This window comes from Capsicum annuum, chromosome 1, assembly GCF_002878395.1.
Source record: "Capsicum annuum cultivar UCD-10X-F1 chromosome 1, UCD10Xv1.1, whole genome shotgun sequence".
Classification (NCBI taxonomy): domain Eukaryota; kingdom Viridiplantae; phylum Streptophyta; class Magnoliopsida; order Solanales; family Solanaceae; genus Capsicum; species Capsicum annuum.
In genome coordinates, this window is record NC_061111.1 from 4,957,590 (window position 1) to 5,029,678 (window position 72,089).

Consider the following 72,089-nt stretch of genomic DNA (forward strand, 5'->3'; position numbering starts at 1 on the left):
ACTTAGAGGGAGAATACCAGAAAAATGTATAGTCGATGACCGCCAGGATGAAAGTGCGGGGGCCAAAGTAGAAGAATTGAGAGTTTAGTTAGCAGGTTTTCTCACAACTGTGGAAGGATATCAGAACAGTCTTTTCAGGTGTACTCCCCATGAGGACACAACACGTACTAGGATCTTTCTTCTAAATATCAAGGTGTCATTGCAGGGTATATTGCAAAATTGGACTAGTAAGGCGAGAACTTCACAGACAGGTCCATCTCAGCCAGGGACACGACAGAGAGCACTAGTTTGAAGGAGCACTTCTTATATTTAGTTTGAGTCATTTATTTTCTGTCATTATATTAGCGTGTCTTTGTTAAGTTCAGGTCAAGTTTGTTTTAGCATTATGGACTTTATTAGGAATGTCTCACATGTCGTCTTATGGGTCTAGAGTGTTGTTTAGTATTTGGTGATTAGATTTAAGTTGTCTTAATCTATTTAGTTGTCTCTCGTATGAATACGTCGTGATGTCGCATGGACCATTCGTTTTGTGTGCTTATCGTTAATAAAAAATGGAAAATCAAAAATCTTCAATTTCGTGATATTTTTCTTGAACTACGCAAGATCTAATTCATGTACAATATGATACGTAGGCAACCTACTTTTGGGTTCGATCTAATCATTTTGTTTCTTTGATTTTCCCCAATTTTCCTCTTTTAGAGAAAAAATAAAGCCATAAAGAATGATAAAAGGAAATAAGATCGCGAGAGCAGGAAAGAAAGAAAGAGAAATAAGAGAAAAAAAAAAGGAAGAGAAGAGATTGATGCAAAAGAAGAGAGAAGTGGAGGTGAAAAGCAGAAAGAACGAGGTGTGATAATGTAATAGAGAAATCGGGATGATGTTAAAATGGCCTCATTACCCTCAAAGGCCGGTAGAAATATGCATAAACCTAGGATGTATACAATGTGTTCTATGATTGTTGCCTGACCTGATCCTAACGGGTTTTGTCTTTGATGAGCATGTTTTTTCAGATAAGTGGTTGGTTTGTAGAGCACTGGCTAGTCATCCGTACTTCAATAGATCAAAAGAGAAGCTTGCCATGGCTAGTAGGGAGATTGAAAATTCAATCGTTGATCCAGATCAGAATCCCAGGGAATAAAGTTCAGAACACAATGATGAGGTATTGAGACTTAGACAACAATTGGTAGATCAGCACCGAGCATGGGCTAGTGGCAGGCCTCCTCCTCCACTCCCTGAAGATCTTAGGAATATACCAAATTGCCCACCGCTCTCTCAGGAGCAATTCTTTGTTCCTATTGAGTTACCCGAGCACGCGCCAGGATTCACTCCACAAAAATATTATCCGGGCACATCTAGTGTGCCCCTGGAAGCGCCCCAACCAAGGCTCGCTGCTCAGTCAGCACCACCAGCAGCACCTATTTTTGTGGCTCCGCCACCGCCTAAAGCTCCTACCTATGTTGTGCGTCCGATAATGGTACTTACTCGATTATCGGTGAACCAATGTTTAAAATTTTGGAGAATCAGTATTGTGCCCCAGAGCCCACTTTTAAGATGAATGAACCATATGGATACACTTAGCCACCCACGTTTCCATTTGAAATGGAGAAGCCTATTGCAACAGAGGAACAAGAAGTCATGGCGCGAAAGTTGAAGAGTTTAGAATAGGCCATGAGGAATTTGCAGGGAGTCGGAGGTTATAAGAGTGTTGCTTATAAATATTTTTGCATGTTCCCAGTTATAACCTCCCCTTTGGTTTTAAAATGCCCGAGTTTTGATAAATACACGGGGCACGGTGATCCCGTGGTGCATTTGGGATGTTATTACAATCAATTGAGGGCTAAAAAGGGGAAGAGAAGATTTGCTTATGGATTTCTTTGGCGAGAGTCTTTCCGGTATGGCTTTAGAATGGTTCGTCGATCAAGATATTGACAATTGGAATAATTGGGATGACCTAGCTAATGAATTTGTGCAACATTTTCAATATAATACCGATCTGGTTCCTGATGAGAAATCCCTGGTCAACATGAAGAATAAAAGTACTGAAGGCTTTCGGGAATACGTGATAAAATGGTGTGAACAGGCCGCGAGGGTAAAACCTCTAATGAAGGAGAGTAAGTTGGTAGAGGTTTTCATTCATGCACAGAATGAGACATATTTTCAATATTTACTTCCAACGATGGAAAAGTCATTTATTGAAGTCCTAAAAATGGGAGAGATGATAGAGGACGGAATCAAGACTGACGGATAGTGAGTTTTGCCGCGTTAAAAGCCACCACACAAGCAATTCAAGGTGGATCTGGGGTGTTCGGAGGTAAAAAGAAGAAAGAAGACGTAGCGACCATTATAGCTGGAACTCATTCCTATCCCAAAAGGCCTCCTCACCCCTATACCCAATCCCAGGCCCAAGTCTATCCCCAAGCTCCATATATTTCTCCCTACCATTACTACCCTCCACAAAACTCATTATATTCCATTTCACCACCCCCGTACCTAGTATATAGCGCGCAGCCATATGCCCAAACCCCTTCTAACCCGCAATGGCGCATGGAAACTCCACAAAATCGTCTATCAACTCCACCAAATTACCAAAACTCCTCCAGACCTGGTTTCCAACCCAGGCCCTAGTACAAGAAAGAGAAGGCGGTAAAAAATCAGTTCACACCTCTTGGAGAGTCATATGCTAGCTTGTTTGATAGGTTGAGAAATATGAAGGTCTTAAGCTCAATTCAAGGAGGGCTTTCAAATCCACCTCCGAGAAATCTTAATTATTCATTAAGATGTGCGTATTGTTCTGACATTTTGGGGCACGATATTGAGAAATGCTTTGAAGAGAGGTGTCTACGATTTAATTGATGAAAATCAAATTCTAGTCCAGGCCCCGGAGGCTCCAAATATTAACCAGAATCTGTTGCCAACTCTTTCTGAAACCAATATGTTAGAACTGATATATGATGGGAAAGAGTCGTCAAGGTGTTATAAGCCTATTGTTAGAATACAGACCAATGAGGATAAATCAGTAAATGTGGCAGATTCATTGAAAGCAATGTCATCAAGCTAGGAAGGAATGGGAGAAGATAAAACCCAAGAAAGTACAAAGAAACGCATGATCACAGTGCAAGGTACCAAAAGATATGTTGATTTAAGTCAAGATAAACCTAAGTTGATGGTGGTAGGAGCTCCAGGTAAGCCTATCTTGACGGTGAAAGGAGCACTGGCAGCGCCTATTGTTCCCAAACCGATGACCCAACCTCCGATAGTTGACATGAAAAAGGTTTCCTGGAACTATAAGCGGACTATGATGACCTATCAGGGGAAGAAAGTAGTGGAAGATGTAGATGAAGCAGGGGGTTTGACTCGGTGAGAAAGATGCTTCATGCCTGAAAGTTTAAGGAAGTCCAAGCCAATTGTGAGTGGACCTTCATCTATCAAAAAGCATGTCACCGAAGAAGAATTCGAGGAATTTTTGAAAAATATGAAGTTGTCAGAGTATTCAATAATAGATCAGTTGAAGAAAACCCCTGCTCAAATTTTCCTCTTATCTTTATTATTGCATTCCAAGGAACATTGTGATATTATATTGGAGGTATTAAATGAAGCATATGTTCCTAGAGAGATTACAGTAAATCAGCTTAAGAAAATGATTGGAAAATTCTTTGAGGTCAATCAGATCAGCTTCTCTGATGATGAATTGCCTGTTGAAGGTACAGGGCATAACCGGGGTCTTTACATTACAATGAAGTGCGAAGATTTCTATGTGACACATGTCATGATTGATGGAGGTCCAGGTGCAAATATCTACCCTATTTCTACTTTACAAAAGTTTAATATTGGTGTTGACAGGATCAGGCCCAACAATGTATGTATCAGGAATTTCGATGGTGCAAAATCAAACTCCATTGGCGAAATAAAACTAATGTTGATTATAGGGCCTGTTGATTTCACCATAGAGTTTCAAGTATTGAATATAGACTCCTCTTACAATCTGTTGTTGGGAAGACCATGGATCAATAAGGCCAAGGCGGTTGCGTCTACATTGCACCAAATGATCAAGTTTGAGCATGAAAGGCAAGAAGTGGTTATTCATGGTGAATGGGATTTGTCCGCCTACGAAGATTCTCCCTTGTCCCTTATTGAAGAAAACAATGTAGAGGAGATATTTGTCTATCAAACTTTTGATATAGTGTTGGTGAATCGTATCGTTGAAGGGCAGGTTATTCCGAGACCACAATTGTCTTCCGCTTCTATCATGATGGTGAGTGAGCTTTTGAAATATGGATTTGTGCCAGAAAAGGGTTTGGGAGTGTCTCTGCACGGTATCGTTCGTCCTTTATGTCCGAGAGAGAACATTGGCACTTTTGGTCTGGGATTTGAATCTATGACTGAAGATTTGAAGAAGGCCAAGGAAAGGAAAAAGGAAACATGGCCACTCCCTCGCCCAATGCTGCTACTTAGTGAATCATTTGTCAAGAGCGATGTTATGATGCCTGTAGAATTTAAAACTGAATTGGTTGATGACTTCCAGAACTTGCTGATTGATGTTGACATGGTTGAAGTAGGAGAGGGTACCAGTAAGGCAGACGTGCAGTTCATAGGTCCTGAGGTCTAACTCAACAATTGGAAAGTCACTCCTCTCCCCATTAGAAGGGAGTTTTGATAGTTCATTTTGTTTTTCTTTCTATTTATTTGAGTTATTCCAGGATTTTAATTTGGAATTTTGTTTGTTTACATTCTGTTGTCATTTGTGTTTAAACCCTCCTATCTTTCCCTTTTAATGAAATGCAACGTCCCCTTATTTTGTGTCTAATATATTTTGATTTTTTCTTTTTCTTTATATAGTTCTCTTTATACTGATTCTAATGACATGACATGCAAGTGAAATTTTTAGCCTGATCTTAAAATCCAAACTAATCAAGATATAATGAAGCAAGATGGGGAATATGATGAAGAAGAGGCACTAGAGGAAATAAGCAAAGAGTTGGAATAGTTTGAAGACAAGCCAAATCCTAATTTGAATGAAATTGAGCCAATCAATATAGGGAATCAAGAAGATGTTAGGAAAACTAAAATCAGTGTACATGCTTTTCCACAGCTAAAAGATGGATTAATCCAAGCGTTAATTGATTATAAGGATGTTTTGGCATGGTCTTATGATGATATGCCTAACTTAAGCACTGAATTAGTGGCCCATAAATTGCCAACGGATCCTTTCTTCCCCCCTGTGAATAGGAGTTGAGGAAGTTTAAAACTGATTTAAGTATCAAAATCAAAGAGGAAATCTTGAAACAACTTAAAGCTAAGGTCATTCGAGTGGCTCGATATCCTACGTGGCTATCCAATGTTGTTCCTGTCCCATAGAAAGATGGCGAAATTCGAGTATGTGTTGATTACCATGATTTGAACAGAGCAAGTCTAAAGGATGATTTTCTGCTACCCAATATCCATATTTTGCTGGACAACTATGCTAAACATGAGGTAGCCTCTTTCGTGGATTGCTATACCGGATACCACCAGATCATTATGGATGATGAAGACGTGGAAAAGACTTCTTTTATCACACCATGGGGGACCTATTGTTATCGAGTTATGTCGTTCGGTTTGAAGAATGCTGGAGAAATATAGATGAGAGCCATGACCACTATGTTTCATGATATGATGCATAAGGAGATTGAGGTCTATGTAGATGATGTGATTATTAAGTCAAAAAGTTAGGCTGACCATGTTAAAGATTTAAGAAAGTTCTTTGAAAGGCTTTGCAGGTATAATCTCAAGCTCAACCCAGAAAAATATGTATTTGGAGTTCCGTCTGGAAAGCTGTTGGGGTTTGTAGTCAGCCGCTGGGAAATTGAATTGGATCCCTCAAAAATCAAGGTCATTTAGGATTTTCCTCTGCCTAAGAATAGGACAGAGGTGATGAGTTTTCTGGGTAGATTGAACTACATCAGTAGGTTCATTGCTCAACTCACAACCACTTGCAAGCCCCTTTTCAAGTTGCTGAAGAAGAATGTTGCGTTTGAGTGGACTGAAGAATGCTAGGAAGCATTTGATAAAATCAAAAGATATCTATCGAATCTGCCTGTGCTGGTACCACCAGAGCCTGGTAGGCCTTTGATCTTATATTTATCGGTCATGGACAATTCTTTCAGTTGTGTTTTGGGTCAGCATGATGTCACGGGCAAAAGGGAGCAAGCTATTTATTACCTTAGCAAGAAGTTCACAACATATGAAGCCAAGTACACACTTCTTGAAAGGACATGTTGTGCCCTGACTTGGGTAGCACAGATGTTGAAGCATTATCTTTCACCCTATACTACTTATCTCATCTCCCGCATGGATCCGCTGAACTATATATTTCAGAAGCCTATGCCAATGGGTCGATTGTCAAAGCGACAAATATTGTTTACCGAGTTCGACATTGTATATGTGACTCGAAACACCATAAAAGCCCAAGACTTAGTAGATCATCTTGCTGAAAATCCCATTAATGAAGAGTATGAGCCATTAAAGACATGTTGTCAATTGAATGAGATATATGAGTCCAATGGGTTGGAAGAAGCAGCGGCGGCAAAGGCACGAAGTCAACAACAAATAGGAAGTTTGGATAGAAAGACCAGGCAGCTTAATCCAAAATGCATGTCATAGTCATTGGAGTTGGTTGCCATCTTCAGATAAGTTTTATTCTTTGTTAAAAAGAGGGACATTACCTTTTTCTTTCATTTACATATTCATGCTTTTGTCTTTTTAAGTCATTTATCAAAATAAAAGTCACCATCATTTCTTTACATTTTAAGTCAAGTCTGTGTCAAAACAAGCGAGAAAGGATTTCAAAACTTGCTATTAGTCTTTTCAATTGTATGAGGAAAAGCCAAGGACCAGCACATGAAAGAAATATGATCGTAATTCAACACAAAGCAAAGGAAGTCTATCAACCGACCGGCTGCTGGGTTTGTGGGAGCATTCAGATTTGGAAAAGGGTGCATCTCAGTGGCATAGTAAAATGAAAATTCATTGTTTGAGTCAGAACTCATTTCCCCCGATCTGGTTTGGGTCAATGATGTAACAAGACAGGGGCAAGTGTCAGTAATCTGAAACAAAGACGAAAAAAACGAGTGCTGGAGTGTATGCCTGGAAAGCCAAGTGCTGCAAGCCACCACTAAGTTTTAACTGACAAATTTTTCTTTCATGAAACAGTGGCAAAGTTTTGTTGGATAAGTTCAACTACCTTTGGGAAAGCATATTTGGGGATTTTAAATTTTGTTCAGGACCCTCCTAAAAAATGGGATTTTACTTTATGTTCAGGACCCTCCTGAAAAATAAAAATTTACTTTAGGTTCAGGACCCTCCTGAAAAATGGAATTTTACTTTCTGTTCAGGACCCTCCTGAAAAATGAAATTTTACTTTCTGTTCAGGACCCTCCTGGAAAATAGGAATTTACTTTCTATTCAGGACCCTCCTGGAAAATGGGATTTTACTTTCTGTTCAGGACCCTCCGAAAAAATGGAATTTTACTTTATGTTCAGGACCCTCCTGAAAAATGAGAATTTACTTTAGGTTCAGGACCCTCCTGAAAATGAGATTTTACTTTTTGTTCAGGACCCTCCTGAAAAATGAGATTTTACTTTCTGTTCAGGACCCTCCTGAAAAATGAGATTTTAGTTTTTGTTCAGGGCCCTCCTGAAAAATGGACTTTTACTTTCTGTTCAGGACCCTCCTGAAAAATGGGATTTTACTTATGATCAGGACCCTCCTGAAAAAATGAAATTTTACTTTCTGTTCATGACCCTTCTGAAAAATGAGAATTTGCTTTCTGTTCAGGACCCTTCTGGGAAATGGGATTTTACTGTTTGTTCTGGACCCTCCTAAAAAATGAGATTTTACTTTATGTTCGGGACCCTCCTGAAAAATGGGAATTTACTTTAGGTTTAGGACCCTCCTGAAAAATGAGATTTTACTTTCTGTTCAGGACCCTCCTGAAAAATGAGATTTTACTTTCTGTTCAAGACCCTCCTGAAAAATAGGAATTTACTTTTTGTTCAGGATACTCCTGGAAAATGGGATTCTACTTTCTGTTCAGGACCCTTCTGAAAAATGGAAATTTACTTTAGGTTCAGGACCCTCCTGAAAATTGGGATTTTCCTTTCCGTTCAGGACCCTCCTGGAAAATGAGATTTTACTTTCTGTTCAGGACCCTCCTGAAAAATAGAATTTTACTTTCTGTTCAAGACCTTCCTGAAAAAATGGGACTTTACTTTCTGTTCAACACCCTCCTGAAAAATGGGACTTTACTTTCTATTCAGGACCCTCCTGAAAAATGGGACTTTACTTTTGTTCGGTACCCTCCTGAAAAATGGAAATTTAATTTCTGTTCAGGACCTTTCTGAAAAATGAGATTTTACTTTTGTTCAGGACCCTCCCGAAGAATGAGACATTACTTTCAAAAAATGAAATCTCTTTATAATAATTTTGTTTAGGATAATTTTCTTTTTAGCTTTGATGTGATTTCAGGAGCCCGCCTGGAGAACAGGGTGAAGAAGTGAAAAGTCAAGCAACAAAGTGAAGAAGTTGAAAGTCAAGAAACAAGGTGAAGAAGTTGAAAACAAAGCAACAACGTGAAAATTTGAAAGTTAGCAGATTGAAAAATATCAAGTCAGGAGCCCGCCTGAAGAATAGGGTGAGGAAATTGAAAGCTAAGCAATGAGGTGAAACAATTGAAAGTCAGACAACAAGTTGAAGAAATTGCAAATCAGGAGCCCGCCTGAAGAATAGGGTGATGAAGTAGCGAGTCAAGAGTTCAATAGAAGCTGCATAGATAGTATTTTTGTAATTCCATTTATGTTTTTAACTTGTAATTTTCATTTTTGATGTAATGACAGAGCTGTGGACCGAAACCTCGATGGAACCTCACTCGACTCTCCAACTCGGTATAGTCCATCTCCTTCCAATCCTTTGAGATACCTATCACTTGATTCCCTCATAACTTGGGTAGGTAGGATGTCCGCCAAGACTCGGTTGTCCTTCTTTCTTTTGTTTCTTTATTCGAATAATGATCGGGACAAAATTTTGTCCCGTTGTCTACTTCTTTGTATGAAAACACTAGGTGTTTACATTCAAAGGGGGCATGATGTAGACACGTAATTTTATCCCGTCAATAATATTTCTTATTTCAATATCACACAATTTAATCTCATTTTTATAATTTTTTCCCAAGAAATAGATAACCACCTCATCTTTTATTCATCTATTTATTTGTTTTTATTTTGTTTTTATCCCATTTAACAAACCTAACTAATTTTGTCTTATTTTAAAGATTACAACAATCCACCCAATCAAAAATAGACACCTAACTCTTACCCCTCCAATTAAAAAAAAACACATCACCACCTACCCTACCCCTACCCCCTCACCCATTCACGTGCCCCCTCCCAACCCACCTTTGTCACGGTTTTTTTCTTTTTTTTTGGAATAAAGTCACAAAAGACCAAAAAAGAAGGGAGATATACATACACACTGCCATTCACAAAAAAAAAAACCTCCATTTTTTTCTTTTCTCATGGATAGAGATATCAGACTCTAAAAAACACAAAAAAAAAATACAGAGAACCACACGTTGCCATCATTGCCATCTTCAACGAGCAAAGTGACCATTTTCTTTTTCCTTTTTCTTCTTAGACTCCATTTTGAGAGACCCGATATTGTTTTTTCTTTCTTCTCCATCGCACAAAACATACCCATGAGAGAGGGAGAGATAGAGGGAGAAGGGTGAGAGAGAGATGTCAATTCTGTGCTCGAGTTACTATTCCGGACAAGATTTCACCCGAGACACGTCGAAAAGTCACCAAATCTGTTCGAAATTATTGAAAAAAAAAACCTACTGACCGACCTAATTTTCTTTATTTTTCATCGATTTATGAGCAGAACTAGTTGGATAACGGTACGACCCGTCGGGACGTGAACCAACAGTGAGTTCTTCACTGAAATTATCCCTATTCAAGTTGATTTCTGTATAGGTCTCAGGCGGGTTGATTGTTTGGTTGCATTTTTCTCGATTCGGATTCATCGATTTGCCACTATTTTGAGTCGTGGGGTCCCATTTCATATTAATCTGCTTACCACAACTAGTTTAGAGCTCCAATTTTGGAATACTGATTTGTGGTGTTTGTCATTGGGGGTTTCCATTCGAGGATCTCAGTCTCGGATTGCGGTGTCTCTATACTAAGTTGGGATTTCATCACCGTTGAGGTTTTCCATTCGGGCTCTCGAATGTGGTTTTCTTAAACATTATTATCAACGTAATCGATTCTTCAAAGGTCCATTTCTTCTTCCAATCTTTACCTTATTTTATTCTTTACTGGTGTTGTGGGTGTGGATGATTCATGTGTTGTGTGCTTAGTTCGAATCTTCGTTGGTTGTTTGCGTCAATGTTGGCTTCGGATTTTTAGATGTGAATGGATAATAGAAGCATGCACTAATCATGTGGTCAAAAATGGGTTTGGGGTGGGAATTGGAAACTTGATATAATTGGCGATCTTAGTTAGTTTGATTTCATTGTTCGAATAACTTGAAATGAACGTTAATTGAATTTGGTAATATCATGATACGTCAATTGGTTTAGGCAAATAGGTTGGGTAGGAAAATGTTTAGAATCGGTGGCTTTGATTGAATGTTGGAAATTCCGTGGAATATTTGAAATTTTGTTGACTAGTTGATCTTCTCGCACTAAAAAATGTATTCATTTGGCCTGGGAACGCCTCGAAGAATCTATATTGATTTATCCAGAGAATGCCCCGAAGTATCTTGTACTTGGAAGATGTTCGTGGTGAAGGCCCGAGGTGTCGGGTGGAGTCGTGGAGTGCAGATAGCTAGATAGGATTTATTTTCGCATTATTTATTTATTTCGGGGCTATATAATTTGACTGGACACTATACTTTAGATTTATTTTGTTTTCGTGTGTTTGTTTGTGCTTGTTTGCGTGCTTTGTGTGGTTTATACATTCATAGTGTCAAATTTGTCGATATGCTCCACCAAGCGACCGTGGTCAAACCACGGGATCGAAGGGTGCCTAACACCTTCCCCACGGTCAATAGAATTCCTTAGCCGGAATCTCTATTCGCAAATCAGTTTTAAAAGAGTCAAAACAGTTTTGAAAAGGATTTTTCAAAGGTGACTTGGCACACCGGATTATGCCAAGTGGTGACTCTGAATAAAAAATGTAAATAGTCCTTTTTCGAAATAAATTTTTAATCTTTTTGTCACTTTACTAATAAAAACCCTTTCGAACTAAAATCTAATCTTTTGGAGTTAAAAAGTTGTGCGACAATAGCTTATTTCGGTTTTATTTTGGATATTTCATACCCCACCCAAATGTTATATTTTATCACATATTATATCTCAATTTTGAACCTTATGGCCTTTCAGTTCATGTTTTCGCATTATATACAGTATGTTATATAGTGTACAGGTACAGATATCAGTCATGGATTAGCTTGTGGTCCTTCGGGGTCATGAGCACCGTGTAGTGTTCTGGGTACCAGATTTGGGGTGTTACAAACACTTAGGCATTTAAAAGTTTAGTTCAATTCAAAATGGAATATAAGTCCAAATAAAGAACTTCGCAAAGATATATCTTTAGTCACTAAGTACATAATCTATGTATATATCACCTGCACCCCCGTAATAAACACAATACGGGAACTTTTCAGTTTCCGATCCTAATATGATTGTTGGTATATTCTTTAGGGAAATATATATTTGGTGGGCTTGTATCTTCAAATGCACATAAAGGACCAAAGTACTTAAACCTTCTCACTTCTTCCACCAATGTGGAGAATATCCCACCATACAAACTCTCTTACAAAGCCAGGACATAATATATTGAAGCTATATTTACTTTTTGACCTAAAAATATTTAAAATTTCATGAACCATTTGCAAATGATGTAAATAACTCGATAGCAAGATACTTGTTTCACGTAAATAAGATGGAAATCATTTAGGTTCCCAAGATAACTTACTTGAAAGTGTCTAAAAAGTCTAGTTATAATATTCCTATAGGATTTACCTAAAATAAGAAATGGAGTTTCAATAATTCATTGCCCTTATTCTATTTGCCATCTTAACAAATTGCAGCTTTTGCCAATAAGAAAATAGTTATATTATCAACAATAAACAAATCACATTAGTTTTTCTTTTGGAACATTAGGTCCCCCGTAAAATACATAATGTGGGAACTTTCCAGTTCCATAATATGGTCTATCCAAAACTTTGTATAATGATTGATTGTCAAGAAATATGAGTGTTTTTTCTGCATTTATAGTTTCGCCCTTATCATTTAAAAGTACAAGACCCCTACAATAAGCATAACGCGAAGGATCTGGAAATTCAGGAAAAAAACCAGAGCCCATTGGAGGATTAGATGAATTTGGCGGAGTGTATGTCACTCCTCCCCACTCAACATTCTCAACAAAATCGTTTTGTAATGAAGTGAAAAGATCACGTGGCCAAAAACCAACTTTATCCTGATTTTCTCCGTATAAAAGCCACCAGTTTCCATTTGTAAGATCCTATAATTTTCAAAAAATGTACGTTAGCATTTTGAGAAAGGATCAAAAACTTGATGCTGTTATTGAAAACTTATTAAAGTAGATTAAAAAAAAATACATAAATTGTACCCGAACAATGTAGAGAGTGATCTCCCGATTATGTGGAGCCCCTTGAAGTGCAACATTTTCATGTGCGATATTAAGAACTATTTCACTATTTATTAATACAAAGCCAGGACATAGTATATCGAAGCACTGTCTATCTCCAGCCTAGAAAACATTAACCAATTTATGAAATATTATCCATTGAGGTGATAGCTAGATTGAAAAATTCAATTACCATGATCACGAGATAGAAATAATTTAATGAAGTACCTAAGAAAAAACTTACTTGAAAATGTATAAAAAGCCTAGTTTTATTGTCCCCATATAACGTTGGATCAACCTAAAACAAGAATTAGAGGGGGCATAACTATTGAAAGTATTGCAGGGAAAAGAAATTAGATTATTAATAAATAATGTGTTAAACATACTCTCCAACCAGCCTGCATGCTATCTGGTCCTTTTTGAATCTTCAATCGACACGCACTATTTTGTGCACCTTCAACACTAGGATTCCATAAGCTAGCTACCATTCCCGCTCCAGCAAACTTGTTTCTTGAATCATCTGGAGTTTTAACTATTGCACGCTGAATATCAAAAGTGAATTGTTATTATCTCGTTACATAAATTATCCAAATTAACATTATGTTCATTCACTTGAAATCTTAAGTGGAACTTAGAAGAATTGGAACCAACTAATTCTACATCTTGTTACTTCAAACTCAACCCAAAAGGTGAAATATAACCCCCCAAAAAATAAATTGATTTCATATTTATACCGTGTTTACTCCTCTTTCCTCAAGAATGATGTTAGTCTGCACAATGGGAATAGAAAATGTCATATTTATACATAATGAAATAAATTGGTGCAACATTATCTTACATTGACAAAATTGGGCTTTACTTTTAAACAAAATTGATGTGATATTGTTATATTATCTTACATCATCTAATGGAGCTTCAAATATGAAATCTTCTCGTGATGGCATACGTCTTTGTCTAATAAGATCATCTTTGGTAACTCTTCTGATGGGAACGGTTCCCGAAGGACAACCATTTTTCTCTATCCATGTCCTTGAAATATCAATGGTTGAGTTACTTGGAGTTTGCTTTATCGTCGATAAAGTGGGTTTCATCTGCAAATTCTTAAATTAATCTATCAACAATATTATATTCTTATAAAGTTCTATACCCAAAAAGAAACAAAAATGCATACCTCGGGATGAAAATTGTGATTCTTTAGTAATGGATGATCAAATGCAGGTTGCTTGTAAAAATCCACACAATCGTATGTGTCTCCCCATGTAGTCTATGAACCAAATATTTTATAAATTTACAAGTTATCAAATTAATGTTAAATGTTGTATAATATTATGTCAAGAGCTTGTAATAAAAATAACTCGGCACATATACCTTGATTGTTTTGACCGCTGGTTTGTTCAACAATTTAAGTTGTTTTTCCAATGATAATTCCTCTAGCTTGGACAACTTTATTTCTCCTTGAACTCCGTCAAAACTCATAAGCAAATATAATACCAACAAAATTGGTAGAACATTTCTTTGATGAATCAACATTCTCTGAATTCATTAATAAAAAGAAAACAGCAAAGATATAATCACATCTCATTCCAGGCTACCAACAACAATAATATACTCAGTGAAATTTCACAAGTAAGGTCTGAGGAGGACTACCTCATAGAGGTAGAGAGGTTGTTTCCGATAGACCGTCAACTCAAATGCAATAAATCTATGTAAAAGAAGAAAAAAAAATGACTCACCAAAAACTATTGTCAAAAAGGCCAGGCACCTATGTTTTGTTTTAATTTGGGGATGAATTCCTCTTGAATTTATAGAACAATGGTGGGAATTCCAAATGATTTGTCCAAAAGGTGCTTATCTTCGAATTTGTTTAGATAAACATTAAATAATTGGATTTTGGTCAAATTAAAATTAACAGATGTGAAGGGGGGGGAATATTTAAAATTGCATTAATAACATTTCGTTATTTGTATATTGCTGATTCATGATTGTTTATTTTCCTTTTATGGTTAATGTTCTCTATTTTAATTTTAAAATTTGATATAATAGGCAAGGGAAAAGAGCCAAATTTATCACTTTACTTTACTATCTATTCCCCTCTATATGCTATCTAGACAAAATCAACTTATTGATTTACCCAGCCAATTAATAGATATTTCAAACTGGATAAATATTATTGTAAATATATTTTAATATATTTAACATGTAAATATGAATGGAGAGAATACTTAGCTTAATTAGTGAGTTGTCATGATGCTGGTGATGTGATTTGCTTTACAAAGCCAAAATTAAATTATGGAAGCCATTTTACAGCATGTACTTATACTAGTGGAAGATGGGGAGGCATTTATTTGAATTAAGCAAGTCAATATACTTATTTGGGAGAAAGATTACATTAATTTATGCAAAATTTGATACTCCCTCGATTTATTTTTACTTATCATGTTTTGTTTTTACAGAGTCAAACTATATATATTTTGATAAATATTTTAAGATGCATGTTTCATCATATTAATATGAGAAATATTACAACTTATAACATTTATCATATAATTTTCAAACATGTAAATTTTAAAGTTAAAATATTAAATTAATCTAGTTCAACTTAGCTTTAAAGTTTAATCAAAATGATTGTTGTAAAGAAAAATGTGACAAGTAAAAATAAACCGTTGAGTAACATTTTTGTGATTATCTGTTAAATGCGGTAGATAAAAGTAATTATTTAATCAAATATATATATATATATATATATATATATATATATACCAACTCCTTAAAAGAAATTGTATATAATTAAAGGAGATAAAGTTAAATTCACCTATTTTTTTGACTAGTTCAACTCGTTTAAATTTAAACGGATAAATTTTGACTTTTTTTGTTGATTTGAGTTAGAGCGTTGAATTTATAATAACATATTAGACTGTTGGTCAAAATGGGTCAAAAACAAACTCAAATACAGGCATACAAAGATGTAAAATTGAAAGAAATTACGGCTGGTTATAATTTATAAAATGTATATTAATTTATTTATTTTCAACAAGCAAAATAAAAACAGGGGAAGTTAAGGTATGGGTTGGATCTTGGGTGAATATCAAATTTTCCACAAATGAAATTTTGAACGAGTTGAGAGGTAATTCATTTTAATTTATTTAATTTTGATCCAACTCAATCATTTGTCACCTCAAACGATCCTTGGAAAATATATTCCAATGCAATCTTTATGTTTGTTCTCAATTACATGAAAAGGGACAAAAATATTAAAATTTGTTAAGAGTTGGAGGGGTATTAAGCAAGGAGATCTTATTTTCCCTTTCTTTTTTATTATCGATTCAGAATTGTTATTTATTCCACGGATGAGTTGATCTATGAACCATTACATAGCCCATTTTAAATTAGTCCATTTCAGCTCAGCAACTCGCTCATTTATTAACTTCAACATATTACAGTGGTAATTGTTGGGTTCGAAATCGAAAGGGCGTCATGCGGAAGCTATTAGCTGCAAACTATGAGACAATAAATAAGATCACAACGAAAAACAATACTAAAAACATAATTTTATTATATGATTTGGTCAATTGGCCTACATATAAAACCTAATATTAAAAACATAAAACTAATAAGAGAGATAATCTCCCCCTAAACGAAAATCTACATTGTGAATGTTATTGTGTTATGGTATTAGAAGGGGTTTTCTATTTATAGATGTCAAAAACATTTCCTCCAAGAAAGAGGTTAGCCAAATATGGAAAAGAATTTTACTTTTTCTTTCAGGAAAAATAAAAGTAATTATGGTAATTTTTATTTTCCTTCTAAGAAAAAGTAAAACTTAAATATAGTAAGAAAATCAGGGTAAAAACCCTAACAGTAATTATGGCTAGATTATCTTTGGATTATACAAAAGGAAAGAATAGTCAGCATTTCATTAATAAGAATTTTCTCATTTTAGATTTTATCTATTCCTCTATAACATACTTTTCACGGTGGGAAAATTAATAGGTGATTAAAACACACAATCCTCATATCTTGTAAATCAAGTAAGTTCAATTAATCTTTAGTACTTCAATTTTGTGTCAATTAATATAATTTTGTTCTTTAAATTTTGTATATATAGATATTAAGTATTATGCCTATAAAAAAAATTTTAATGGCTGCAGATTATGTTGATTCGCTAAAGAATTATTCGACAAACTTTACTGGTGTTATATTTTCTTTTGAGTTACGACGGAGTTCATGGAGAAATAAAGCCATCCAGATTAGAGGATCTAGAGTTGGAGAAGCAACTTAAACTGTTGAATAAACCGGCTGTCAAAATAATTAAGGTACATATTTTTCTTATAATCATTCTATTCTTGAGTGTTTTTAATGATTTGCTTATTATTGGTGTGTTAATATTATTTCATTTTATCTACAAAATCAGAAAATTACGGACTAGTGTTTATTTTTGACAAATAACTGAACGATTTTATTCACCAAGTAAGAATTTTACAACTCAAAAGAGAAGAAAAGGAAACAAATTAGGACAAAGTAGCAAACTTTCGTCCTTACTAACTGACCACCCTACTCCAACACCTACACATCTAAGGATAGAAATTCAAACTGTCTAACTTTTGTTTCACTCCCAGTCGAGTTACACCTCGTACATGCACGTCCTGTGCAATTTGCTCTAGCACTGCTTCGATAATCCTCTGCTTCTGTTGAAAAAAATTTGATATTTCTTTCCAACCAAATATGGTATGTAGCACAGGTCAAACATATTCTGTACACTTCTGCAGCTGCACTACTACCTTTATAGAATGTGATAGCCCATTGCAATTCCCCACACCACCCCATGGGATGTCTTGTTATTCCTTGCCAACGACCGAGTATCCTTTTTCAAATTGTGGTGGACATCACACACTTAAAAAAACAAGTGTGCCGCACTTTCATCTTCTTGCTTACACAATGGACAAATTGTATCATCAATAATCCTCCCAAAAGCAAGCCTATCTCTTATCATCAACCTATCGCAAAAGATGAGCCTAAGGATAAAAAAACATTTAGCTAAACCATAGTTGTTACATACTAGTTTCCTTCAAGGTACTTTTGAAAATTGTCCCCTCAGTGAACATACATATTTTTAATGGAGAACTTCTCCATTTGTACTAGGTCTTGATTCTGATTTCCTGCATTTTCCATATGCACTTTGGCTTTTAAGATTTTCCTGATTACCCAGGATGTATTTTTAACTTCTAAACTCCAACTAAATTTGTCTTTATAATAATAGTTATGCAGCCACTTAATCCAAAGTTTTTGTCTTTCTTTTTGCAAAGATTCCATAGTAACTTGCATATGGCCGCTCTGTTCCAATGTAGAATGCTAAGGATGTTTAGCCCTCCGACAGATCTAGGATAGCATAATTTTTTCCAAGTCATCGGTGCTTTTTTAGACATATATGATACATAACAGGATATTCAATTAGTATTACAAATTAATAATATTCTTTACTATGTTTTGTCCACAGACAAACTATGGAAATACATATGATTGTGTGAATTTCTATAAGCAACCTGCCTTTGGCCATCCATTATTAAAGAATCATAATTTTCATCTCAAGGCATGTCTCTACTTTGTTCATTTTTTACTTTCAATGTTTTAATAATTCATACTCAATTTAAGTTTTTGATCGACAGATGAAACCTACTTTAACTAGGACAATACAAAATTCAGATACTTCATTAGCGGCTAGTCAGTCATCGAGCATATGGTTAAAAGATAACGGTTGTCCTTCTGGAACTGTTCCTATTAAAAGAATTACCAAAGATGATCTTATTCGACGAAAACATATTCCTCCACCAGAAGATATCGCATTTGAATCCTCATAGAGTAATGTAAGATAATGTTACCTCAAATCATTGATGATTTTAAATATAACAATAATTCATAACTATTATATTTATAAAAAAGGAGGAAATAATTGTCCATTCATATATTTCATTGTTTACACACAGATTAACAGTAATAGTGAGCCAAAAAGAAGTTACATGTCATCGATGGACTACAAGGTACACTTAAATATAGGGGTGTCAAATGGGCCGGCCCGACCCAGCCTGATCCGACCCAGTTTGACCCTGTCTGGTAAGCCCTAGGGCTTTAGGGTTTCGGGTTCCGAGCCGGTTATTTTGTTAAAATGGGCCCGATTAACCCGGCCCAAACCAAGCTTGGTCCAGGCCCGGCCTAAAAAAATTAAAAAAAAAAAAAAAGATATTTTGGATTTTGGGCCAAATTAGCCGTTGGCCCAACGGCTATATAGCCGTTTTTGGGTCCAAACGGCTAGTTTGGGCCCATTTATTAAAAAAAAACTTTAAAAAATATTTTTTAATCCCAAAAAAAAATCTATAAATACCGTACAACTTCAAATCATTTTTCACACAATTTTTCACTCTCTCAAATCTCATTCTCTCTCAAATCTCAATTCTCAATTCTCAAATATTCAATATATTTAATTTCTTAATGTGTTCACTTTAACTTTTTAATTTTTCGTTTACAAAGTACGAGCGGAAGTTTCTAAAGTTGCAATCTTTGGATACTTCCAAAATTTGGTATTGTCGTTCCATCTCTTACGTTTAATTTTTATTTATTGTATTAATTGTTTAATATTTAATTTTATTATATTTGTGTATTTTGAATATTTTTAGTTTAATTTAATTTATATTATGGATAAATTAAGAAACCTCGCTACTAAAGGTGTTAAAAGTTTTTGTCCCGGAAGCGGTAGTGGTAGTAAAAAGCGAATTACTAGCGGTAGAGGTAGTTCAAGTAGTAGATATACCCGTGTGCCTTCGCCTCCGGTACCGCTTGGTACACCTTTTGAGGAAGAAATAGGTATAGGTGCTCACGATATGGATTATGTAGAAGCTCAGAAAAATTACGGTATAGAAGAAGAAAATGAAGTAGATGCGGTTAATTTAGACGAAAATAATGAAAATATTGCTGAGACACCCACAGTAGGAGATGCTAACGTTAGATCTGAATCAGTTAATCTCCCTTCCCGTCCTCCCAGTGCCCTAAAACCTCGTAAAAGAACTAGTATTGCATGGCAATTTTTTGAACGTATATCAGATATTGAGGTGCAATGCAATATTTGTCAACAAATATATAAGCATAGAAGTGGAGGCAAGCAAGGGGGTATGGGTACGTTAATGAGACATGTAGCTGAAGATCACAAAATAGAGTTAAATATTGCAAAAGGTGGTGGGGATGTTGGTGGGTCAACGCAAACTAGAATGGACCCAACAACCGGTCACGTAGCGAAAAAGTATAATAAATTGAGGGACAGGAAAGAAATAGCTAAAATGGTAGTTGTGGGTTGTTTGCCTTTTAGTTTTCCTTCTTCTGATGTCTTTATTCGTTATATACAAGCAATTTATAATCCTATGTTTAATGGTATTCCTAGAACTACTTGTTGGTCTGATATTTTTAGACTCCATTCACAATATTGTTTTTATTTATCAACATTGTTAAAACATATTCAATGTAGATTGTTCCTAACTTCTGATCTTGGTCGTGCTGTAAATAAAAATGATTATTTAACCGTTACTTGTCATTGGATGGATAGTAATTTCGTGATGCAAAAACGTATTCTTGCTTTTTTATATGATGAAGATCGTAAACATACTGGACAATTTATTGCTGATTCTATTGTTAAAATTGCCGGATATTATGGTATCGAAAATAAAATTTTATGTATTGCTTTTGATAATGCTTCTAACAACAAGACTGCTATAACAAAAATAAAATCTACGCTATCTCCGCCCTTGCCTGAAATTTTTCATATTAAGTGTGCATGTCATATATATAATGTCACGCCCCAAAATTCCATCGGGCCGGACTGGCACCCGAAGCCGAGAAGGCCCGGGAGAACCCGTTCAAATACCTGTACTTTCACTTACATGTCACCAAAAATTGGACAGCACTTCGTTGCCTATAGAAGGATCTAATTACCTGTATCAGCACGACACGCACAAATATATATATATATATATATATACTTGGCTGTCGGGGCCACCACATATACAAATATAACATTACTATATAAACTTCCATGACTTTACCCTTCCTTATGTCTACAAAGCCTCTAGGATATACATGACATAACTAGGGTCGGGACAAACCCCCGCCCACACATGACTCATGTACAATAACAAAACATAAGGAACCGACTCGGAAAGCTCCGAAGCAAACTGGAGCTCACCAACAATAGCTGTATGACCTGGCTCCTACTTGTGCGGTGTATGAGCTGAGGTACCTGTGCCTGCAGCATGAAATGCAGGTCCCCCGTGAGGGACGTCAGTACGAAATATGTACTGAGTATGTAAAGCTGTAAATAATCACATATGATATAGGAGCTCAATAGAAATCAGAAACAAGTGAATAAGTCGTAATAGGAGTGGACCACACTTACTAGAACCTGTGACAACCTGTACATTGTATTTATTCAATCACTTTACCTTCGTTCTTATCGTCTTTGTAATCATTACTGTACTGTATTGTGACCATTAGGCTGCCTCCAGTAAATATCAACTGGGATCGACCCATGCTAGGCTTATGCCCCTGGGATACCACCCATAAACACATACATAGGGATCGACCCATGCTAGGCTTATGCCCCTGGGATACCACCCGATAAGAGAGAACTTCCATCACTTAGTTCAATTAATCTTTGAGATTGTTATTTCGGTCGCCACCACATTTCTTATACTTTGAAACAATGATACATCAATAGGAACCAAGTAATAGACCTTCTATACAATAACGATGTAATAAAGACTCATTGGTACATCAACAATGTGTTTCAGAATCATCAATATCACAACAATGAAATAGGAGCCTTTTGGTATATCAATGAAATATTTTGACACTTTATAGAATGGAAACAACTTCGTTGGTAACGTAGAACAATACATGTTTTTGGACAACCTCGGAATCTTACTTGATGGAACATTGGTGTTTTCATGCCAAAGAACATTGTTAGAGTATGCTTTACATACCTCGTCGTAGATTCGGATACCAATTCAACACAACTTCCCGCCTTTACAAATCACTTATCTACAATGAAATGTTTGGCATCTAGTATTAGCAACCCAACACCACAATTCTCTTCCATAATTCCATACTACCAATATTTGCAAAACATTCCAAAAACCAACTTGAACAATAGGTTTATGTGTATATATATATATATAATCATCATTTCAATACCACATCATCAATACCACATCATCACACCAAATTCCTTCACAATTCAATATAATCCAACATCATTTCCCAATCATCTTTCAACAACAATCAAATAACATACTTCTTATGCTCACATGCATATATATATATATACATATCCATATAAATAACACCAACATAATTTACATCCTTACCATAAAATGGCCCTTTTGATTTCGAAGTCCTGTTGGCACAAATAAGGGGTGCTTCTCGAAGCCCTTGAGATGGTGAACACAACTACGGAATCAATTTGGATTTTCTACGGTTGAATCACAAGATAATTGGAGTTGAAATTTGGCTAGGGTTTCTTAGTCTTCAATAATGGATAATAAATAATGGATATGAGGCTAAGTATATGTATATAATGACCAATTTTCGTTCATGAGGTGATGGAAAATGACCATATTGCCCTTAAAAATTTAAGTAAATCCGAATCTGTCCATGGTGGACTGTTTTGATAGGCTAAAGTAAATCGGCCATAACTCTTTGCTTCGATATCGGATTTGGGTAAAATTGGTATCGTTAGAAAGATAATTCAAAGGTATTTCATTTCATATAAAGTAGGCCACCCAGTTCGTCCTGTACAAGGAGTTATGATCGTTTGAAGTTGACCCTAAAAATCTGTTTTGAGAGGCTGAAGTAAAACGAGTATAACTCCTTACTCAGATGTTGGATTTGGATGAAACCAATTGAATTGGAAAGAAGACTCAAAGATCTTTCTTTTGATATGTGGTAGCTCTCCCAGTTCATTATATTGAGGGAGTTATGATCGTTCAAAGTTGACCCAAAAAACTGGCAGGCCTCAGTAGTTTGTGTGCAGGAAATCTTCCTGCACATTTACTGTTCACACATCCCGGCCACCGTTTTATAGTTTCGAACGTGCTCGATTATATCCAAAACTTATCTGTTTTTGGAAATCTTTATATCGTTGGAAAGCTTATTCAATAACCTTCGTATGAAACCATCGACGGGAAAATTCCGGTATAAATAAAGTCGATTCCTATACACATATAATCAAACTATACACTTGAAACCATCTCAAAATAATCAATACTCATACTTAAACTCATATATACCTAACTTAGGATCAATACATATACTCCAACACATATAACAATGGCTAATGCATGTAATTAAGTACGGGGTGTTACATATAATTTAATTGTAAAAGATGGTCTTGACTTTTTTGAGCTTTATATTGAAAAAAATCGTCTTGCCGTTGGTTTTATTCAAGGAAATAATCGTAGATCGAGAATTAGAGAATTTAAAGTTAAATGTCAAGAAAATGGACTTACACCGATTTTGTTGCCTGAGGAAATTGATACTAGATGGAATTCTACGTATGAATTTTAAAAACTTGTTATAAATATAGAATTCCTATTACACTAACTTTTAACCAACATTGCGGTTCATTTGCTGATTCTGCTGATTGCATGCTACATAATTCTGATTGGGTTGTAATTAATGATCTTGTTAAGTTTTTAGAAAAATTTTATGTAGCTACGATTGAATTTTTCGGTGCTTATTATCCTACTGTTTGTAATATTTTGGCATATATAGACGATATTTCTGGTTTGCTCAAAGAATATAAAAATAAAGAAGGTTATAAAGAAGCTGTTGGCGCCATGTTTACGAAATTTAAAAAATATTTTTTCCCGATTCCCCCTATTTACTTGGTTGGTGCTATGCTAAATCCGTGCATGAAATATAATCATATGTGTCACTTTAGTACTCTTATTTATACTAGCTTAGAAATAAATACTAACCATGATTCTGAACAAGTACAACCTGATTTGTGGACGGCTACGGCTGATGCAAAGGATTACATGGAAAAATTATATAATCACTATGCTGATTTATTTGATTTAGCCGTACCTACAAATATCCCTCCAACTGTCGCTCCTCATCCTCCCGAGGAGCCATCATCTTCTAAAAGGCCGCCACATAGTGGTTTTTCTGATTCGTTTTATGATTTAAATTGTTGGAACAGTGTTGATGAGAGAACTTACATATCAACTTATCGGGAAGAGCTGAAATATTATCTTTGGACGGCACCAGAGGATCGCAAACGACGGATCAACACGTTGGATTGGTGGAGGAGTAATGAAACACAATATCCTGTGCTTTCAAGATTAGCTAGAGATATCTTGAATGTTCCAATGTCAACCGTTGCATCAGAGAGCGCCTTTAGTCAGGGACGACAACAGCTTGGAGACAACCGACACTCATTGGGAAGCAATGCAATGAATGTTCTAGTTTGCCTCAGAGATTGGATTAGAGCGGAAAGAAGAAACCAAGGAATGGAACCGGAGCCGAGCGACGAGCTGAAACTTGAAGAAATTATGACTTCACGGGAGAACTCAGCAGAATCAAGTCCAATGCATGGTTTTGCCCCCGTTGACTTTGACTATCCTATGCAAGTTCCCATTAATATTAACATGAATGAGTTGGAAGAAATGATGCATAATTTATAGATTTTTCATTCATGTAAATTATAAATTTTGGATCATTTTGCAATCAATAAAATTCCCCAAATTCATTCACTCCTTAGTCCTTGTTTTTTTTTTTTTTCATTTAACGATTTAAAATTTTAAATTGAATTTCTAGTTTTCTACTTTAAATTAAAAACTTACTTCTAATATATTATTAATTTACTACCACATATTATTAATTTATTATATTAAGTAGCACATGCTTTGTATATTTGTGCATATATCTTCTATAGAAGTGTATATTTAACGTATACATGTATATATATTTTATAAATTAGTATATAAGTATATCTATATATATTGTAATGTATATATAATGTAGTATATTTTATAAGTAGTAGTATATATATACATTGAATGGTGCGTATACACGTGTATATATCTTCTATAAAAGTGTATATTTAACGTATACATGTGTATATGTTTTATAAATTAGTATATAAGTATATCTATATATATTGTAATGTATATATAATGTAGTATATTTTATAAGTAGTAGTATATATACATTGAATGGTGCGTATACATAGAATAGAGTGTATATATGTGAATAGATCTTCTATAGACGTGTATATTTAATGTATACATGTGTATATGTTTTATAAATTAGTATATAACTATACAAATATATATTGTAATGTATATATATTGTAGTATATTTGATTTAAAGTATTACATATACATAGAATAGAGTGTATATATGTGAATAGATCTTTTATAGACGTGTATATTTAACGTATACATGTGTATATGTTTCATAAATTAGTATATAACTATACAAATATATATTGTAATGTATATATATTATAGTATATTTGATTTAAAGTATTACATATACATAGAATAGAGTGTATATATGTGAATAGATCTTCTATAGACGTGTATATTTAACGTATACATTACTTTATGTTTTATAAATTAGTATATATATTGTAGTATATACTTTTCTTAAAGTAGTACATATATATTGAATGGTGCGTATATATGTGTATATATCTTCTATAGACGTATATCTTTAAAGTATACAAGTGTATATGTTTTATAAATTAGTATGTAACTATATATATATACATATTGTTGTATATATATATATGCATATTGTAGTATTTATTTTATTTAAAGTAGTACATATATATTGAATGGTGCATATATATGTGTATATATCTTCTAAAGTAGTATATATTTAACGTATGCATGTGTATATATTTTATAAATTAGTATATATATATATATATATATATATATATATATATATATATATATATTATACTATTATAGCATATGTTTTATTTAAAGTAGTACGTATAGTCATATATAATTATATATTGAATGGTACGTATATATGTGTAATTGTTTATATATTTTTTTAAAAAATATATATTGTATATTGGAGTGTATATAGTGTATATTGGATTTTTTATTTATTTTTTAAACGGGTTTGATCGGTTTTTAATCGGGTTTGACCGGGTTTTGGTGGGTTTGACCGGGTTGAGTTAAGTGGGCCGGGTTAGGGTGGGTTTTAATTTTGGGCCGGCCCAGTCCAGCCCAACCCGGCCCAGTTAACATCAAACCCAGCCCTTAACCAGCCCTCAACCCGGTTAAAATGGAAGGGCCGGTTCCAGGTTGGCCCGGCCCGGCCCGTTTGACACCTCTACTTAAATATCAATATTTAATTATTTTCCACCTTTTCATGTAGCAATTTTTTTTTTTTTACTTTTCTTATACCATCAAGTTATTTTAGTATTGTTAATCAATTTTCTAGTGCAGCATATCAAATTGTGCTTCCATGGTTTTTTATTTGCCATTTTGGACATGGAAAAAATATATAAATATTTAAAAAGGTGATTTTTTTTTGTTGGGGGGAATTGGCTTTTGGTCGACTCATTGGGCTCTCATTTTTCCCAATTTATCCCATGCCCCAAAATGTTTGTACCAAAAATACAAAAAGTTGGGATTTTTGGCAAATGCTTATTGAAAAACTTGGAAAAATTATTCGGATTAGTTATTATTGGGCTTTTATTACCACTTAAAGCCTAATTTTTAATTAACTATAATACATAGCCCCCTCTTGCCTATTAATTATTCCTAATTACAATTTATAGCATTTCTCATTTATTTTCTCTCTTTTTTTATTTTCTATTATTCTCTTCTTTTTTTAACTTTCTCAGTGTTTTTTTTCTTCAATTTTTTTTTGTTTTCTCTTTATTTTTTATTTTTTCACTTTTTTCTTTTTTCTTTTTACCTTTTATTCATTTTTTTCCTTTTCGTTTTTCTCCTTTTTTTTCTTCTTCTTCTTTTGTATTTTTTCTCCCTCATTTTTTTCTTTTTTACCTTTTTATTTTATCTTTTTTTTATATTTTTTTTCTTATTTTCCATTACTCTCCTTCTTCTTCTTTTTTTTTTTTTTGTATTTTTTCCTCCTTCTTTTACTCTCATTTTTTCTCCTTCTTTTCATTTGTACGAATTAGCAAATACAAATACAAGTGCGAATTATAAAATATAAATACAAATGCGAACTATAACATACAAATATAAGTGCGAACTATAACATATAAATACAAGTGTGAACTATAAAATATAAATACAAATGCTAACTATAACATATAAATACAAATGTGAACTATAAAATATAAATATAAATACAAATGCAATCTATAACATATAAATAAAAGTGTGAACTATCATTTGTATTTTTTAATTATTGAAATGGAACGATTGATTTTCTTTCCACGAATACTTGTTTGTATTTATTGATACAAGTTGTATTTATTGATACAAATAAATACAACTCAAATTTTTATACAAATACAATATATACAAATATATATTATATTTTTATTTGTAAAATTATTTGTTTCATTTGTTTGTCATTGTATTTGTATCAAGTGATATTTGTTTATTTACAAATATGAATGGTAATTTTGATATACAAATACAAAACGGTACATTTGTATCAAATGATACATTACATATTTATATATTTTAGAATCAAGAAAATGCAATTAATGCACTAACGTGTTTGTATACAAATACAAATGATAAATTGTACATAGTCACGACTAAATACAATATGCAATCAACTTACAAATACAAATACAAAATAATTTCTTAAAAATAAAAAGGTAATGAAGAAAATAGAATACAACTACAAGTATAATCCAAATATAATCTAAATATACAAACACAATAAAATCATAATATAAATAAATTCAATATAATATGCAATCAATTATAAAATAAAAATATAAAATAGTTCTTTAAAATACAAGTGTGAATTAAATAAAATACAAATGATGGCACAAACTAACAAATACAAATACAAGTGCGAACTATTGAATACAAATACAAATGCGAACTATAAAATATAAATATAAGTGCAAACTTTAAAATACAAATACAATTGTATCAATAAATACAAAATATAAATGGCGGTGTGACTACAAATATGATAAACAATTGTGGTATTTACGTTATCATCCATGACTTGTGCTCGACTAGTCATATTATTCGAAAATACAAAAAATATAAAATACAACAAAAAAAATAATAAAGAAAATAAGTAAAAAAAAGAAAATAAAAAAATCAAAGAAGAAAAGAAAAGCAGAAAGAGAAATAGAAGTTAGAGATTAAAGAGAGAGAAAAAGAAAAAAACAAAAAGAAAGAAACGAAAAAAATAAAAGTAGGAAAAAATAGAAAAAAAGAAGAAGAGAAAACGGGAAAAACACAAAAAATAAAAAAATATAAAAGAAAATAATGGTAGTGTTAGGCAAGAAAATATTCAGTTCAACGAGATAAACATGATTGAGATTTTTTTCTTTTTAAAAATATTGAATTCCATTTTTTGCGTAACTAAATAGGGATTGTATTCATATTTTATATGAATACATATTATCTGTAAAACTGAATACAGCAGACATAAATTGAATACAGCAAAACTGAATATAGCAGACATAAATTGAATACAGCGGTTATAAATGGTAACTGTGTAAAATGTGGCTATGGAAGGTAGGTTTTATAGCAAAATGCTGCTATTTTTGAAAGATCCCCAAAAAACTTTAATGTGTTAACAAAAATTATATTTTTATATTCAACTTGCAATAGTTCAAATTCCATACAATCGAAACAATAAGTTTGCTGGAGCTGGAATGTCAGCAAGTTTATGGAATCCTCGTATTGAAGTTCAACAAAACACTGCATGTCGATTGAAAATTCAAAAAGGATCGAACATTTTACCAGTTGGTTGGAGAGTGAACTATGCACACTTTACCCTCCTCAAACCCATTTTGTGAAATTTAGTGAATATGTTGTTGTAGTAATATATTTAGAATGAGAATTAAGTTAGAACCTCTACAGTGATATCCCATTCAACCTTGATGATTAACTCTTAACTTATATTTTTAGGTGGATCCAATACTATACGGGGATACATGGACTAGATTATTTATACATTTCCAGGTATTTTGTATAGTGTCCGCGTATGATTTCCGTTTTGCATTCATGAAAGTAATCAAACCTAGTTAATTCCTAGGTTGGAAATACGTCTTGCTTCAATACACTATGCCCTGGTTTTGTCATAGTTAATACCATGTTGCCTCTTGATCTGAAATTTGTTAAAATTCAACAACGTGGAGATCCACATGCATGGGAGATCCCATTGTTCATCGAACGGGTAAATCTTTTTTTAATTTGCAGAATTATTTTTCGAAGGTACTACAAGAACTAACATAAACATTTCTTCTTTAAAAAGGATCTAATGAGTGGAAATTGGTGGTTTTTGTATGGTCAAAACAACGAACAATTGGTTTTTGGCCTCAACGGATTTTCACTCAGTTGAAAAATTTTGCTAGTAATGTGGAGTGGGGAGGATCATCATATAGTCCACTAAACATGCCTGAAGCTTCAATGGATTCCAGTTGTTTACCTATTGGAGATTATCATTATGATGCTTATTGCAGGAGACTTAACGTTTTAAATGAGCATGGTCAGACGGTACATGTAGACGAAACGAACGTACGTGTTAGTGATCCTGATCACTATGGTGTTATGGATGTACCACATTGGAGAGGTCAAAAGTATCAGCATATGGCATTTTATGGAGGACCTGGTGGGACTGGGTTTGAAGCATATTGTTAATTATACTAATATAACAATATTTGTTTACTTTTCATAAATATCCAAATAAATTGTATGAAGTTTTTTGCTTATCATAAATCAACTTTGCACTTGTAATGATTTACAATCAGTAATTGTGGTAACTTTTTTAGTATGTGAACTCAAATTCGCAGCCCAAAATAACGTTTCATAGGTCCAGTCCAATTTTGCAATACCCGGCCCAATCTCCCTTTTAATCCCCTAGTCCCTCATTAATCTCACATTCCAAAAGACACGTAGGAGCTTTTGTCGGTGAATAATTAGGTTTAACGATTTGACTTGTCAAAAATAGGACGGATTGGGTGATAATGTATCCATTTAACGATTTGACTAGTTTGATATCTATTTTAGTGTGCTCTACTCACAAATTTCCTCACCACCCCCACTTGCCTGTTAAATATTTTGTTTATGTTTGCTCATGGTTTTTTATCTCTCCTCTATTTATCTTAGCTGCTCATATAAGAATCATACACTAAGTTTGTTAGTATCGATTAGCAGTTTACACACACTAAATTTGTGGAGAGGATGAAGATAACTAGAGAGAGAATTCTTTAGGAGAGAGAGAATTAATTTCGTGGTAACACCCGTGGGTAACCTCACTACGAAGGTTAAACCGCGTGAACATTAATATATAACAGTACGTCACGTATTAATGAGACTCCACAACCTAACAAAGTTTTCCCTGCCATTTTCCCTAAAATATATATAGATCTTTCAAAATTTAAAGTATTAATTCAACTACTTTTCTTTTCATTCGTCTTCTTGGTCTCCTCCTTCTTCTGGTAGTCTTCTTGTTATCCTTCTTTTTTTTCTTTTTCTTCTTGTTGTTGTTGTTCTTCTTCTTCTGATCATCTTCTTGTTCTTTATCTCCTTTTTTTTCACCTCTCCTTCTCCTTCTGGTCTTCTTCTCGTTCTTCTTTTTCACCTGCTCCTTTTTATTATGTCTGTTCTTCTCCTTCTCCTTCTCCTTCTTATTCTTCTGGTCTCTTCTCGCTTTTCTTCTTCTTCTTTTGGTCTTCTCCCCCTTCTTCTTCTCATTCTCTGTCCCCTTCTTCTGCTTCATACTGGAGAATTTTGTTACAATGTCACTCGTGGAGTGATCATAATCAAATCGAAAAAATCTGGTGACCAATGGACTTCGAGCTGCAGGAGCATTGGTGGTCGTAGCTGCCTATATTCACTCTTCTTATGTATCTACTCTTTAAAATGGTGCAAAAATGAGCCATTTAAAAGACATGGAATAAAAACTCTTAGGTTGTTTCCGCATGTGCCATACTCTGAGATAGAAAACCTAAACTTAGGTTGCACTATGACTACATGTATTGTATGTTTATCCGACGTACTTTGCATCAACTGAGGATACATGCCCAACTTGTTGGGTTCTTCAGCGCATTCACTTGTACCATAGTCATTCACTAAGTTGACAAGTTTTGCTAATATAATGTTACGTAGGGAGGAGTATCATATAGTCCACCAAGCATGTCTTAAGCTCCAATGGGCTCCACTTTTCAGTTATTTATTTATTGGAGATCTTTCTTATGATACGTTTGAGTAAGGTCAGATAGTATATAATTATGAAGAAACTGTCTGTTCTTTTCATTTTGTTTTTAGAGTCTACATTTTTCAACCTTGTTCTTATTTCTATCCGTATTTACTTGTTATTTCAGTAGTTTCTATCGTAATTCGAGAGTTCCGTGTTGCCGTTGTAATTTGCTATTGGTGATTATATGATACTTTGAGTATTTGCGTGAGTTTGAAACCCGTTTGTTTATTAATATTTTTCAATAGGACTCTCAAATTCGAGCTCTGAAAATGAAAATAATATTGTTCGGAGCAGTGTCTCCATAATAGGCCATGCAATGCGCAAATTTAAATTTGATCAACCCCAATAGCACTACACCAAAAAGATATTTAGCAGCAATGAGTACAACATCACTAGCTTAGTTGCTTCTAAATTATGTTTTTATAAGCAATAATTATTGACATTTACATTTAGCAATCTTTGTAAATGCCCTTACAACCTATATACAACAACATTATATTGGTTTCAGTGGAAATAAATAATGCCAGTAAAATCTTTAGTACTCTTTTTTAAAATACACATTTATTGTCGCTAAAAAACTATTGTTGTCGTGTAGGAGCATCGAAAAGATTAATTGTCAACTTAAAATAATAAAACATGATTATTGTATTTTATATATAATATATATGTATCATGAATCAGCTCAACTATACGCACTTGATGCTTTACAATTGGCAAAACAAGGAAACCAGTATAAAGATTGATAATCATCATCATTAGTACAGATTAATTACTCTTGCTTATTGCAATTGATGAATATGGATGACCTGAAAATTTAAATCTAGTTGATGAATAAAATATTAGCTAAGATATGCTTTTTATTTATTCATTTATTTATTCTTTATTTATTAGTGTGACGTAAAATGGTGATGACTTGTGACTTGTGAGTGGAGTATCGTGTACAAATTTTGGTGTAATTACTTCTAAGTTAATATTTATATAATTAAGCTACAAGATTTAGTTAGTTGTTCAACGTAACATACCACAACCATCCTTAATTATTTTAACACTTGCACAAAAAAAAAAAAAAAAAAGAAGCTGAATTTAGTTTTGTGGACATTTCCCCTGCTGTTTATATCAAATCATATAATTTACTATTAATATTTTAGTAATTTAATAAAGTAAAATACATATTGAAAATTACTCTTTTCGTTCATCCTTAATTGTTATGTTTTGCTTTTAAAAGTCAATTTGTCTAATCCTTATCATCAAATTAGCTTAGCTTAATTTAATATTTCAAAATTGAAATTTGAATATTCAAAAACTATATAAAAATACAAAAAGAACAATAAGTTATAACTTTTTTTTTCATCAATATGATAAAAAAAATACTATCTTAAAATGTTGGTTAAAATATGCCGTGTTTGACTTTAAAATAGAAATTGTAGGGAGCAATTAGGAATGTCTATTAATAGGTACTGTATATATAACTGTATAAAATAGGAATATATATAATTAATGACGAACAATTATGAATTTGTGTAACAGTCAAATTAAGGTGAATACATTCCCAAACAGTTGTAATTTTACATGTATATACACACAAAATACCTATTTTATGATGTGGCCTGCTATCTTAAATTAAGATTTTAAAAAGAGTTTTAGTAGTCTTTATGGACTATTAAACATTAATAACATATTTAATATATATAGTCCCAATAAATGAGATTTGATATGAAGACAAAATATTAATAACATATTCAATATATATAGTCTCAATAAATGAGATTTGATATGAGGACAGAATATCATCGACCTTAAAGGCTCTTTTTAATAGACTTTGACTGTACATTACGAATAAAAAATATTCGTGTAATCGAATAACTGATAATTACATATAATAAATGTAAAAAAAAATGTCATCACCTTATTATATAACCTAAATATTTAACGGAAAAGGGTTAAAAATACCTTTCAAGTATTGAAATTGGGTCAAAAATACCCTTCGTTAACCTATTGGGCCAAAAATACCCTTCAAGTATTGAAAATGGTTCCAAAACACCCCTCCATCCAACTTTATGACTCAAAAATACCCTTGCAACTAACGATTTTTAAAAATCATAATTAAAAATTCAAAAAAGGGTCAGAAATACCCTTTAAATATTAACATTGGTTTAAAAATACCATCTATCCACCTTTATGGATCAAAAATACCATCTATCCACCTTTATGCAATTAACGATTTTCTTAAATCATAGATAATTTTTTTAAAAAAAATACGTGGCACCTTTCACTTGGTTGACACTAAATTAATTAAAATTTATATATATAATTTGGATATAAAATTTTTAATTTTTTATAATAAATTTATATATTAAAAATTATGTTCATAAAATAATTGCACTATTAAAAAATTTAATATAATTAATAATTTAAAATATTTTATGTAAATAATAAGTAAAATAAATAAATTAAAACGGAGGATATACAGTATCATTATTTGACATTACTGTTTTATAATATGGTCAAAATCTAACCTTAAAGATGCATGTTACTTTTTCTTGGCAAAGAATATAACTATGGAGTGCATTCTCTTCCCTTTATAAAGAATCATCGCAATCTACTAGTGTAATATTTCAAGTGAGAGTTAAAATAATAGGAAATTGTATAATGAAGAATATAATATATACCAATTCCACACGAGTTAAATGAAAATTAATTATTCAAGGCCATTTTTAGTAAAACAAATAGGTAAGAGATTTTGATGTAAAACTTTGATTAATCATGAACCTTGGAGTGTTCTCTTATGCCGACGCTAGAACTACCAGAAAAAGCATCACCTCACCATTACAAGCTTTTAAGGGTGGATTTGGTGTGAACGAAAATGTTCGTTTCACTAAAAATTTTGAAAAATATTTTTCCTAAAAACCATATTTATTCTAAATTTCAAATTAAGAAAAATAACTTCCCTAATCAAAGTAGGGAAAATAAATTATAAAGCTTATACCACTCAAAATCACCCACCCCATCCTAAAGCTTGAGTTGAGGCCGGATTGAATGTAACATTTAAATTAATTTAATTTCAACCAAGTGAAAGCTGCCACGTATATTAAAAAAAATTATTTATGATTTAAGAAAATCGTTAGTTGTAAGGATATTTTTAAATCATAAAGGTGGATGGATGATATTTTTGAACCAATTTCAATACTTAAAGGGTATTTCTGACTCTTTTTCAAATTTTTAATTATAATTTTAAAAATCGTTAGTTGCAAGGGTATTTTTAAGCCATAAAGGTGGATGGAGGGGTATTTTTAAACCATTTTTAATATTTGAAAGGGTATTTCTGGCCCAATAGGTTAGCGAAGAATATTTTTAACCTAATTTTAATATTAAAAGGATATTTCTGACCCTTTCCCGAATATTTAAAATGAGTTTAACTTTTATAAGAGTTCTTGCCTTACTAGATAACCTAAAAGATAGATACAAGTAATTATCTATAATATTCAAAAATTAATATCCTAAAATGACAAGGTATATGATGATTAACAAAAACAAACTAAATACTCAAAAAAGCCCAACATTTTTTATTATTTTTTTTTAGAAAAAAAACTTATTAATTCAGTATGCCAGCCATTAACATCAAAGGATACTCCTTCCCTATGTGAATTGTGACTTTTTTTGGCACTTTCCAACTTCCCTTTATTTCTTGTTCTACCTACTCTATTTCCACTTCCTACATTTCTCTTTAATTTTTTTTTTTTTCTGAATTATAAGTTCTTGAAGATTCACCTATTAGGAAGGGTGGAAAAAAAATTATATTTTTCATAGGTTATGATTATGGGAGAAGAACATCAAAGCCCTCTAGTTTCTCCAAAAAATTCAAAAGAAAATGATGAGCAAAACAATGAAGAAGCAAAAGAGAAAGTTGAAGAAAAAGTATTTGCACTTGTTCCAATTGTAGAGGATAAAGAAAAAATAATCTCTGCCCCTATTCAAGAAAGTATGCACTTATTCCTATTCTACGATTTTTATTATTATTTGTTGTTTCTTTAACCTCGATTAATATTATTGTTTATGCTTGTTGCTATTGCTTTTCGGCATGTCCAGACCTCACTTGTGAAATCATGCTCGATTTTTGTTGTTGTTGTATTATATCTTTTGTTTACGTTTGAAAGATTTCTCTGTATTTTTATTTTTTTGGATTGTCATCATGTAATTGTAGTTTAATTAATTGATTATTTTTTTTGCTAATTTAATTTGAGGAGTTTTGATTGGTTAAAATCTTGGATTTTCTGACAGAGGAAACAGATTCAGAAATTCAGAAAAGTACAGGGGTTTCCAAGGACAGAGGTAAATTTGGCAGCTGATTTTATTATTTTGTGTCAAATTAATTTGCCTTTATTATTATTATTCCCCTGTCTCAATTTATATGATACAATTGAGATTTTCAGAGTCAATTAAGTTTTTATTTAATTAATTTTTTTAATTAAATATTTTAAGTTTATTAATTACTGAGATTTATAGCATTTTTTTTCAATTAAGTAGCAAAATTTTCTTTAGGATCATTTCCAGAATTAGAATGTTATGAACCAATTGTCCACATTGAAAAAATAGAGAAATGCTAAAGGAATTATAAGCCAAATGAGTTTTCCCACCTATTAGACTAGGCTTTTGGATTGGACTCTCCCATTTGGTTTATAACATTATAACATTATGAAACTGCCTGATTTTGAGGTATATTAAGAATAAGGTTGTTTCTTTAAAAAGAGTAAGGTTGGTGAAGGTAAACCTTGCAAGGTACTACCAAATAGAAGGAAAAAATTGTGTATAAGGCTCAACTTTTTTTTAAATACAGTAACAAAAAATAAGGAAATATAACGGGATAAAGTGTGGTATTCTTAATCAGAGTTCTCGAATTTGAATACTGACAAAGGGAAAGAAATGATGTTACGAAGCGCTTCCATTTGTAATGGGCCTTACTCGGAGCAAATCTTGATTAGTGGACCCCATGTGCTTGCTAGACACCGGATTGGAAAATCAAAAAAAGATATAGGAAAAAGGAAATTCAAGAGAGTAGCTTAATTCCATTTCCTTTTATTGTACTTTTGCTCAATTCCCCACTTTAAGGATTTTAATATGCCTATTCTCAATTTAATAATTTTCCCTATTTCATTGCTGAAAATAATATTGGTTTATTGATATTTTTTGTTTTTATAGATACTGCCCTAGCAAAGGTTGAATCAGAGAAGAGATTGGCTTTGATCAAGGCATGGGAAGATAATGAAAAAACTAAGGCTGAAAACAAGTACTATAATTTAATTTCTATTCCTTTTTATTTATTTTATTTCCCCCCCCTTTGGCAATCAACATCAACAGAAAAAAATTAATTAAAGGAAAAAGAAAGAGAAAAGAGGATGTATTTTTTCAATCTGTTGGGTGAATATAAAGTGAAATCTACTTACATATGCTTATTTTCAACTATGGACTAAACCTATGTTGCTCGCACGTTTTAAAAATATTGTCACGGTCATGTTGAATTCTTAGAAAATATATAGCTTTTGGAAGATTTGACAAATACTCTGCAGTATTTTTGAAGAGTCCGAGCAACAGTGGAAGTTAATATATGTTGATATTAATTTCAAGTGCGAGGTTGTTGCTATGTTTTGTTGATTATATTCAACATATGATGAGGAAATATCAGGGCACTTAAAAAGTTGTCAGCAGTTGGAGCTTGGGAGAACACAAAAAAGGCAAATTTAGAAGCTGAATTGAAACAAATTCAGGTGAAATCATTGTTACTTACAACAATTCTACTAGTACTAAATAGTACTTCGTCCGTCTCATTTTATGTGACGCCCTTTCCGTTTTAGTCTGTAGCAAGTCAAAGGGTGTCACGTAAAATGGAACGGATGGAGTATATGATATCATTTTCCCCCCTTGGTGTCACTTTTTACTAATCAAGAATGCATCTATCTTTTGTTGTCACTTCAATATCTATCTTTGCACTTGTTAGTTTAGTTTCATCAAGGCGGTTCGACATCTTCTATATATTACATGAGAAAGGACCTTGTCTGTGCACTTAATGCAGTGTAACTTTCCAGCAGAAGGGGTTCTCATATACCCCTTTCTGCCGTTCTAGATCCGCCCCTGCAGTTGTGCCTTATTTGAAACCAATACATTGGCTTCTTTCTTGATCCGATATCTGATGGTGTTAATTTCTTGTAATATCAGATTGATGATAGGTTTTGCGTCTATATTGTTAGATTACAAGTAAACGGACAAGATCTTTCACATCTCTCTGTTGTGAAAATCTGTGTACTGAGTCCTACAGTGTTACTGATGCTATTTTTTAACCCTGAATGTTCGAAGCTAACATGAATACTATTAGTACATTACAAGCTAGCTCGCTTGTCATTTTGCATTTATCTAACCCAGCCTGAGCCTTCTTATGAAATTCCTTCGAATATCTCATTAGGTAGGTGTATAGAAGTTAAATCCAAGATTTAATCAGGCCAAAGAGCTTTCTGTCATTCACTCTAAGAACCTCTTTTATCACCATATTCTTCTTGCTTTACCATTTCATGAGCGATACTCCAACTACCAGGCCTATTTCACTCATTTAAGCGAAATATTCATATTGGATGACATGTTTCTTGGTTGATCTGTTTTGAGCTCATATTTCCAGCTCCTTTACCAGAACCACATTTCTAGGCTTATCTCCTAAGCTGTTACTTACTACTACTCAGATTTTATGTGTTTCAAGATCTCATTTTTATGATTCTTAGACTAATGTTCATATTAAGAAACACGAAAGTGAATGTATAAGTATTGTCCAGTGGACCTATAGACATAGGCGGAGCTAAGGAGCACAAGGGGGTATCCGAACCCCCTTTGTTGGAAAATTACACTGTTATGTCGGAAAGTATTTCTTTTTCTGCATATATAGTAGATGTTGAATCCCATTGGCTTCTTCATATGTTTTACATCATTATACTTTGAATCTCCTAGTGAAAATCATGTTGCACCCTCTGCCTCTATATCACCTCGTAGGACCTTTTTCTTACATCTTGTTAGTCCAACTCCAAAGTTCAATTTCTTTATCTTATTCATACACTATTATTATATCATCATGGTCCATAAATAGATTGAGAGTCTTCTTAACTATATCCATCATTCAAGTTTCAACTACATCATCAATCAAACCATTAACACACACTCAATTGTCTGTCACGATCTCTTAACTATGTCTGTAGCATATCTATATGTATGCGTCCTCATGTACATGCACCTTTGATCCGAACAGGAAGAACTAGAGAAGAAGAAGGCGGAATACGCGGAGAAGATGAAGAACAAGGTGGCTGAAATTCACAGAGAAGCAGAAGAAAAGAGGGCAACGATTGTAGCAAAACGAGGTGAAGATGTTCTCAAGGTTGAGGAAACTGCTGCTAAATTTCGTGCTACTGGCAATTTGCCCAAAAAGTTCTTGCAGTGCTTTGGCTATTAGATTCTAACTTTAGTCAAAAAATCTCCAAAACATTAATCATATGCAGACTCTACATACATTTCTTCTATTGTTTCTTTGTGTTGGTTGGGTGTAGTTGCTTAATTAATGTTCCTTCCTTCTGTGTATAGACTATAAAACAAGTTCTTGTTTATACTCTTGATGAAACAATCATGTGTGCTGAACATTATTCATACACTTCACAATTTTGTTGTTAATATTGTGGTTAAGAGTACAAAGAATAGAAAGGCCTTAAGGACAGCCTGGTGCACAAGCACTCCCGCCCGCTTTCGCTCAAGTTCTAGGACGGGGTCGCACCTCAAGGGGTGTAGTGCACCGTGGCGGAGGAGGCAGGATTTTCATTGAGGGAGTTCATCATCTGCTATATGCATGTGAAAAGAAACATTTTGACCTCATAATATACAATGTGATTTTTCGGTAAAAGAGGCTCGGATGAACCCCTTCCCGCCACATATAGCTTGGCCACAGGCAATGCAGACAGTAGACAGCATACCCTAAATTCAGTGGCGGAGCTAGGATTTTCATAAAGGGATTCAGAAGTAAACGTACGAACTAACCGAAGGGGTTCAACATCTACTATATATACATAAAAAATAATTTTAACCATGTATATATAAACAGTATAATTTTTCGTCGAATAGGATTCGAATAAATTCCCTGATCTAACTATAGCCCCGCCCCTGCCTAATTTCACGACTCGAAACAATGACCTATGCCCCTTGTTTTATTTCTTCTGATCTTTTTTCCAATTACATTTCTAGCTACCAATGAATTAACAAACTTCATTACGTGTGTCCTAAATGCTAGCAATATTTTTGCTTCTCCTCTAATTTTTTTAGCAATTGGTTCAAATTAGCACACAAAAATAGTAAATGCTCTAAATATTTTTTTATTCTTTTCTATTTTTGTAACTTTGGGAATACAGATTAAAACCCATGCTATAGAGATTTTTGTATATATATAATAGCTATATAAAAAGCATTTCAAAATCTCAATTCCCATCTAGACTTTGAAACTTTTTTTTAAAAAAGTAAAAATTACATATATAACAACATTTTGTGAAAAATTACATATATAATGGCATTTAAAGGGAGCCCACAGAAGTGTAAAGTTTGTGAAAAAACTGTTTATATTGCAGAAATGATCTCTACAAATGGTGTTGCTTATCATAATACGTGTTTTAGGTGTAAACATTGCAATGGAAGACTTGCAGTAAGATTTTGTGATTACATATATACACTCATATTTTCTACTGATAACATATTTTTTATCATCTCGAATTGATTAAAACAAGGGCAGTTTGGTGCGTTTAGCTTTGCTATGTGTGGAACTTGAGGAGTGCCTAATTATAATAGTCTAGTGATGCAACCTTACCTTGCATAGTAATTTTATGGTACGAGAAGTCTTTCTTAATGAGGTCCTTTCTAATTGGCGAAAAAGTGACTAGTGTCAACGACTAAGCGGGTCATAATTCCCGACTCAGCTCCAATAATGGTGTTGGAAAACTAGTTCCATGACTTAATCTTGTGACCCCTTATCACATGATGGCACGTGTTATCATTACGTCCGCTTTTCGATTAGGATTGGAACCAATTTAAGAAGACTTCAGCGAGTGATAAAAAACGATGGATTGTAAATTTATTAAAGTTTTTCTACATAAACTCTTCTCATTTCAAATTAACAGACGCAACAAAAGAAAAAGAGAATTAAGATACTATAGTTCTTTTGTTCAAAAAATGTATATTTAATGTAACGTACAACTAAACTAAAGTTGAAACATGACGCAAAAGTAGTTCTGTTTTCCCCCCAAAAAAGGAAAAAGAGCCTTTCCTTTGTTAGTATTTGGGACTATACAACACGTACCTTTTATGTTTGTATCAAATATTTCATCAACATTAAGCTTCTTATAATAAACATTTAGATTAATAATTAATTATATATTATTTTTTGAACTGTAGTTGAGCACCTATTCAACCCTTGATGGAGTACTATATTGCAAGCCTCATTTTGCACAAATCTACAAGGAAAAAGGAGGAGATCCCTTGAAACATTCTGCATCATGTAATTTGTTTTATATATAACTTAACACTACATTTTAAACAATTAACCACTACAATATAATTTTTATTAATCATTTATTTGCCTAATTATTTTTTTATTTTCCTTATTTCTTGAGCAGTGGGAAGGCAAAATGAACTGGTACGTATCATTTGTTTACATGCTCTAAAATTATTTTTACTAGCTAGCAAGGTAGAACAACAATATTAGACACATATTCAGACGAACCTAGTAGTTTTTGCTTAAGTTCATTAAGTATGTATAGATATTTAATCATGAACCCAACAATTGAAACGACCTTTGAGTTCAACGGCATATTTAAAATCACAAAATTCAAATTCTAACTCCGACTACATACGTTACGGGTAGTATTAACTTTTTGTATATTTTACTGTTGTTACAGAACAGAAGCTCTAGCAAAGTTTCAGCTCTATTTTCTGGTACGAAAGATAAATGTGCTGCTTGTAAAAACTGTTTACGCATTGGAGAAGGTTAGTATTTCTTTTATTTCTTCTTAGAACTACTTAATATCAACAATTTTCTTCTTAAAACTAATTAATGTCAACAAAATTATAGTTTCTCTCTAGTCTTATTTATGTGTAAATGTTAGTTAAAAATGTGTGTTTTTGTTCCCTTTAAATAGGAAATATTTATATATGGACAATTTACAGAAGCATATTTCTCTCAAATATAGAATAACATCATAAGTTTAACATAACACATAGGCCGATAATTAAGTAGTCAATAAATTTGAAATGGTAAATTTCTTTTTTGATTTGTTGAGGTTTCTTTCGTTGTTACGATAGGCCGAAAGCAGTGCCCATTCTCTTGTATTTGGGGGCACATGTATTGTTCCTAGGAGATACTCTACTATAATTTTACCTTAATAAACTTATTTTATGAAGAATATAATGATTAATTTTCTTGGTCCAAGAGAATGATGGAGAGATTTCTAATATAATCAACTCATTGATCTTATGGTATATTTCAGTATCAATGATGAGTTTGTGAATATTTATAAGCAAATGGATCAAAAGTGCACAGTTCTAATTTACTAAACATTTTATTAACCCTTTGATAATAATATAACGAGGGCAATAGCATTGTATATCTACTGACTTAAAATCTCGAATCCAAATGCAGGTGACAGTGGATGGTGAAATGTACCACAATACATGCTTCAAGTGTGTTCATGGAGGTTGTAAACTCACAACATCATCATATGCAGCATTTGATGGACGTCTTTATTGCAAACCACATTTCTCTCAATTGTTCAAAGAAAAAGGCTCTTATAATCATCTCAGCAAAGCTGCATCAATGAAGAATTTAAATTTAAATGAAAGTTTAATCAATGAAAAACAAGGTTCTAGTACTACTAATGATCAAGTGAATGACACAAGATGATAAGTCATAAATAGAAAAATAAGGTTCTAGTACTACTTGTATATGCTGCACTTGAGCCGAGGGTCTTTTGGAAACATAGTCTCTCTACCTTCAAGAGGTAATGGTACGATCTGCGTACGCTCTACCACTCCAGACCCCGTTAATTATGAGATTTCACTCGATATGTTGTTGTAATATTTCATTTTCTATCCATTTATCGACAACAATTATTTTTTTCTCATTTATTTAATTTTATTTTAAAGTTCTACTTAAAAAACCATGTCTATATTCACTCATTTCCTTGTTATAATGTTGGAATATAATGACGGAGTAAACATGCTAGAGAGGAACCTGATAGGTAGTTCACTCATGGCTCACCGGATATAAAGTTTAAGAAAGAAAAATAAATACTTTAGGGTTAGTAGAAAGAACATACTATATATGACGTTTGATCGAAAAGTTTAAGTTGATTAAATTATTTTTAAATGTAAAAAGATGTTATTCATTTCGAAATAGAGATAGAAGGAAAACTGCGTAAAAAAGAAATACTTCTGAAATTAGCTAGTGACTTTAAACATGATATGATGTTTATCTAAATTGAATGTTGGATTCTCTTTCAACTTTTCCTAATTAGGCCCCCCCTCCAACCCCACAAAATGTGTTAGAAATATATATATATTGGTTAAAGTGTTGGAAATAATTGACAACGATGTGGGATCGCCAAATCCAATATTTCTTGACAATTTAATATTGTGAATTTAATTATAAGCAAGTTCATAATAATGGAAAGTTGGTTAAATTTGCTCATTCACTTTGAAACGTTCGCTCAATATACTATTCGTCACACTTTGAGGTCAAATTAATTTATCTACATTAGAAAATTGGCTAAACATATCCTTCGTCATTTTATAGGATCAAATTATCCTTGATGTCATGCTTTGGGGTTAAATTATCTTATCTTCAATGTCATACTTTAGGGTCAAATTTATCCCCATTGTTAAGAACTCTTCACATGCATGTACCCTTTCTTTAATAGAAAAACACAAATCAACATTACATGTCCCATTTTTTTTAAAAATAAAATACACCCTAATCTAACCCGCCCGACCTGACTTGAACCATAAAAGAGACACAAATAAATATACCCCCTTCAGTTCTGTTGGTCAAAATTTTTCAACGAGAGTAACTTCTTAACAATGAAGGTAAATATGACCTCAAAGTACGATATCAAGGACAAATTTGACTCCAAAGTATGATGAATGATATATTTAACCAATTTTTCAAGAATAGAGGGGTAAATTTGGCTTTAAAATATGACAATGGATAAATTAAATCCTAAAATATAACAAAGGATATATTTAATCAATTTTTCAAAATAAAATGGTAGTAAATTTGACCCTTTTCTGTGGTAACTAATGAGGTGTTAATTTGTAAATATCGTACACTTAGGCTAGTGGATAATATATTGGATTCAATATCAGCTATTCACATACAAAATCTGGATTCATGCATTGCAATTTGCAACAGTGTTGATTTGCACATTGTAGGATTCATTTTTGGACAACGGTTTAAATAATTATTTTTAGGAGCTCAAGCCCAAGACTTTTCTAATTAAGAGCAGAGAAATTTCAATCATCCAATCATAATCCACGTTGATCATCATCATATGCATTCAAGGTCTAACAATCCAGACTATAAGTGGTACGCTAGATAAATTTATTACATATACTGTCCATTGAATCAATTACCTAACCAAGTTGTTTCTTATGTAAGAGACTGATAAAAGTATGAATCAATTCATATCTTTTCTTGTTTTTATTCCTTTCAAAAAAATTCTTACTAACCCTAACTTTTTAGGTCATATAGTATTAAATAAAAATGTCTGGTACGAATATAAGGACCAATGGTTCTAGACTTCTAGTTTTACTTTTAATTTAGCAATCATTGGAGCATATTAATAGCTAAAAGAGGGGAAATCAATTTTCAAATTCTTTTACTAAACATTTCAATCTTATTTACTATGATAATAGACAGATGACGATAAATAATTCTTATATATATATATATATATATATATATATATCCTTCGAATATAATGATGTATAATAAGGACATAACTGACACAAATATTCCTAACATAAATGACATAACAACATCCTATCGAGTATAATATCATAAGTGGGGTTTAGAGATGATAAAATATACGTAAAAATTTTACTTCTATCTTTGTGGGATATATAGAAAGTTGCTTCCGACTAACCCATGCTTAAAAAAAAATGTAGTCAAAATATGATAGAATGAAAAATAACAACCAAATAGCAAGATAAATAAAATAATTAAAGTAACAAGTAATAGCAGTAAAATTGAAAAGAAAAAAAAATACTAGTACTTAGTAAGACTATTAAATAAAAAGAAGATAAAAAAAGGAGACCAACTCTCTACCTCTTCCTCAGGAAAATACTAAAACATACGACATGAATAATAAAGAAAAAATATAGAGGTTTGTTTGTTACGTGAAATAAAAAGATAATTTTTGTATAAAATTTAAGATTAACTTTATTTTATATTTAGTGAGAGTAATGATTAAGAAATTGTTTTATTTTATTTTATTATTTATGTTAAAATGATAAAATTATTATTTTATACAAATAAATAAATAAATATAATATTCTTATCAAATATCATTATTTATTCTATTTGACGTACCAAACGACCCCATATAGAATCAATGTCACAAGAGTACCTTTTGGTTGTCCATCACAATCGTCAAACTTAATATTTGACGTTTTTAAATACACAACCAATAAATTGAAATCCACAGCTAAACAAAAAAATATAGTAAGCCACTATTATAAAATTCTTCTTTTTGTTGTCTTAAGGGGTTGTTGAGTTGGTTTGAGGAGGATTTTTCATAGCGGAGGTTACGGATTCGACCTATCTCTAATTCATTTTCAATCGAGCTCGTCGCACGGATTTACCTAATGCGGTTTACATTTCTTGTGTGGTCTGCGAGCTATTGCATAATAAGGAATTTACCTGATACGTACACAGTGTTCACCACAAAATACTCATCCGAAGGATAGAGGCTGTGACTGAGGGTGTAGCGGCTGCACAGTTTTCAAAAAAAAAAAAATTCTTTTTGTTAACAAAAATCCAAACTTGTGAACTACTTCTTTCTTCTTTAGTTTATCTTCTTTATTTCAGTTATCCACTATTGTCGTGTCGTGTAGTATTTTGTAGCAAGAACCAAAAGAAATGTCATGTGAAACTTATTTTTTCTTTCCCATTTTGCCCTCACCTCGTTTCACTTATCCTAGTGACGGAGCCAGAAGTTTTATTTAGGGATATATAATATAAAGAAATAAAATACAAACTTATCTTAGTGACGAAATGAAGATTTTTATTTAGGGAATTTAAAATATAAAGAAATAAAATACAAATTAATCGAAAGTCGAAGAGCATTGACGTCTATCTGCATAAAAATAATTTCAATTATATATGAATAGTATTTCTCCATCTCAATTTATGTGATATAATTTGACTTGATATGGAGTTTAAAAAACAAATGAAGACTTTTGAAATTTATGGTACAATAAATATTTGTGTGATTGTAAAGCATTTCATTAAGAATAAAATTATATTTTAATATTAAATTATAAGTAAATATAAAAATGTGTCATTTTGTTTAGAATAGACTAAATTAGGAAAAGGGACGTATAATTTTCTGACAAGGGAGTTCAAATGAACAGAATCCAAGCCAGCTCCGCTCCTACCCATTTTTCCTTTTATTAAGAGGTTTAAAATATAAAAAACTAATATACGAATTAGTCTAAGAGAATTGACTGTCATATATATATAGAGAGAGAGAGGATAATTTCAATGTATTGTATAAATAATGGAGTAACTCCACAACATCCCCCCCAAACACACCCAACCCCCACAAATTGCCCCTTTTTTTCAAAAACCTGACCCTTTACCTTCCTTTTTCTTGTGTTCTTACTTTCTTGAAGTGCAAATGCCACTTCTCTAGCATAAAGTTTCCATCTCTGTTTTATAATTTCCAAGAATTTCAGCTCAAGCTGTCTTTCGCTTTGTCCTTTTTTACTTATATATTGTATCTATATGTATTGATATTTTGTGGGTTCAAGAAAGAGCAAAAAGCAGCTAAAAAAAACAAGAAAAGGGAAGGATGAGTACATCAACTAGCATTTTTGTGATAAGATGGATCAATTTCCTTACTATGGTATGAACCCCTTTTCATATTTTGCACTTCTTTTTCAGTTCCAGCTGGTTTGGGATTTGTTTTTGCTCATGTGGTTGGGAATTGTACTTAAATGCTTGTCAGTTAGTGTTTCAATATATTCTAATTGCTATTGCTTTTGGTTATTATTACTCTCCTACTGTCTTATTCTTCGATTTTAGGCTTACCTGTTGTTTCCTTTGCTTCAGTTATCATGCATTTTGTTGTTGTTGTTGCTGTTGTTGCTTTTTTACCTCTCCCTAGGAGCTCCCACCCCTTTTGCTCCCATGGTGACTCGAACTCACAACCTTGAGGTTGGAAGTGAGGGGTGCTTAGTATCCGAGCAAGTCCCTCTTATCATGCATTTTGTTGTTACTTGTTCTTTTCTAGATTTTTTTTTTTGGCATGAATTCTTCGCTACTGTATATGTTGGACTTGTTTTTTGATTCTGCTTTACTTGAGCTGAGGGTTTATCGGAAACAACCTCTTTATCGTAAGATAGGGGTGAGGTTGTGGACACACTACTTTCCTCAGACTTAGCACTAGGTATGTTGTTATTGCTTTTGGACTGGTAGTGGTATGAACTGTGTACACTTACCCTCCGGACCCCACTTGGTGGGAATATGCTGGGTATGTTGTTGTTGTTGTTGTTCTTGGGTACTAGTTTTGCAATTCTGAGGTAGAAATGTTCGTTTTCTATCTTTATTTTTTTAAAAAAAAGGGCAGCCCGGTGTCTATCTTTATTTTTGAATTCAGATTATTCTAGTTCTTAATTTAGAGCGTGAAAGTTCATTATTTTTTGTTTGATTTTGATGGTGTTTAACTGTTTTTGTACCCCATTTGGATCTTGAAAATGCAGCTGTTAGCTGTGGGCGTTGTAGGTTTTGGGATATGGATGGGCGCTCATCATGATGGCTGTCGGAAGTCTCTCACTCTGCCTGTTCTTGGCCTTGGAGGTGTTATATTCGTGGTGTAGGTTTCTGGAATACGTTTTCCTTCTCAACAAACACACTTATTCATTTGGTTAACCCTTTAACCAGTCAAGGTTTGTTTATGTATATTGTGATAATTCTTCTTCTTTCCGTGATTTTTAGATCAATTGTTGGGTTTTTTGGAGCATGGAAGAACAACACCATCTTGTTGTGGATTGTATCCTCACTGTATCGAATGTCATATGAAGTGCAATTTGGTCTCTTATTCTTGATTGGCATAAATTTTTTGGTTGCTTCTCCTTAACATTATGTTTCAGTATCTGATCATGCTTTGCTTGATTTTGGTGGCAATATTGGTCTTCACCGTTTTGGCGTAAGTAATGCTTCTTGGAATTTGTTAAGAATTTGGTGCATCATCTATCCTTTGTTGCTGACAGACCAGCCATTGGTTTCCAAATTCTTCTTGCCTCTGTATTGCAATACCCAAGATCTAGTAAATTATCATAATGATGTGCTACAATAAATGTCTATCGACAAGTTTATGGGTTAATTATCAATGTACACAATAACTAATATGTACTTCTTTATGGAGGTTATTTAAGTATGAAGTTAAAAGGCATTACCAAATTTATGACTGTAGTTGTGGTCCACCAAGTTATTTTAGTCACTACTATGTTTATGGCCCATCTTCATCAAGTATGGATGTAACTATAGTTTGTTTTAACATCCTGCTTGTTATGCTTTGCAAGTTACAAGCTTGTGATCATACTTGAAAGTTTGAATACCTTTACCAAAAACTCAAAACAACTTTGAACCAATTCTGTATTAAACTTTTAGTTTTAGTGGCTTGATAAAATTTGTTTGCGATGGTCTCACTACTCTAAATGATCTCAAAATATGTAGATAGAACCTTTTCTTCTAATCCTGTACTAAAATTATAATTTTTGGGATTTATTTTGAAGTTTTTCTGTTTATCTTTTGTGAAACTTCTAATTTGGCTATGCATCTCCGATCAGGTAATTTTATCATTGAGGGTTCTTTAGGAGTCTATCAATAGCTAAGTAGCTAGAGCACTGTAAGGCATTGCCTCTGGTTTGGTCCCCTGATTAGAACCTCCTACACTGCTTCTTGAGGCTCCTGAATAAAGCTTTCACCGCCTTCTGTCTGAAAGTCACTTTGATTAGGGAAGAAATAGAAATACGATATCGTGAATATCCTTAACTAGTTGTTCCATAGGTTTCAGCATTGTGTTTCTCATGTTCCTGATCAGTTGTCCCTGTGTGCAGTGTGTTTAGATTTTGGTTACAACCTCTAATGTACTAAAGTGGGCTTTAAAAAGAGTCAAATGATGTATACATTCTCACAAGAGTCAACTTCTATGGCCATACGTAAACGTTCTCCTATACACCTGGAGTGGCATGAATGCGGTCGATGGCTTGAGGAATCAATGCTTACAAAATTCATACTATACAATGTAGTGGTATAGCATGACATTGATATTCTTATAGGATTAGGAAAAGCCTACATCATGAGTTCAATTCACAGTTCATCACTCTTGATGTAGTGCTAGTGCTAAGGCGCCTTTGGATTGGTCTAATGATGCATGTTTTTCGTTATATTCTTGGAGCTAATATAGGTAGAAGTTCTTTCCCGATGGTATTGTCTTTGACTTTGGAGCTAATAGGAGCTCTAATTGTATCTGACTGAGTGGGGAGGGATAAAAGGATCAGAACGAATCTGCTGCAGCAGAAGAGTTTGCAGAAGAAGCTGCATTGTGAATGCTTATGATATTACATTAGAAAGAATAAAAGAAGAGTAGAAGGCAATTAAGTGGGAAAAGAGTTGAATAAAGGTCAAGAGGGAACCTAAAAATAGCTTTAGAAGCCGGATTAAAGAAGTGTTTCCATAGTTCGAGCAAATGCAATGCGACATCCAGGCAAAAAGTGTTGGAGTCCGATCTGCGTAAGAACCACTGGGAAGTTTTGTTTCATTCTCTTTTAGTGCCTACTTTTTCGTTAATTCCATTAAACCCTCATAGCTATTGCCGGAACATAATGTTGGACGATCTCCATTTCCATATGGTAATTGAAGTCAAACATGAGCAAACCAGGTGCCATTCAATCCTAATTCCTAGCAATAAAACCTCCCTAGACTGAGGCCCAATGCTATGAGGACTACACTATATAAGAGAGTGACTAAGGCAATTGCCAGTAGTTTCTATTGAAGGACTGGCTGGCTCTTTAAAGAGGGCGCTCTCCTAATCTCATTTAGATAGGAAGAGATATTGATAATTATCCCAAGGAGGCTTACTACTCAACTGATAGATCAGGTGAGCATCCATGATTAGTAAACTCACCAAAGCAGCAACATATGCAAATTTATGTCATTCAAATGCGAATATAGGCCTAATTGAAGCATAGAAGTGAAATAATAATAGTGAGAAGCTTCTATGTGTAACATTTCATAGATACGTCGAGGTTTATACTTTCATAAGAAAGAATGATAAATAAGGGTATGCCCTATTGGAAGTACTAGGTTTGAGGTGGAAGATAGAGTCTATTGGTCCAGGTGCTGATCCACTTCCCCTCCCTGGGGTGGGGTCTATGATGGATAAGCCGAGGCTTTATCTGGAAAAGTAGCAACATTAGGGGTGTGTTTGGTATGAAGGAAAAGAAAATGTTTTCCAATTTTGTCTTGTTTGGTTGGCTTAAATGTTTTGGAAAATGAATTCCCTACATAAAGTAAAACATTTCCAAAACTCTCTACCCCGACCCGAGACACAGGATCCGACCTTGACCGATGACACACGTCTCGATCCTAACTCGAGACTGAACCTTGAGTCGGACCCGACCCCCGAGTAAAAATGAATGCAGGTTCTAGTACTAGTACAACTAACTGACTATGTAAGAAAGTCACTTATTTTCCAAGAAAATATTTTCCTTCTTACCAAACACACCCTAGGTGTAACGTGCATAGGACTGAACGTGCATGGGACTGCTGGATTCTGTTTCTGATAACCAACCGATTGGTCGTTTCTAGTTTCAAAACTTGTGGATAATGGGTCCGCCCCTCTACCCTTCTCTATTTAAATACCAGATTGATTCACAACAGGGTTCAAACTCATTACTTGTGCTTACCACAAGTCCCGCATCCTACTACTTATGCTACTGAACCAAAGTCATGAGCGAGAACGCCTCAGATTCTACTAAAAATGATACGGTTTTCAATGTTCAAGTGCATCTTATTAATACACAGTAAACTGAAGAGAACCAAAATAAAAGAAACACTGAGCCACGATGACAGAACATGGATTCAGTGTGTCTTGAACATATTACTCTAAACTGGTTTGTCACATTTAATTCTTCATTAAGTGGCAACTACTGTTGTCTATGTGCATGCTGATGTCAGAAATGGCTGATACCTACATATTACTGTTGCACTTATTTTGCTTTGCTTTGTCACAGGTTCATTGTAACGAATAATAGCTCAGGTCATAGTGTTAATGGACTAAGGTACAATCACCTGTCACACTGTCCGTGATCTCAATTTCTCGAATTAAAAGATTTCAAATCTCCTCTCTTCACTCCCTCAATATCCTTCCTTTTTCCACTCACGTCTTTCTCAGTCTCATTTTGGTTCTCAATGTGTCTCACAGTTGTATACTTCATCGAGGTGTCACAAGTTTTTCATGCTCTCTTTTATCCTTTGACTTATTCCTGTGCTATTTTGGCAGGTACAAGGAGTATCATCTTCATTATACTTTGACTTATTCCTGTGCTATTCTGGCAGGTACAAGGAGTATCATCTTCAAGACTACAGTTCGTGGTTTCTAAAACAAGTAAGAACTTGTTTCAGATGCCTTAAGACGAAAAGTTCATGCATAGATTAACCATTTGCTCGTTTGTTTCAGCTCAATAACACCCATAACTGGAAGCATCTGAAAAGCTGTCTTGTCAAGACGAATGATTGTAGTAACCTATCAAAAAGATACAAGGTCATGTTCTGACTTGAACCCGTTCATGATTTATATCTTTGAAATCATATTATTAATGTCTCTGCTATTTTGTTGCAGACTCGAAAGGAATATAAATTAGCAAAACTAACACCTATTGAAGCTGGTTGCTGCAGACCACCATCTGAGTAAGTTATTGTTATTATTACTCCTTCCGTTTTCCATTTGTTTGTCTTATTTTCCCATTTAGTCAGTTTCTTGTTATCCCTCATCTTTCTTTTGCAAGATATTTTTGTATATAAAGACTCTTGATCACATATATCTTTTGTATCTGTTGTTTCTCCAATTCTTCTATAGCTCACGTGTTAGGTGTTGAAATCCTTTCTAGCATCATCCCTTTCATTACAAGGATTCAGAAATATTCTGCTCCTTTTGTAGGTGTGGTTACCCTGCTGTTAACGCCTCATACTATGACTTGAGCTTTCATCCGAAGAGTTCCAGCAAGGACTGCAAGCTTTACAAAAACTCGAAGAATGTCAAATGCTATAGCTGTGATTCCTGCAAGTGAGAGTCATCTTCTGGTCTCTGTCATTTTTCGCTTCATCTCCAGGTTATGCAGTTCACGGCTTTTCTCCTACTGTATTTTCAGGGCTGGTGTCGCACAATACATGAAAACTGAATGGAGAGTGGTTGCTATCTTCAACGTGATTCTCTTCATCGTTTTGGTAAGTTCACTTAATTAGGATCTCAAAAAGTGAGCTTGACGATTCCAGTTTCCTGTTGGAGAAGTACAGTTACATTGATAATATGACATTCGTGAATAGAGGCAGAGTCGAGATTTGATGTTTATGAGTTCTGAACTGGTCACCGAATCCATAACTCTTCTTAGTTACTGGAGCAGCTACTATATATTTTCTATACATATTTAATGGATTTCCAAATACAAATATAAGGTCTAAGCAAAAGTTACATGGTTCGGCTAAACTCATATAGCTAATAATCTTGCTCTGCCTCTGATTTCTCCGATGGCTTGAATTGGTTGATATGACTTCCACACATTCTCATCCTCTGTTGATTCTTGTGTCAGTCGATAATCTACTTCGTGGGATGCTGTGCAAGGCGTAGTGCTGCTCGGAGACGCTCTAAAATTTGAATCCTCCAGCTGCAGAATCCACAGATGAGTTGGTGTTGATAACAGTTCACGTTCTTCAGCTATTTGTTCAGCTATTTGTTGACAAAGTCTGTATATTCAGAGAAATGATTCATAGGGAAATCTTTGTAGTTTAGTTGGTTGGTTATCTGAACTTTCACCTTGTAGATGAGACTTCGATTACGCACCTTGTAATCCCCTTCCCGTTTCCTCTTCCACTACCCCCAACTTTTAACAAAGAAAAAAAAATTAGTGAAATGAAAAGACTTTTTGATGCATATATTCATTCATCCATTACATCGAAAACATGCATTAGGACCATATAAAATTTGGATTTGCAACGTTTATTAAATATTTGATGGAGATTAAAACTATTCATTTTTGTTAAGTCTAAAGGACTGAAATAGTTCATGAGTATATTCAAGTGACTATTTTAAACCGATTTATCCCAAATAGAATCGTTTTCGTTATTTTTTCAAGTAGTAGCGTAAGAGGCTCTCTTTTTATCTTTGTGGTTAAATGTCAGTCTAGTGCATGAAGCTCCCACAATACTCGGACTCATATGAAAGGTCGAAGCTCCCACAATACTCGGACTCATATGAAAGGTTGAATCACAAAATTCTATGCAATCTTCCTTTGTATTTTTGTAAGACTCTTTCCACAAAAGATTAACACAAGAAAATTCACACTTGTTTTAAGTGTTTAATGACCGGTTAGCGTCTATTTTTTTGGTCATATTGAAATCACTAAGTTGTCTAGAATGGAGTTTTACAAAGTCCCTTATCACTTGGGTAAGTGTGCACACATCTTATCCTTGCTTTAGAGGTAGAGAGGTTGTTTTCGATAGATCCTCGACTCAAGTAATAACACTTCAAAGCATTCCGAAAAAAAGTGTAACGAAATTGAAAGCATAACAAAGCAAAATACTGTAATGATCGAAGTAGGAGAAACAAATCATAATAACAGAAAACATAGGACAACAAGCTAACGGAGAAATACTATGACTATTAGTATGGACGGTAAATAACGGGAGTGAAAGCATAACAAAGCAAAATTCTACATTAACGAAAGTACTCTTAGGATTTGTCCTGAATTTCCAACTTTACTTAGATTCTAACATAATTGTGTTTTACTTCGAAAAGGTTTTCTTGGTGGAAAAAGGTTTCCTGATCTCTTTTCTATTAGGTTTATTCTTTTTGAAAGAATGGTTTCTTGACTCTATAAATAGAAGATCTCTCTTCTCATATGTATAACACAATATCATTTACGATGTAGTCTTTTAAAGAGTTTGATTAGGGGAGATTTCTCTAATTAGTTTTTATGTTTTTTAATTAGGTTTTTAATAAGTCGAAGAATTGACTGAATCATATCAATAATATTATGTTTTAGTATGTTTTTCTTGTCATCTTATTTATCGTCTTAATAGTTTGCAACTATTAGCTTCCGCATGACGCCTTCTCGATTTCGAACCCAATAAGTGTTATCAAGAGCCTTCATCGATTTTCATGGATCTGTGAATTCATTGAAGAAAAGCTTTCAACCATATTTTAATCCAAACCTATTTTTAACCTACTTTTAATCCTTACTTTTATTTTTAACGTTGGACTATGTTTTAATCTATTTTTAACCCATATTATTTTAAATCTTGTTTATCAAACCATGACAAGCAATACTCTCTCTTTCAATGCCCCACAAAACTTCACTGGTGAAAACTATCAAATTTGGGCAGTTAAAATGAAATCTTATCTTGAAACTTATGATTTGTGGAAAGTTGTAGATGAAGACAAACCTATACAACCACTCCCTGCAAATTCCTCTGCTGCCGAAATCAAACTTCACTCAGAAGAGAAATCCAAAAAATATAAAGCAAAAATTATAATTCAAAATTCAATTGTTGATCCAATTTTCTCTAAAATCATTGCAAGTGAAACAACAAAAGAAACTTGGGAAAAACTTGAAAAGGAGTATCAAAGAAGTGAATAAGGCAGACAAAATCAAATTCTGAATTTGAAAAGAGATTTTGAATCTCTTAGGATGCAAAAAGGCGAGACAATCACTAAGTATTTTGACAGAATTTCTTTAATTGTCACTAGAATTAGGTTGCTTGGTGAAGATTTTAAAGACAATAGAATAGTCGAAAAAATTCCGGTGACGATTTCCGAGAGATTTGAGTCCAAAATCTTCGCTTTAGAAGAGCATAAAGATCTCTCTGCCATCTCTCTTGCTGAATTGATAAGCGCTCTTCAAGTACAAGAGCAAGAAGAGTATAAAAAGTTGTTGAAGACATTATTTATGTAAACCACCAAAAAAGAAAAGTTGATTATCCTCTTTGCAAATATTGCAAAAAGAAAAAAAAATTGCTAGTTTAGATTTGATGCATTATGTAGAAGTTCAAAGACACTAAGGATAATTCAAAAACACTACTTATGGAAGAAGAAAGCAAGGACCAATTTTACTAGATTGTAGCAACAGAAACAAGGACGAGTGTTGGATATTTTATGTGTTACTGCAACAGTATTCTAGAATAATTAGTTATTTAGTTATAGAAAGAGTCCTTAGTTATTTAGTTATAGAAGTCCAATAATTAAGTTAGTAGGATGTTCAATTTTTTAATTTTAGTAAAAGTCGACTACTTTAGTTGTAGGAGGAGTCAAACTTTATTCATGTGTCTATATAAAGACTCATGATTAATAAAATTTATATAGAAAATACCCTACTTCACCCTTGAACTATACCCAAAATGGCTGATACACACCTCAACTTAACGGGGGTTCTATTACCCTCTGAACTAATTAAAAGTGTAATTTTGACTTCTTAGTACCTACGTGGAACATACGTGGCAGACATGTGTGCCTACGTGGACCCTTCAGTGTGTTGTGTGCCATGTATGTGCCACGTAGGCACTAAGAGTGTCAAAATTACACTTTTAGTTAGTTCAGAGGGTAATAGGACCTCCTTTAAGTTAAGGTGTGTCTTAGCCATTTTGGGTATAGTTCAAGGGTGAAATCGAGCATTTTTTCAAATTTATATGAAAAAAATTTTCATTCTAATTTTATTTTATATTTTTTGTTTTCCTCTTTCAAAAAACATAACAAGTACAAGAAACAACCAATAATAACAGAAGTCGAATGACAAAAAACTAAAGGAGAAATACTATGATTAGTAGTAGGAAAGACAAAGTAACGGAAGTGAAATTATAACAAAATGAAATACTACGATAATCGATTTGCAAGAAACAATAGATAGTAATAGAAATTGAAGGACAAGAAATTAAAGGAGAAATACAGAGACTACTAGCACGGATGAATTCCAAGACAACACACTACCTACTAATATACTACCCTAATTCCTATTCTCTAGAACTTCCTATATAAGGTCATGTCTTCGATAAGCTGAAACTACATCAAGTTTCGTCTAATCATCTCCGTTTAGTACTTTTTCAGTCTATCTCTGCCTATCTGAAATCATCCATAGTCAATCTTTCATATCTTTGTGCTAGGGCATCCGTTGATTTTCTCACACTAACCTCATTTTCCCAACTGTTGAAAGCAAGGATCTTTCGAAGAAAGTTATGCCTTAACTTCGATTGTTCTTTTTTACTGGTTTAAATGATATGTAATCATCTTAATATTGACAAATAAGTTACTATACCACAGTCGACGTTGCTCATTACTCGTACATTGTTCTTTAATATATAATTACATATTCAAAGCTTTATTTTAATAATGTTGATATTATTTTATAAAATTATGTACTATATGCAGAGACAAATTCATAGCCTCAATAATAGGGAACGTAAGTAAACCTATGGTCTCCAGGGGCGGATTAAGAGGGTTAGGTGGGGGGTTCTCGGAAACCTAATAACTTTTACGTGGATTTGATATTTATATTCAAAAAGCTAGTAAATATAGAAGACTTGTAAATTGGAAATTTATAAATTATGTGTACTATTGGTTTAATGGTAGAGAAGGTGCTTGCTAAGCCCTTGACCTTAGACCTCTTCGTTATGAGTTCAAATCCCCTCAATTACTATATGAGGTTTTTATTGTTTGAATTATAAGAAGGTCAAATGTCTAGATATCAATTTTCATTAAATACATTTTTTCTTCTTTTTAGTGGTACACCTATGTTCTAGAATCTTGAAATTGCCTCTAACTACATACTAAGATACTAGTATCACATAAAAATGTATTACTCCCTATTTAGAAATGAATTTCTAGATTTACTTTATTTCATGCAAGTGGAAAATGTGATTTGATTGTTACAAAAAATTTGGTATATTACTAATGTTTATCTAAAATCATACTCACATTTACTAATCCTTGGTTAGAAAAAAAAAAAAGAAATTTCACCAAGTAAATAAAATATTTTTAGCTCCGAATTTTAGAACTCACAGATTTCACTTATGCCTACTAACCTTATTTTTTATTTTGAAAAAAATGTAAAATTCATCATGTACATTATAATATTTCCTATTCAACATAGAATTTCATATCTCACTAATTTTATAATTTTATTTTAAATACATTTTTAATTTTATATTGAAAGGAAAAGGAAAATAATTCATGTCTTGATCTCCAAAAATTGGTAATATTATCAATTGGACTCCAAAAGAAAAGGTCTGAATAGATCATAGATGTTAAAAAAATTTGGGAAAAATAATATCCATTGACCAAAAGAGTAGTTTCCATAAGAAGCTAAAATACACAGATTTCACTTATGCCTACTAGCCTTATTTTTATTTTGAAAAAAATGTAAAAATTCATCAATATTAAAATACTTTCTGTTTAGCTTAGAATTTCATATCTAAATGATTTTATTTAGTTTTATATTTATTGAAAGAAAAAGAAAAATAATTCATGTCTTAATCTCCAAAAATTGGTAATATTATCAGTTGGGCTCCAAAAAAATGTGTGAATAGATCTTAGCAGTCAAAAAGATTGGGAAAAAGTAATACCCAGTGACCAAAAGATAGCTTCCGTAAGAAGCTGAAACAAAGCTATAAATATAGGTCAATTCACTTCATATTCCTCATTCAAAAAAAAGAAGAAAAGAACTCTCTCAATGGCAAATCAGCGCTAGGCACAGAACATTATAAAGGATTGTCTGCTGGACTCATTTTTTGGGGCAGCCAAGACGGAATTAAGTGACAATTTTCTAGGGGAGTCTGGAATCATTAACCTTGGGAAAGCCTGCTTCCCTTAGTAACTGGTTCTTTATTTTACATTTTCTTCTCGGCGAAGGTATAAATCAATGTGAATGAAAAAATTGATTTATACCTTCACTGAGAAAATGTCAAAGGAAGAACCAGTTCCTATGGAAGGAGTCTTTCCCCAAGTTAATGACTTCAGACTCTCGTGAAGATTGTCAGTTAGTCCCATCTTAACAGCCCTAACAAACGAAGTCCATCCCCTGGATTCTGGATTGGTTCAACATGAAACAAAGTTCAAAAACGTGGACAAGCATCTCCGTGACATATTAGTTATTATCACTTTAATGTAACAAGTTCAATTGTGAAAATAGAGAATAAATACAATTTTCGAATAGCATCTTGCTTTTCGAGGGACTACACTTGAGGGTATTTGTTGTGTACTAATTATGGTATGCTTGACACTCAAGGGGGCAAATTCCCCTGCAGCTGTGAGACAATCTGCTGCAAGTACCAAGTGTCTGGGAAGGCTTGTATATTCGAGTGAAATGATTCGCAGGGGAGTCTTAGTAGTTTAGCTGGTTAGCTATATGAATTTTTACCTGTGGTGGGAGTTCAATCCCACACCTTGTAATCCCCTCTCAATTTCCCCTTCCCTTACCCTCAACTTTTTTTAAAAAGGTAAAAAAATTAGAATGAAATGATTCATGTAATATAAAAGACTTTTTGATATTTTTGTTCATTCATCCATTACATCTAAAACATGTAATAGGAGCATCTAAAATTTGGATTTGCAACGTTTGTATGTAAAAAGTCTAACACATAAGTTTATTAAGTATTCGATGGAGATTAAAATTTTCATTTTTCAAAAGTTAAAGGACGAAAACTGCTCAAGAAACAATAGGTAATAATAGAAATTGAAGGACAAAGGCTAAAGGAGAAATACTATGACTACTAGAAGGGGCGGAGCCACCTTTAATCTAGGGGGTCATTCGAATCTCCTTCGGTGGAAAATTATAATATTTATATATGGTTAAAATTATTTTTTATATGTATGCAGTAGATGTTGAATCCCCTTCGGCTAGTTTGCATGTTTACCTTTTTAGATTTTGAATCCCCTTATTGAAAATCCTAGCTCCTCCACTGACTACTAGTATGAACGGTAAAGTAACCAGAGTGAAAACATAACAAAGCAAAACACTATGTTAATCAAAGTACAAGAAACAATAGATAATAACAGAAATCAAAGGACAAGAAACTAAAGGAAAAATCTACGACTACTTTTATGAATGAATAGCAAGATAACACACTGATGTCTACTGATTTATTACCATAGTACGTATGCTTTACAACTTCCTATGTAAGGTTATGTCTTTCATAAGCTGGCACTGCATCAGGTTCCATCTAATCAGCACTATTCATTACTTCTTCAGCCTAACCTCTGACTATCCTAAAACAATCCATAGTCAACCCTCATACCTTCTCACTAGCATCCGTTCATCTTCTCTTTACATGCCACAACCATCTGAGTCTCGCTTCCTACATCTTTTCATCCACAGATGTCATTCCCACCTTGTTATGAATATCCACATTTTAGATCTTATTTCTCATAGTATACCCACTCATTCATCACAAATATCTTTTGTATCTGTTGTTCCACCAATTTATTCCGAGGACTCAGAAATACTCTGCTCCTTATGTAGGTGCAGTTACCCTGCTGTTAACACCTCATACTATGATTTGACCTTTCGTTCGACGAATTCCATCAAAGACTGCAAGCATTATAAAAACTCTAAGAATGTCAAGTGCTATAACTGTGATTCCTGCAAGTAAGATTGTAACACCCCGAGACTACACCCTGGACGTCACACGGTGCTTACGACCCCGAAGGACCACAAGTTAACCCATGACTGGTACCTGCTGTGTGAATTGAATAATAATCATGAAACATATGCGAAAGTAAAACTAATAATGCCATAAGGTTCTTAATACTAAATCAAAACTGAATACATGTGGAGAATAACTACTAACTGACAACGTCTAAAATGCCTCTAAACATCTAAAATATAAGAGTTGATCGGACAGGCCCCAACTAACTCACAACTGCTGTCTAAAATAACTGAAATATTAAAATAATATAATGGCTAAATAAATATCGCGTTCTCAATGGATGAGGACTCACTACTGTAGCTACGACTGATAGACTGATCTGGCTAAGTAAGGTCAGAAACCCGAGCATCCGAACCTATGATTTGAGACATCATAGCACAAAGAGAAAGTATGTGTCCGTACCTTAAATGTACTGGTATGCTAGGTGAGGTTAGGATGATATGCATGGGTTTATATGCATGAGATGATAACTGACTAAATGAACATCATAAAGTAACTAGATGAGAGTACATGCATAACTGTAACTACAGAACATACTGAACATGTAATACTACACATAAAGGTATACATCGTGTATTTGAGATTATACTGCGACTGAGTACTAAATTCTGATGGCTGAGTAACTGATAACTGATAGCCATGGTTTTGTAGAACTGACTGAGTTCTCCACTAAATACTGAGACTGAAATTATAATTGTGGGAGTGTTCATCTAACTATCACACCCCGATATAGACTGATTTGGGGTCCAACTTGTGGCCCCAGTTGGAAGGGTGTTAGCACCTTGCCACGAGATACTAATAATACTGTGTCAACCCTAATATGACAGGAAGACTCATGAAATATATATATGATCGTGTCAACCCTAGTCTGACAGGAAGACGACTTACCCTACACTGGCTACATAGTTCTGTAACTCAGGAATTTCTACTAAGGATCAAACCCTAACTATCAGGAATGCCCCTATCCCTGGGTTCGCTCGGTGCTGAATCCTACTCCAAACTGAATCAACACTGAACTGATCACTAAACTATACTAAGCTTGACTGAACTAAGACTAATTATGTTGACAGACTGAACTGGACTGAATTCACTTAGTTTTGTTAACTGACTGAGTACTACAGTTCTTGACCTTTACTGAGACGATTCTATAACTACTACATCTAAGTAAACAACTAGATTTTGGGTAATAAATACCCCCAAGACTCAATAGCATCAATAATAAAACATAACTAATCTTGAAAGCATAGCAATAGTCAATTGTTCACAATTCCTTCATTGAGACATTTTGTCAAACACTTGGAGGTTATGAACTTGTGCATGAATGAGAACACATGATAACATGTCATGATTACACTATTCAATTCACATTCACATTCTATCAAACACTTGGGGAGCCTAATTTAATGCACATGATAATGAACTTCATAAGCATCATGACTACAACTTAAACTTGCAAATTTAAGGGTTTTGACATGTGAGATTCATAATTCAACACACATGCTAACTTAATTTCATGGAACTCATAAAAGATCTAAACTTGAAACCCATACAATAACACAAACATGGGCATAATTTAATTCATAACATGAGAATCATAATTTAAGTTTTGAAAAGGGTTCTTGAACTCCAAGGGTGGAAGGAAACCCAAAGCTGAACACCTAACATATCTGAGTAGTTGAATCCTAGAAGTTTCTTAAAATTTTCTTGGGAATTGATCTTGATCTTGAAGGCTAGAGTTTTCTATTTGAGAGGGAATATTCTTGATTTGAAGAAATTTGAATAAAAGAATGACTAATTAGGTTATTAGGGCATTAATGTCATGTTTTGGACTGATTAGGGTCATGAAAAAAGACCCATCTGCCCCTAGGAAGAATTAAAAATTTCGTCACTGGAATTCCAATTTTGAGCTTCACCGCGATGCGGTGCCATCTTGATGAGCCACTGAAATTTGGCTGCAACTGTATTTCATGGAGAAGTGCGAAAATGCACTTTGGTGTGACACAGTGGAATCACATTGCGTCTCTGAAAATTGACAAGTACTAACTGGAACTCTGGCGTGACGTGATGTTAATCGCGGAGCCTCACTGGAAAGTGACAATTGTGAAGTGGTCCTTTAACGCGACGCGACACTTATCGCGATGACAAACTGGAAAATGACGAATGAAATTCTTGGGGTCACCGCGATACGGTGCTGCTCTTATTAAGCTACTGCTTTCACTAAAAGTGCCATAACTTCTCACCTAAACCTACATTATCTCCTTCCCGTTTTCTCTTCCCCTACCCCCAACTTTTAACAAAGAAAAAAAATTAGTGAAATGATTCATTTAATATAAATGACTTTTTTATGTTTATATTCCTTCATCCATTACATCGAAAACATGCATTAGGACCATATAAAATTTGGATTTGCAACATTTATTAAATATTTGATGGAGATTAAAATTATTATTTTTGTCAAGTCTAAAGAACTGAAATTGTTCATGAGTATATTCAAGAGACTATTTTAAACCGATTTATCCCAAATAGAATTGTTTTCGTTATTTTTTCCAGTAATAACGTAAGAGGCTCTCTTTTTATCTTTGTGGTTAAATGTCAGTTTAGTGCATGAAGCTCCCACAATACTCGGACTCATATGAAAGGTCGAACCACAAAATTTTATCATTTTATGCAGTCTTCCTCTGCATTTTCGCAAGAGACTGTTTCCACAAAAGTTTAACACAAAAGGAAATTCACACTTGTTTCAAGTGTTTAATGACCGGTTATCGTATATTTTTATTTTTGGTCATATTGAAATCACTAAGTTGTCGAGAATGGAGTTTTACAAATTCTCTTATCACTTGGTTAAGTGTGCACTCATCTTATTTTATTTTAAAGATAGAGAGGTTGTTTTCGATAGATCCTCGACTCAAGGAATAACACTTCAAAGCAGTCCGAAAAAAGAGTAATGAAAATGAAAACATAACAAAGCAAAATACTGTAATGATCGAAGTAGAAGAAACAAAAGATAATAACAGAAAATGTGGGAAAAGCTAAAGGAGAAATACTTTGACTACTAGTATGGACGGTAAATAACGGGAGTGAAAGGATAACAATGCAAAATTTTATATTAACGAAAGTACAAGAAACACAGAAGTTGAATGACAAAAAACTAAAGGAGAAATACTATGACTAGTAGTAGGAAAAACAAAGTAACGGAAGTGAAAGTATAACAAAACGAAAAACTACGATAATCGATTTGCAAGAAACGGTAGATAGTAACAAAAATCGAAGGACAAGAAATTAAAGGAGAAATACAGAGACTACTAGCATGGATGAATTGCAAGACTACACACTACCTACTAATATACTACCCTAATTCGTGTTCTCTAGAACTTCCTATCTAAGGTCATGTCTTCGATAAGCTAACACTGAATCAAGTTTTGTCTAATCATCTTTGTTCAGTACTTCTTCAGTCTATCTCTGCCTATCTGAAACCATCCATAGTCAACCTTTCATATATCTGTACTAGGTCATTCGTTGATCTTCTCTTCACATGTCCGAATCATCTGAGTCTCTCTTTTTACATCTTATCACCATTGAAGTCACTCCCACCTTGTAGCGAATATTCTCATTTTTTATCTTGTCTCTCCTTGAATGTTCACACATCTATCACACTATCCTCATTTTTGCAACTGTTGAAAGCAAGGATCTTCCGAAGAAAGTTAAGCCTCAACTTCGATTGTTCCTTTTTACTGGTTCAAACGATATGTAATCATCTTAATATTGACAAATAAGTTACTATACCACAGTCGACAATGTTCATTACTCATACATTGTTCTTTAATATATAATAACATAGTCAAAGCTTATTTTAATAATGTTGATATAATTTTATAAAATTATGTGCTATATGCAGCAACAAATTCATAGCCTCAATAATGGTAAGTAAACCTGTGGTCTCCAGGTCAGATTTAGAGGTGTGGATGGGGAGTTCTCGGGAACTCAGTAATTTTCATGTAGGTTTTGTATATATATTCAGAAAGCTAGTAAATATAGAGGAATTATACATTGAAAATTTATAAATTATGTGTGCTATTGGTTTGATGGCAGAGAAGGTGCTTTCCAAATTAACCGTTGTCCTTGGACCTCTTGATTATGGGTTCAAATCCACTCAATTAGATAAGAAGATCAAATATCTAGATATCAATTTTCATTAAATACAGTTTTCTTTTTTTTTAGTGGTACACCTATGTTCTAGAATCTTGAAATAACCTCTAACTATATGCTAAGATACTAGTATATCACATAAAAATGTATTACTCCCTATTTAGAAATGAATTTATAGATTTACTTTATTTCATGCAAGTGGAAATTGTGGTTTGATTGCTACAAAAAAATTGGTATATTATTAATGTTTCTTTAAAATCATACTCACACTTACTAATCCTTAGTTAGCAAAAAAAGAAAATTCATCAAATAAATAAAATATTATCCTATTTAGCTCAGAATTTTAAAACTCACATATTTCACTTATGCCTACTAGCCTTATTTTTTATTTTGAACAAAATATAAAATTCATCATGTACATTAAAATATTTCCTATTTAGCATAGAATTTCATATCTCACTAATTTTATAACTTTATTTAGCTACTTTTTTAATTTTATATTGAAAGGAAAAGGAAAATAATTCATGTCTTGATCTCCAAAAATTGGTAATATTATTAACTGGGCTAAAAAAAAGGTCTGAATAGATTATAGATCTTAAAAAAATGGGAAAAATAATATCCATTGACCAAAGGAATAGCTTCCATAAGAAGCTAAATTTCACTTATGCCAACTAAACTTATTTTTTATTTTGGAAAAAATGTAAAAATTCATCAAGTATATTAAAACACTTCCTATTTAGCTTAGAATTTCATATCTAAATGATTTTATGATTTTATTTAATTTTATTTTTAATTTTTTATTGAAAGAAAAAAGGAAAATAATTCATGCTTTAATCTCCAAAAATTGGTAACATAATCAATTGGGTGCCAAAAAAAGGTGTGAATAGATCTTGGCAGTCAAAAGAATTGGAAAAAAAAGAATATCTAATGACCAAAAAAATAGCTTCCACAAGAGGCTGAAATAAAACTATAAATACATGTCAATTCGCTTCATACTCCTCACTAAAAAAAAAAAAGAAGAAAAACTATCTTAATGGTGAATCAGCACTAAACACGGAGCATTACAAAGGATTGTCTGCCAGACTCATTTTTTGGGGCAGCCAAGGCGGAATTAAGTGACAATCTTCAAGGGAGTCGGAGTAATTATTCTTGGGAAAGCCCGCTTCCCTTAGTAGCTGGTTCTTCAGTAAACTTTCTCTTCTTAGCAAATGCATAAATCAATGTGAATGTGAAATTCACTGACAGAATTGATTTATACCATTCACTGAGAAGATAATGTTAAAGGAAGAACTAGTTCCTATGAAAGGACTCTTTCCCAAGGCTACTGATTCCAAACTCCCTTGAAGATTGTCAGTTAGTCCCATCTTGGCAGCCCTAACAAACGAAGTCGATCCCTTGGATTCTGGATTGGTTCAACATGCAACAACGTTCAAAAATGTGGACAAGCATCTCCCTGACATATTAGTTATTATCACTTTAATGTTACCAGTTAAATTGTGAAAATAGAGAATCGAGACAATTTTCGAGTAGTATATTGCTTTTCGATGGACTACACTTGTGGCTATTTGTTGTCTGCTATTTGTGGTATGCTGTCAAATCTATCATAGTCTGTTGTTTTCTTTCTTATTGACTTTACACTCTTCCCTTGTTTGTTTCTTTATTTCTTCATTATTTCCTTCTTCTTTGTAGTGAAATGTGGATCACATTATCGAAGCAGCCTTTCTTTTGCATTGTCAGCCCTTGGGTACTCAAGGGAGCAAATTCCCCTGCAGCTGTGAGACAATATGTTGCAAGTACCAAGTGTTCGGGAAGGCTTTTCTTGCCAGTTTCAGAGACAGCTGAATGTAGTTTCTAAACTTCAAATCAACATTATTTTATATTAGAGTGAAGTGATTCATAGGGATTCTTAGTAGTTTAATTGGTCAGCTATCTGAACTTTAATCTTGTTGGTGAGAGTTAGATTCCATACCTTGCAATCCCCTCCCAGTTTTCCCTTCCCCTACCCTCAACTTTACAAAAAAAAGAAAAAAGAAAGAATGAAATGATTCTTGTAATAAAAAAGACTTTTTGATGTTTTTGTTTATCCATCCATTACATCTAAAACATGCATTAGGAGCATCTAAAATTTGCATTTGCAACGTCTGTATGTAAAAAATCTAACAGAGAGTTTATTAAGTATTCGATGGAGATTAAAATGTCCATTTTTCGAAAGTTTAAAGGACGAAAACTGCTTAAGAAACAATAGGTAATAATAGAAATTGAAGGATGAAAGTGAAAGGAGAAATACTGTGACTACTAGCAGGGCTAGGGGCGGAGCCACCTTTAGTCTAGGGGTCATCTGAATCCCTTTCGGTGGAAAATTATAATATTTATGCATGATTAGAATTATTTTTTATAGGCAGAATACATACGCAGGTCCCTCAAGTACGCACCATCTTTCACTTAGGCACCTCAAGTGGACATTGTTCCATTTTGGCACCTCAAGGGGACATTGTTCCATTTTGACACCTCAAGTGGCCTTCAAGTGTGCCACTTTGGCACTTTTTGCTGGGTTGGCAAGGTGCATGTGACACACATATTGAAGGCGCGTTTGGATGGCATTTTCTTAATTTTTATTTTTCTTCTCTTTTCTTCTTCTTCTTTATTCAATCCATTAACTTACCACCATTTTTTTCCTTAACACATCCTTATGCTAAAATGGTCAAATCAAGAATCTTACTTCTTTTATGAAAGAACAAATAAAAAAACAAGAATGATTAAATCAAGAAATAAGAATGCTTAATTATAAGAAATAAGAATGCTTAAGAAATAAAGCTAAATCAGTGAAGAAAAATTGAATTCAAACAAAATCAATAAAAAAAATTAAAATCGAAGCATAAAAACCAAGAAAAATCAGTGAAGAAAAATTAAAAATCGAAGCAAAATTGATGAAGGAAATAAAAAAATAAAGCTAAATCCATGAAGAAAAATTAAAATTAATAAAATCAATTAAAAAATTAAAAATTGACTGGTGGGGTGGGTGGGGTGGTGGGTGGGTGGGTAGGTGGGGTGGGAGGGGCGACGGGATGGGTGGAATGACGGGGCGGGGGTGGGTGGGTGGACTGATGGTGTGGGTGGGGTGGAGGTGGGGGTGGGGGTGGGTGGGTGAGGTGTTTGAAGAAGAAGGTTGGTGGGGTGGTTAGTTTTGGGGGAGGGGCCACTTTTTATTTAAATTAATTATTTATAAATTATTTGAGTATTTTTTATTTAAAATTAATTATTGGGGAAAGGGGTGATTATTGATTTTTTTTTTGAAAAAAATTAATTAATGGTTTAAAAATTATTTTTTAGAAAAATGACATGTGTCGGCATATTATTTGTCACTTTCCACATCATCAAGAACGTGTAATAGACGCACACAATATAAATTTGCTAATTCAGTAGAAGGTGTCAAAGTGGCACACTTTATACCTACTTGAGGTGCCAAAAGGAAACAATGTCCACTTGAGGTGCCTAAGTGAAAAATGGTACGTACTAAAGGGGGTTGTGTATGGGTTTTACCTTTTTTATATGTATACAGTAGATGTTGAACCCTCTTCGGCTAGTTTGTATGTTTACTTTTTTAGATTTTGAATCTCCTTAGTGAAAATCCTGGCTCCACCACTAACTACTAGTATGAACGGTAAATTAACCGAAGTGAAAGCATAACAAAGCAAAACATTACGATAATCAAAGTACAAGAAACAATAGATAATAACATAAATCGAAGGACAAAAAACTAAAGAAAAAATCTACGTCTACTAGTATGGACGAATAGCAAGATAACACTGCTACCTACTAATTTACTACCATAGTACGCATCCTCTACAACTTCCTATCTTAGATCATGTATTTGATAAGCTGGCATTGTGTTAAGTTCCATCTAATCACCACTATCCATTACTTCTTCAACCTAAGCTCTGGCTATCCTAAAACAATCCATAGCCAACTCGTCATACCTCTGCACTAGTATTCATTCATCTTCTTTTCACATGCCTCAACCATCTGAATCTCACTTCCTGCACCTTGTTATGAATATCAACATTTTTCATCCTATTTCTCCTAGTATGCCCACTCATTCATCACAAATTTCTTCTGTATCTATTGTTCCACCAATTCATTCTGCGGACTCAAAAATACTCTGCTCCTTTTGTAGGTGTAGTTACCCTGATGTTGATGCCTTATACTATGACTTGAACTTTCATTGGATGAATTCCATCTGTTAGATTTGTGACCCGAATTTCTTTGATCCAACCCTGAAAAGTTCGCGGTGCGACCCATGTTTGAGATTTTTTAGAGGGTTTATGGTGGTAGCATAGGTTGCTTTTCGAATGTCATATATACTTTATTGATACTTTCATCTCCTCATTGTATTCCTCTCCATTATAGTGAATTTCTCCTCCTCTGCCCGTAGATATTTTCCGTCAAGGGTTTCCACATAAATCTATGTGTGTTTATCCTGTTTTTCCTTTGGCTTACCATATTGCTTATTCCTGCTTGATTCATAACACTATCAAAGACTGCAAGCTTTACAAAAACTCAAATAATGTCTAAGTGCTATAACTGTGATTCCTGCAAGTAAGATCATCTCTGGTCCTATCATTTTCGCTTCATCTCCAGGTTATGCAGCTCACGGCTTTTCTCCTATGTAACACCCCCGTACTTTAGGGCTAACGTTGAACCATCTTTCTTACGTTATAAACCCGAACCCAATGGTTTCTATTTAGATATAAGTGTGAAAAAAATGTTCTTAGTGTGGGAACATCCTTGGAGATGAATATACGTCATAAAAATCTCCTAGCTTGAAATTTAAGTTGAGCAATTTCCTGTTGATTGACATTTGGTTGACGATTTTGCTTGGGTCAACTTCCAGCGACCATTTCTCCTAGGATATAAAGAGTTATGTTGCCTACTATATATAAAATTAAAGCCTTTTGAGTCATCTTTCCAACTCCACCAACCGTTCATTAATCCGAGCCCAAAGTCAAAAGTTATGAGTGTTTGAATGAGACACTGTCCAGGGTCTGCGATGGCCCTGCACCGGACACCAATCGCCAAAGCACACTACCTTAGCTTTGCTATGGCCATGTGTCGAAAGCCTTTCCGGGGGTGTCAAAAAGTGTTCCGTTTGATTTATTTTAAGGGTATCAAGGTCTTTAATCATCCCATAACCATTCCCAACCCTCTTTGGATGAATATTAAGTCTTAAAACACGTAACTTCACTTCTCAAAAATTCCCAAATCATCTCTCCATAAGAGAGGAGAAACTACCTAAGGTTTGAGGAATTCAAGCTTCAGAAATTTCTCTATGTTCCCTTCTATTTTTCTCTGTCAACGGGTATGTGGAACTATTCTAAATCTCATGGGCGTAAATTTTACGTTTTTAAACACGTTTTAAAGATATATATGTATGTATATGAAATGGGGTTTTGAAAATCGTTTAAAGAGCCTGCATCATAAATCGTTTGATGAAAGTACGTAATTATCATGGGGATTTTTCATAAGCTTAATTTATAATCTTGTGCATATATGATTTGAGTTCGAAAAGTGATTTATGAACATGACTTGTGAAATTCCCTTCCCCATGATGAAATTTATGGTCCTAGCATGTCATGAATTGTGAATTCGGTTTGCGAGAATGGATTATAAGCTCCTTTCTGATAATGAGATTTTACATATAACAAATATTGGGGTTGTTTTACGAATGAAGATGATTCTTGAGTTTAAATGCCCCTTGACTTGTTATGGATGGTGGTTTCACGTGTTTTTCAAAGAGATGATTTCTATTCTAAATGCTATGGTTTCCTAATGAAGAAACTGCATGTGATTTATGATTAAATCGGCTACCGTATGTTTAAGTCTTGAAAACAGAGTGTGTTAGCATAAGTTTTCACATGCTTTTGAAATAAGAACTCTCTTGTGATGTTTAAATTCTTTGGGTGGTCATTAATATGCTTTTAAGTAAGAAGGGCTATGGATATAATGTGGTATGAAATGAATGACTTGCAAGTCTGAGTATGACGATACCCTATGGTGATATGCCCTTAACATAATGAGAAAGAATTGTTTATAAGCATGAAGTATATTTTTAAGAGGCTAAAATTGGGCTTAAAGAGAGTTAGATGGTTTCCCGAAGAAGACACGAGTTTAGATAACTCATTACCCAAAACCATATTTTGCCAATATAGGTTTTATTTTTGCCCTGAAATAGGGAGATTGTACACTGGTGACGACCCTATGCCATAGTAGAGAGAAGAGACTACAACCCTTGCAGCAAACTTGGGTTGAGGGCTTGGCCGCCGAGTCAAGGACAGATTCCATATAGCCTGTGGGATTGTAGACTTGTAGGGTATACTATCTAGCTCAGAAATAAAACAAAGAGCTGAGTCATGACTTACAAGAATGTTTTGAAGATTTTGAATTAAGCTTATGCGTTTTTTATATCTATTATGTTAAATTCTTTTTTTAATTCTCTTGACTATTTTGTATGGAATATATGTTGTTTTGGTTAGTTTTGCATACCAATACATTCCAGGTATATTGACCGTCCTTCGTGGCGGCTGCATTGTCTCACAATGTAGGATCTGAGGCTCAGTCCAGCGGTCCAGTTTAGCAGCAGTATATTGTTCTAGGAGTTCAAAGTTTGTGAGCCTCCCTTACTTCAGAAGGCATCCTATCCATGTGATAGTTTTTGTTGTTTTATAGTTCGACTGGGGCCTTGTCCCGATTTAGACTGACAATTATGTTCAGTTCAGTCGAGGCTTCATAGATTATTTAGATTGGATTTAGGTTTTCCCTTTTGCTACGATGTTATGAAGTTTTAAGTTTGATTTCGGGAATACTGTGTTTTCAGTTTATCTTCCGCACTTTTATATCATATGAGTTCTGCTTATGATTATATGCTAAGGGGTCTCTTGGACCTTCATGATTTGGAATGCCCGTCACGGCCAGGGCCTCGGTTCTAGTCGTGACATCCTATTATATTTTCAGGGCTGGTGTCACATAATACATAGAAACTGAGTGGAGAGTGGTTGCTAACAAAAATCGAAGGACAACAAATTAAAACAGAAATACAATTACTACTAGTATGGATGGTGAGGTATCGAGACTCAAAGCATAACAAAGAAAAATTCTACATTAACCGAAGTACAAGAAATAACCAATAATAACAAAAGTCAAATAACAAAAAACTAAATGAGACAAACTATGACTAGCAGTATGGACGGTAAAGTAATGGAAGTGAAAGCTGTAACACCCTGTATTTTAGGCTAGAATGAAAACCTTCATTTCTATGCATAGACGATCCAAAAGCAATAAATCCTATGCAAATATGGCATGTTAATCATTTTAGTAGTGTGAGAAATTGAATGAGCTTTCCGTTAATGTAAGATTCGCCCAAATTTGATACCCGAGAAAAAAGTTATGGCTAATTTAAGTCCTAGTCATAAAACACCATCATTTTGGTGCTTGGCGCATCGCGGAGGGAGTCTATTTAACAATTGTCAAATTTCAGTTGCCTAGCGCGATTGTGGCACATCGTGCTAAAGTTTCAGGTCCCAACCAGTGGGACAACGCAGTGGCTCTACATCGCGGTGACCCAAAAAATCCCATTCATTAATTTCTAGTGAGCCACCGTGATAGTTGCGCGTCACGGTGGCCCATTAAATTAGACTTCAAGTTATATTTTATTTCCTCTCATTTAGGGTATATTGGGTATTTTCCACCCCCTTATCAGCCTAAACACGAGATTTAATCTAGGGGTGTCAAGTGGGCCGGGCCGATCCGGCCCGCCCCGCCCCGGCCCTAGTACCTAACCCGGCCTGGTAAGCCCTAGTGCTTTAGGGTTTCGGGTCCCGGGCAGGTTATTTTGTTAAAATGGGCCCGGCTAACCCAGCCTGGACCAAGCCCGGTCCAGGCCCGCCGGTTAACTGGCCCGGCTCGGCCCGTAAAAAAAAAAAAGATATTTTGGATTTTGGGCCAAACTAGCCGTTGGCCTAACGGCTATATAGCCGTTTTTGGGTCCAAACGGCTAGTTTGGGCCCATTTATTAAAAAAGAAAAAACTTTAAAAGATATTTTTTAATCCCAAAAAAATATCTATAAATACCCTACAACTTCAAATCATTTTTCACACAATTTTTCACTCTCTCAAATCTCATTCTCTCTCAAATCTCAATTCTCAATTCTCAAATATTCAATATATTTAATTTCTTAATTTGTTCACTTTAACTTTTTAATTTTTCGTTTACAAAGTACGAGCGGAAGTTTCTAAAGTCGCAATCTTCGGATGCTTCCAAAATTTGGTATTGTCGTTCCATCTCTTACGTTTAATTTTTATTTATTGTATTAATTATTTAATAATTAATTTTATTATATTTGTGTATTTTGAATATTTTTAGTTTAATTTAATTTATATTATGGATAAATTAAGAAACCTCGCTACTAAAGGTGTTAAAAGTTTTTGTCCCGGAAGCGGTAGTGGTAGTAAAAAGCGAATTACTAGCGGTAGAGGTAGTTCAAGTAGTAGATATACCCGTGTGCCTTCGCCTCCG

General features: G+C 33.6%; 3 protein-coding genes and 1 pseudogene across 4 annotated transcripts; 3 read left to right on the top strand and 1 right to left on the bottom strand.

The window, feature by feature from the left end:
- Nucleotides 1-12,168: 12,168 nt before the first annotated feature.
- LOC107858599 lies at nt 12,169-14,505 on the bottom strand. Its single transcript, XM_047415302.1, has 9 exons — nt 14,418-14,505; nt 14,053-14,217; nt 13,856-13,948; nt 13,584-13,775; nt 13,419-13,454; nt 13,071-13,226; nt 12,929-12,982; nt 12,667-12,807; nt 12,169-12,558 (listed from the first exon to the last, which is right to left on the bottom strand). The coding sequence occupies exons 2-9, from the start codon at nt 14,212-14,214 to the stop codon at nt 12,169-12,171; spliced, it is 1,224 nt and encodes a 407-aa protein (XP_047271258.1). The 5' UTR covers nt 14,215-14,217; nt 14,418-14,505.
- A 20,229-nt stretch (nt 14,506-34,734) lies between these two features.
- Nucleotides 34,735-38,797, top strand: LOC107865781 (remorin). The gene is made up of 5 exons (XM_016711968.2): nt 34,735-35,098; nt 35,398-35,448; nt 36,316-36,403; nt 36,800-36,881; nt 38,402-38,797. Exons 1-5 carry the CDS (start codon nt 34,930-34,932, stop codon nt 38,600-38,602), a joined length of 591 nt encoding a protein of 196 aa, XP_016567454.1. The 5' UTR covers nt 34,735-34,929; the 3' UTR covers nt 38,603-38,797.
- Nucleotides 38,798-39,697: 900 nt separating this feature from the next.
- LOC107858533 lies at nt 39,698-42,125 on the top strand (annotated as a pseudogene).
- Nucleotides 42,126-45,892: 3,767 nt separating this feature from the next.
- Nucleotides 45,893-52,613, top strand: LOC107865765 (tetraspanin-10). 2 transcript variants are annotated; one of them, XM_016711955.2, is made up of 11 exons: nt 45,893-46,304; nt 47,161-47,273; nt 47,396-47,450; nt 47,551-47,606; nt 50,698-50,745; nt 51,023-51,071; nt 51,144-51,227; nt 51,306-51,373; nt 51,624-51,749; nt 51,835-51,910; nt 52,273-52,613. In XM_016711955.2, exons 1-11 carry the CDS (start codon nt 46,251-46,253, stop codon nt 52,336-52,338), a joined length of 795 nt encoding a protein of 264 aa, XP_016567441.1. In that variant the 5' UTR covers nt 45,893-46,250; the 3' UTR covers nt 52,339-52,613. The 2 variants fall into 2 exon arrangements, with proteins under 2 accessions (XP_016567441.1, XP_016567446.1); XM_016711960.2 differs by lacking the exon at nt 50,698-50,745 and having other exon boundaries at nt 45,930-46,304.
- The last annotated feature ends 19,476 nt before the right edge of the window (nt 52,614-72,089 follow it).

Coding starts and splice junctions, on each gene's coding strand:
- LOC107858599 (XM_047415302.1), bottom strand. CDS start 14,214: ATGTTGATTCATCAAAGAAATGTTCTACCAATTTTGTTGGTATTATAT. Junction 13,776..13,855: donor ATCACAATTTTCATCCCGAG/GTATGCATTTTT, acceptor AAGAATTTGCAG/ATGAAACCCACTTTATCGAC. Junction 13,455..13,583: donor TTGAAGCTCCATTAGATGAT/GTAAGATAATAT, acceptor CCCATTGTGCAG/ACTAACATCATTCTTGAGGA.
- LOC107865765 (XM_016711955.2), top strand. CDS start 46,251: ATGAGTACATCAACTAGCATTTTTGTGATAAGATGGATCAATTTCCTT. Junction 47,274..47,395: donor GGAGGTGTTATATTCGTGGT/GTAGGTTTCTGG, acceptor CGTGATTTTTAG/ATCAATTGTTGGGTTTTTTG. Junction 51,072..51,143: donor GTTCGTGGTTTCTAAAACAA/GTAAGAACTTGT, acceptor CGTTTGTTTCAG/CTCAATAACACCCATAACTG.
- LOC107865781 (XM_016711968.2), top strand. CDS start 34,930: ATGATTATGGGAGAAGAACATCAAAGCCCTCTAGTTTCTCCAAAAAAT. Junction 35,449..36,315: donor AGGGGTTTCCAAGGACAGAG/GTAAATTTGGCA, acceptor TTGTTTTTATAG/ATACTGCCCTAGCAAAGGTT. Junction 36,882..38,401: donor CTGAATTGAAACAAATTCAG/GTGAAATCATTG, acceptor TGATCCGAACAG/GAAGAACTAGAGAAGAAGAA.